This window comes from Chiloscyllium punctatum, chromosome 34, assembly GCF_047496795.1.
Source record: "Chiloscyllium punctatum isolate Juve2018m chromosome 34, sChiPun1.3, whole genome shotgun sequence".
In the NCBI taxonomy this organism is placed as follows: domain Eukaryota; kingdom Metazoa; phylum Chordata; class Chondrichthyes; order Orectolobiformes; family Hemiscylliidae; genus Chiloscyllium; species Chiloscyllium punctatum.
Window position 1 is genome coordinate 54,100,596 of NC_092772.1, and position 72,089 is coordinate 54,172,684.

General features: G+C 44.9%; 2 protein-coding genes across 2 annotated transcripts in view; both read left to right on the top strand.

The window, feature by feature from the left end:
- Nucleotides 1–5,140, top strand: part of LOC140458959 (uncharacterized) — a 41,365-nt gene extending 36,225 nt beyond the window's left edge. The window contains exon 13 of the mRNA XM_072553695.1: nucleotides 1,102–5,140. Within this exon, the coding sequence (XP_072409796.1) occupies nucleotides 1,102–1,342 (241 nt within the window). The 3' untranslated portion in view covers nucleotides 1,343–5,140. The remainder of the gene's footprint in view (nucleotides 1–1,101) is intronic.
- Nucleotides 5,141–7,204: 2,064 nt separating this feature from the next.
- On the top strand, nucleotides 7,205–43,558 carry LOC140458960 (uncharacterized). The gene is made up of 12 exons (XM_072553696.1): nucleotides 7,205–7,292; nucleotides 8,126–8,199; nucleotides 12,181–12,246; nucleotides 12,341–12,464; nucleotides 28,204–28,326; nucleotides 28,621–28,691; nucleotides 29,798–29,975; nucleotides 30,235–30,372; nucleotides 32,188–32,459; nucleotides 35,879–35,946; nucleotides 38,789–38,979; nucleotides 42,038–43,558. The coding sequence occupies exons 1-12, from the start codon at nucleotides 7,205–7,207 to the stop codon at nucleotides 43,261–43,263; spliced, it is 2,619 nt and encodes an 872-aa protein (XP_072409797.1). The 3' UTR covers nucleotides 43,264–43,558.
- Nucleotides 43,559–72,089: the final 28,531 nt, after the last annotated feature.

Sequence of the window (72,089 nt, forward strand, 5' to 3'; positions counted from 1 at the left end):
TGGTCGGAATGACTGGCTGACTCGCTTTGGCACAACTGCCGATTTGGCAACTCTGAATGTGACTCATCGTGGTTTCACTGTAATTCGACACAGACAAGCAGAGAATATCAGGGATTATGATAGTTAGGAATAGTTGGGAATGTGAGAGAAACATTGACAATGAGAGGGAATTTAGGAATTAGAGGGGGAATAATCGACCCTGGAGTGTGGGAAGTGGATGAGCACCAGTTGACTGCACGGCTTGTTTGAGACATAGAGTGCCATCAACAATATGGTTCAATAACCTTTCTGATTGAAGTCGCCATGAAAGCCCTTCAACATTTCCCTTTGCCTGAGGGCTGGTAACCATCTGGTTAAACTCACCACCAGTCATGGCTATGTGTCTCTCTCTCCCTCTCTAAAGGGAGAGCAGCTTGGGAAAGTCAGATGGACAGGGATCAGGAATCTCAGGCAGATGGAGAGGGATTTGGGCGAGTCAGATGGACTGAGATTGGAACAGTCAGACAGACAGGGACTGGGTGATTCGGACACACGGACTGGTTGAGTCAAACACAGGGATTGGGTGAGTCAGACGCACAGGGACTGACAGAGTCAGGCGGACAAGGACTGGGAAAGTCATATGGACAGGGACCGGGAGAGTCAGACTGTATATAATCAAGGATTGGATTATATCAGGCAGACAGAGAGAGATTTGGGAGAGTCAGATGGAGAGGGATTGGGAGAGTCAGACAAAAAATGGGAGATTTAAACACAGAGGGAAAAGCAACCTGTCACACTTTTATCAGTTTCTTTTTTAACTGAATTCAAATTCTAAGACTATCACATTGGAAACTATGAGTGATGGGGATTGGGAGAGTTTATTGGATTGGAAAGGAATCCCAGGGAAAAGCCAGCACCACTGCCCAACACCACACAGCCTGGGCCAGTGATAAACAGAGTTTCCAAATAGATTGTCCCAAACAGAACAGGATTCTGAGATCAAATGACAGCATGGAGAAGATGGGCAAAATGACCTGTTTCTGCCAGGATTAGGCACTGTATGTAGTTATTACATTTCTAAACATCACCTTCTCACTTCCTTGTTTATATCTGATCCTACAGGATGGAAACACTGATCATTTCCCCAGATGATGACATTGTTCAACCCAGCCTAAATTTTGATGGGATTCCTTTACCTTCAGTCCTTCAAGCGTGGAAAAATGAGGACTTGGAGGAAGAAGGGGAGGGGGAGGAGGAGGAGGAGGAGGAGGATGACAATGAAGATGAGTTGTCTGTCAATGATGATGATGAAAATGAGGATTTTTGTCAACTTCAATCTTTGCATTACTCTGGTTTGGTTTAAGTTTAATAGAGGAAGTTCATTAGAATTTGAAACAGGCCATTTGTGCTCAATGCAATATTTCTGTGGTGTAATTTTTTTATTTGATTTGATGTGAACATGAGACTGCTGCATCCCACTGGGGAAGGTTGTATAACATTCAATTTCATTTCTTGGGTAGAGAAGCAGTCCATATTCACGGATAGCAACACTTGACAAGCAGAGAATATCAGGGACTGTGATAGTTAGGAATAGTTGGGAATGTGAGAGAAACATTGACAACGAAAGGGAATTTAGGAATTAGAGGGGGAATAATAGACTGATGAGGAGTTTAAGAACATGCATGTTACACAGTGGCAGCCAATGATCAAACATATGCCCATGACACACAACAGCATTACCATCAATGAATCCTCCACTAGCAATGTCCTGAGAGCGACCATTGAGCAGAAACTGAACTGGACTCATCATCCAGCACTGCTGCCTCACACTGCCAGAGACCCAGGTTCAATTCCCACCTCAGGCAACTGTCTGTGTGGAGTTTGCACATTCTCCCCGTGTCTGCGCGGGTTTCCTCCGGGTGCTTCGGTTTCCTCCCACAGTCCAAAAATGTGCATTTTAGGTAAATTGCCCGTAGTGTTAGGTGAAGGGGTAAATGTAGGGGAATGTGTTTGGGTGGGTTACTCTTCAGAGGGTCGGTGTGGACTTGTTGGGTCGAGAGGTCTGTTTCCACACTGTAGGTAATCTAATCTAATTGTGTGGTGTTAGGCAGCCAGTTTCAAAACAGTTTCTACCCTACTGTTGCTAGAATACTGAAAGGACTCACAAACTCTGAACATTCACCTGTACCTGTGTTTTTGTTTCTGCCGCTGTTTACCGATTATTTACTTATCCATGCTACTTAACTCTGTGATCTGCCTGTATTGCTCACAACACAAAGCTTTCCTTGGTACATGTGACAAAAAAATTCAAATTCACAATTCAATTCAATATAAATGCAATGGCTATAAAACATTTCAGGGAATCCTACAGCAAGTAATTTGCCTCCTGTTCACCATCAACAAGGAGACAAGTCAGGAGTGTCGTAGTGTCATACAACATGGAAACAGACTCTTTGTCTGTGCCAACTAGATATCCTAAACTCATCCAGTCCCATTTGTGATGGAATACTTCCCATTTGCCTGGATGAGTGTGACTCCAATATTCAAGCTCAATACGATTTAAAGATAAATCCTTTTGATCAGCACCACATTCATTAATCTACACGATCACCCTCCAACACCAGCACACAGTGGCAGCAGTCTCGACCAAACTATAAAATTCACTGCAGCTATTCACCAAAGATCCTCAGGCAGCACCTTCCAAACCCATAACCACTTCCATCTAGAAGGTTGAGGGCAGCAGATACATGGGAACACCACCCCCTGCAAGTTCCCCTTTGAGCCACTCTCCATCCTGATTTGGAAAGTTATCGCCTTTCCTTCAGAGTTTTTGGGTTTAACTCCTGGAATCCAGTCTCTCAGGGCACTGTGGATCTACTCCCAGCACGTGGAGTGCAACAGTTCAAGGGGCAGCTAAGAAGAAATAAGAAATACTGACCTTGCTAGTAATCCTCATGTTCCGTGAAGGAAAATATGGAAAAAAGGTGGTGATGGTAGCTCAGTGGTTAGCACAGCTACCTCATGGCACCAGGGACCTGGGTTTGATTCCAGCTTGCGTGGGTTTGCTTTGGGTTCTACAGTTTCCTCCCACGGTCTGAAGATGTGCAAGTTAGGGTGGATTGGCCATGTTAAGTTGGCTATAGTGTCCAGGGATGTGCAGGTTAGGTGGATAAGCCATGGGAAATACAGGGTTACAGGGATAAGGTGGGAGGCTGGTTCAGGGTGGGATGCTCTTCAGAGGGTGAATTTGATGGGCCTAACAGCCTGCTTCCTCACTGTAAAGGTTCTATATTTCTATGATTTTTAGTGACTTGGATTTTGTTGATGGGGAAAGCTGGTGGAGAGAGGAGGTAGAGAGGTGGGACAGTGAGTCTTCTGGTAGCCTGTGTTTCACTGGCAGGTTCCAAATACCTGATGACTCACGGCCAGTCTTTAAACTGGTTGTGATTGCACTGTGTGAATTATTTCCAAAATCAACTGAATTTATGGGACAACAATGCAGAGTAGGATTCGCTCAATTATGGGTGGTTTGTGAAGGACCTCGAAGACACTGTGGTTTCGACATGGAATAACAGGTGCTCCAAACAGGATGGAAATGGGATATAATGTCATTGTGAATCTGATGTGGAAATATTTTGTTTTCATCTAATTGAAAATGACCTTATTGGTTGTATATTGTATCCTATCACGGCTCTACCTCCTCCCATAGACTATTCATCCTCCAACATATCAAGGTGTCCACCCTACCCATTTTGGTTCATCACAACAAGTTTGTGCAGCATAGGGTTTTAGAGCATATACATGCACCATTAGGCCAAACCAATCCATGCTGGTATTCATGCTTGCCTCCTTTAAATCTCCCACCCTGACAATCTATTCTCATCACCCTCACTGTTTCTCTCACCTGTCCTTAAGTGTTTCAAGGCTATTCACTTCAACCATTTTCCCTCAGGTAGCATGTTCCACATTCTCCCAGTCTCCATCACAGAACCATTTGGTCCATTGTGTTTACACCAGCTTCGCACATGAGCATCATTACCTACTGCCAATCTCGTGATATTTTCTCATGTTGTTGAACTTTATTTCTATCTATATAATCATCTCATGCTGTCCCAGGCAGCGTGTTCTATACCGCAACTACGAGCTCTGTGAGAAAACTTTTCCTCATTTCACATTTGCTTCTTTTGCAAATCGCTTTAACTCTAGGCTTTTTTTTATCCTTTTCTAAGCACAGTTCCCTTCCACCCTCACCTACTCTATCCAATCCCTTCATTATTTTGAAAACTTCTATCAAATCTCCCCTCAGCCATCTCACAGGGAGACCAGTCTCAGCTTCTTTGATCTGAGGGGATAACTGAAGTTCTCATTCCTGGATCTATTCTTGTAAACTGTTTCTGTGTTGTCTCTGATGTGTTCACATCCTTCCCACAATAAGGCATTTGCAACTGTATACAATATTCCAACTGAGTCTAACAAATGTCTTGTATAAATTTAACCTCATATCTCTGCTCTTGTACACTGAATGCTTTAACGTATTTCTCAACCGTCCTGCCACCTTCAATGATCTGGGTAAATATAAATCCAGGTCCCCCTGCTCCTGCACCCCTTTCAGAATTGCACCCCTGATTTTATATTTTCTTCCAATATTCTTCCAATCAAAGTGCATCACCTCCCACTTCTCTGCATCAAACCTCATCTGTCACCTCCACAAACATGTTAATGTCCGTCCGGAGTTTCACATTGACATCTTCAGAGCTTACAATTCATCCAAGTTTACTTCCATCTGCAAACTTTGAACGTATCACTTCGCATCAAGCTCCAGATCATTAATATGTAGCAGGAAAAGCAAGTGCCCTAATATTGACCCCTGGGGATCTTCACTGCAAAACTTTCTCCCGCCTAAAGAACATTCATGAACCATCAGTTAGAGAATTTTAGGTTTTGTTTTCCAGTTACGAGCTCATCCTTTATTCTCTCCCCCTCACAGAGGTTAACTGGCAATCAGAATTTTGATAAATCTGATAAATGTACAGCAATTGATCAATGTTAAAACAACATTTTTATGGTAGTTAATGGAAGCATTGAAATGAACTCGCAACAAATCCAAATATTAGCTTTGAATCATAACAGCAGATTATTTAAACAAACAACTAATAAAGAAGACTGCAACAAAAGAAGAACCAGTTTCTGCAATTTGATATCATTAAGAGTAGTTGGTATTGAAAGAATGAGTGATTGTTTGTGTCAGTATTTACTTTATCATTCAGAACCACTTGGGAGCCAACATGTTCAAAGATGATCAGCTGTGTGCCACAAGGATCAGTGCTGGGTTCACTGCTTTTTGTCATTTATATAAATGATTTGAATGCAAAGATAGGAGGTACAGTTAGTAAGTTTGCAGATGATGCCAAAATTGGAGGTGTAGTGGTCAGTGAAGAAGGTTACCTCAGAGTACAATGTGGTTTTGATCAGATGGACCAATGAGCTTGGGAGTGACAGATGGAGTTTAATTTAGATAAATGTGAGGTGCTGCATTTTGGAAAAGCCAATCCTGTACACTTAATGGTAAGGTCCTGGGGAGTGTTTCTGAACAAAGAGATCTTGGAGTGCAAGTTCATAATTCATTGTAAGTGGAGTCGCAGGTGGGTAAGATAGTGAAGAAGGTGTTTGGTATCCTTGCCTTTATTGGTTAATGCATTGAGTATAGAAATTGGGAAGTCATGTTGCAGCTATAAAGTACATTGGTTAGGCACTTTTGTAATGTTGCGTTCTATTCTGGTCTTCCTGCTACAGGAAAGGTGCTGTGAACCTTGAAAGGGTGCAGAAAAGATTCAAGGATGTTACCAGGATTGGAGTGTGAGAGCATTAGGGAGAGGCTGAATAGACAGGAGTGTCAGAAGCTGAGGAGTGATCTTATAAAAGTTTATGAAATCATGAGGGGCATGAATAGGGTAAATATGGAATGTCTTTCCCCCCAGGATAGTGAAGTTCAAAATTAGAGGGCATAGATTCAAGGTGAGAGGGGACACTTACACGCAGAGGGTGGTGTATGGAATAAGCTGCCAGACAAAGTGATGAAGGCTATTACAATTATGACATTGATGAGGCATCTGGATGGGTATATGAATAGGAAGAATTTATTCTGTTGAGATAGGTAGTTATTGAATTGCTAATTGATCATTTTAGAATGAGGAGACAACAACCTAAGAATTAGGACCCAACCATTCGAAAGAGCTGTTAGGAAGCACTTCTATAAACAGGGTAGTGGAGCTTGGGAATTCTCTTCCTCAAACAGCTGTCAATGTTAAATTTAAATCTCAGATATTCCACTTTTTAAGTAAGACTCCCAAGGGATATGGGCCCAAGGCAGGTATATGGAGTTAGACCATAGATCAACTATGACCTTATTGAATCACAGAAGAGGCTTGAGGAAATGAATGGCTTACTCCTATTCCTATGTGTCTGTATCAAAGGCTATTCAAATAAGGAGATGTTCACATTGAACAAAATAGACCTCTTCAGTGAAGGGGACATATGGGGTGCACAGTGGTTTGCATTGCTGCCTCACAGCATCAAGGACCCAGGTTCGATTCGAGATTTGGGCAACTGTGTATGTTAAGTTTGCATGTTCTCCCAGTATTTGCCAGGTGGCTTCAATTTCCTCCTGCAGTCCAAGTTGTGCAGATTAGTTATATTGGTCATGATGAATTGCCCATAGTGTCCAGGAATGTGCAAGTGGATTAACCATCAAAAACGCAGGGTGAGAGTATGAGTGGCTTGCTCTTTGGAGAGTCAGTGTAGTCTCGACAGGCTCCCACACAGTGGGCATTCTATATTTTTCAAACCCCATTAAGCGTATTTGAGCCACAGTCTTTGCACCCCGAGCTCTCCTAGAAATATTTTCTAATCCACTTGTTCCAAGATGTTATTCCACATTTCTGGAGCGGTTACGACTTGAACCTTGGTCTCCTATTTGGACAGACACATTGTTAGAGGGAACTGGACCAAATGCGGGCAAGTGGAACCAGCTGAGTGGGCACCATGGTCAGCACTGACCAGTTTGGGCCTAAGAGCCTGTTGCATTTCTCTAAGACTCCTGGTCAAGCGTTGAGGCGGAGGTGTCACCTTAAACACGTCTCCCCCCCCCCCCGCCCCCCCCCTCCATCCAAAGACCCAAACCACGAGGTCATGGCGCGGGGAGCGGCACGTGACCAAAGTTCCGTCAATGAGGGCGGCCGACGTCGACGCTTGGGAGCCGCGCGCGGGAGAGCGCGAGGATCTTTTGAAAGAAAAACGGCCGCCAACTGTCGCAGGTGCGCGCGCGCGGGAGGCTATAAATAGGAGCGGCGTCGGCGGGAGATCGTCAGAAAGCGGGAGGCTGACAGAGGGAGAGAGCGCGGGAAAAGTGAACTCTTTAACTGGGTGGACTCGAGGCAGAGGGATATTTCAATTTAGTTAAACCTTCGGGGAATCAAACAGTTAGGGATTGAGGCTGGAGCAGATAAGTGAGGGCGGGTGCAGTCAGAAATAAATCTCTGGGTGAAAAAAAAGAACAAGACGAGAGACCAAAATCACCTCACGTTATTTAGCGAGTTTGCTCGCCTGAGATTGAAAGAGCCCTTTGTTAGAACAAATACGAATTTGTAAAATGGATGGGCAACTGGTAAAGGTGTGACCCAGTTTTACAATTTGATTTTCTTCGGTTTTTGAAACTGGAGAGGGGAAAGATTGGATTTTTTTTCCGGAAAAGAAAAATAACCACTAGGTTGTGTTTTGGTTCCTTTTCAGTTTGTAACTTGTGTTTAACATTCTAGAAATTTGTTTGGTGACTTTGTTTTTTTGCAGGGATGGAATAAAATGAATTCCTGATGGATTTGGCTTATCTCATTTAAGTGAGAAAGAAGGCTAAGATGGTGAAGGAAAGTCAGAAGAAAAGTGCAGTTCAGACATTAGTTCCATAAAGATTAGATGCTATTATTGATAGGAAAATATTTGGTGGAGTTTGGGATTCATTTTCACCTGTAGGATGATAAAGTAAGGGAGGAATTAGTAGACTTAGGACATAGCCATGGAGAAAACTAAGGTATAGAGTATAAGTACAATTCAAGGTTCAAGTAGAATAAACAAAGTGCCTGTTCTCAAAAAGGAATGGATAAAGCTAAGAGTAATGGGAAAGATGTTGAAGAGGAAAAAGCGCTGTCAGAGCAGAGGAAATCTGAGGTAAAGTCATTGGAGATTTTCAGTGGAAACCAGAAAGTCAGTGGGCTTTTTGCACCTTGGTGTGAGGAAGGTTCAGCTGGTCAGTCACGTCAATGCTGTCAGTGTTCCTCATGGCAATATCTCAAAGGGCTCTGCCATATAAGCAATGGCAATTAATCTGGACCAATCGTCTGATATGTCCAGTGAGGTATTTTTAGATGTCTGATATAACAAACTACTTTCTCCCCACAAAGTTCCAGATGTCAGGACAAGATTCCAGTCGGCAGCATTAAGATGGCTTTTTAAATGGCATATCTCACCACCTTAACATAGAGCCTCCGATCCTACCACACACCACAAGGAGACTAGAGGCCAAGAATTTATAATATGAAAGACAGAACTCGTTTGCCTCTCCAGCAAGGTTGGAGGTGGAAGCCCAGACTACCTATGAAGTGTCTTTAGAGGAGACATTGAAGTTTCTACCTGAGGAAGGTGCACTTGGAGTGAGCTCAAGATCCCTATCAAATTACTCTGTGTGCTGAGGACCAACGATGAATGTCATGGAGTACAGGATCACTCATTTATAGCATACCTGTGAGACAGCTGGGCCTGCTAATCTATGGCAGCTGCCATTCTGTCACCAGATGCAGCCAGATGTTTGTATCCTTTGGTCTGTATGGCATAAATGCACTTTTGCAGTTCTGGGTTATGAGGGCCATCATCTTGGGCCCCCAACTTGCAGAGCACTTCAGAGAACATCTCCAGGACACCAGCACCAACCACTGCACCTCCCTGTAGCCAAAAGCTTCAATGCCCCCTCACAGTCACAAAGGACATGCAGGTCCTGGGCCTCTCCCATCACCACTCCCTAACCACCTGACACCTGGAGGAAGAACGCTTCGCCTTCCCCTTCGGGACCCTCCAACCCAACGGCACCAATGTGGATTTCACCAGTTTCCTTATTTTCCCACCCCTCACTTTATCCCAGTTCCAACCTTCCAACTCAGCACCGCCCTCATCACCTGCCCATTTCCCTTCCCACCTAACTTCTCCCTTCTCCTCTCCCATCTATCATCATTAACCCCACCTATCACACTTTCAGCTACCTTCTCCCCAGCCCCACTCCCCTCCCGTTTATTTCAGCAGCCCCTCGGCTCACAGACTCATGCCTGGTGAAGGGCTTTTGGCCAAAACATCAAGTCTCCTGCTCCTCAGATACTGCCTGACCTTTTCCAGCACCATACCATTGACTCCATCTCCAGCATCTGCAGTCCTCGCTTGCACCTAACTTGGGCGCCATGTCCATGGATGCTGCCATTCAGCAATGTCCAGACTCTCAAAAATGGCATGGCATCTGTCCAATCCACTGATAGGACATTTCATACTGTTTAGCTTGAGACATTGACAATTATCATTTCACTACTGCTATTTAAATACACCCAGCTGTCAGATTGGGTTCTGATCACTTGTTCTTTTAGCGCTCAGTCAGTTAGCACCCCAGTGTCCCTGCTTTGTTTCTTCATGCGCATTCAAAGGCAGACATTTCGGCTTGATGGTGAACCCTCTTTACGTAATAGGGGAGACATCCTGCTGTATGCTGTAACCTACTTAAAGCCTGCACCTGTGCCATGTGCCAGCAGCTTTTACATAGTAACTCACCTGCCAGTGCTGCAAGCACATGGCTGTGTCTTAGAGTCCAACAGGAATGGTCTTCTGTGATATCCATGGAGGCTTTCAACAGTCATGGGCCCCCAATCTTTCAAGGTCCATCTCCTAGATACATTCACAGGCTTGGCCACAGTTGGCAGCCCAATCCTAGTGTCAGCATTTTTCAAAAGTAAAAAGTGACATGCAGGTTTGCTGAAACCACAGACTGTGGTTGTGATGATCGCACCATGAACATTGATTTGTGTCATTGGATCGAAATCCTGTAATTTCCTCTGTAAGGCCCGTAGATGTCAAGGCTTCAAAAAGGCAGTTCACTTTCACCTCAGGTAATAAATGCTCGCCAGACCCATCCACGTCATGGAATTAAGGATAAAAGGAGAAAATAATTCACATCGTGGATATTGTCAGGCAGGCAGCAACTTCAGTACCCGTGAAGTCAGAAGGTGATAGATGGGCACTTTTGCGTAGCTGATCCTCTGGTACAAGATCGTCTGCTTCGGTTAACTAAAGTATGTACCCCGAGTCAAAACATTGCACAAATGGCATTTTTTTTCAGCAGATCCTACTGCTGTTGGTAACATCTACAGTCTTGACAATGCAGACTAATGCCCTCCAACGCATCTCGTCCACATCCCGCACCTCCGCCCTCAGACCCCACCCCTCCAACCGTAACAAGGACAGAACGCCCCTGGTGCTCACCTTCCACCCTACAAACCTTCGCATCAACCAAATCATCCACCGACATTTCCGCCACCTCCAAAAAGACCCCACCACCAGGGATATATTTCCCTCCCCACCCCTTTCCGCCTTCCGCAAAGACCGTTCCCTCCGTGACTACCTGGTCAGGTCCACACCCCCCTACGACCCACCCTCCCATTCTGGCACTTTCCCCTGCCACCGCAGGAACTGTAAAACCTGTGCCCACACCTCCTCCCTCACCTCTATCCAAGGCCCTAAAGGAGCCTTCCACATCCATCAAAGTTTCACCTGCACATCCACCAATATCATTTATTGTATCCGTTGCTCCCGATGTGGTCTCCTCTACATTGGGAAGACTGGGCGCCTGCTAGCAGAGCGCTTTAGGGAACATCTCCAAGACACCCGCACCAATCAACCAAACCGCCCCGTGGCCCAACATTTCAATTCCCCCTCCCACTCTGCCGAGGACATGGAGGTCCTGGGCCTCCTTCACCGCCGCTCCCTCACTACCAGACACCTGGAGGAAGAACGCCTCATCTTCTGCCTCGGAACACTTCAACCCCAGGGCATCAATGTGGACTTCAACAGCTTCCTCATTTCCCCTTCCCCCACCTCACCCTAGTTTCAAACTTCCAGCTCAGTAACTGTCTCCTTGACTTGTCCGACCTGCCTATCTTCTTTTCCACCTATCCACTCCACCCTCTCCTCCTTGACCTATCACCTTCATCCCCTCCCCCACTCACCCATTGTACTCTATGCTACTCTCTCCCCACCCCCACCCTCCTCTAGCTTATCTCTCCATGCTTCAGGCTCACTGCCTTTATTCCTGATGAAGGGATTTTGCCCAAAACGTTGATTTCGCTGCTCGTTGGATGCTGCCTGAACTGCTGTGCTCTTCCAGCACCACTAATCCAGTATTTGGTTTTCAGCATCTGCAGTCATTGTTTTTACAATGCAGACTAATGTCAACTTTGACTTCAGTGCAGCTAGTTCATCTGGAAAGGCTCAATGCCACATCGAGTGTCCTGATGAAAACTGGAAATGATGCCAAGTTATGCAATGTCTTAAGCAAGTCTGCAGTTGGAGCACTATGCTGATCCAACTGGTCGAGGCCAGGTGGCTTTGTATTCTTCTGGTTGTAACTTTGTTGATGTCACTCCAGTCATCTCTGATTGTTGTCTCCTAATAGCTCACTGTCATATACAAGAAGATCAGCGAGTTACTGGAGGTCGTAGCATTGTGCAGTAAATCGTTGACCCCAGAACACAGAGGGCATGGTGAAGAAATGACCAAAGATTGAAACAGTGAAAACCTTCCTTGAATGTCTATTGCACTGGTGACTCAATGAAGGTGGACATGCAGAGCTTCTTCACTCTCAAAAGGGCAGTCATGGCAGAAACTGACCGAGGTCCAGAAAAAACCTGCAGAATTTGCTACAACAGCTAACATGGGGTGACTGTTAAGGATGGTCTTCGAAGAGGTGTCTGGCCAGGTGGTAGCATTTTTGAGTGAAATGAATGGATATGTGGACTTATATAACTTTATTTTTACTCTGTTACAGTACCCATATGAACAACAACTCCATCATTGAAATGTCTTGTAAGATAGTTGTTTGTTGTGTAATTTTTCTACCAGTGTTTATTGCCTGCCCACTCTGAGGACCTGGACGATATTCTGATAAAGAATGGTCGATCTGGAAAGGTAGCTCATGCCACATTTGTAAGTCTTTAGTTTATGAAGATTACACAATCACTTATGAGACATATAAAGAATTACCATGATTTTATATTTTCAGATTAAAGACCAATTTAAAGACATTGCCCATCATTTTTCTAAAGATGAGTGGGCAGAGCTAAGTGAATGGGAAAAAACACGCTATAAGAATGTGAAGAGGAACTATGAGGCCATGCTTGCAATAGGTTTGTACGAAGTCAATGTTTTTTGCTTTCCATCTGTGAAGCTGCCTTTCCTGACAACTTTTGACATGTGCTGGCTTCTCTGAATATTGCATTGTCCTGACCAGTCTTGTCTTGTGAAGATAGACGTTGGGCTGGGATTTTCCATTTTGCATTGCTGACACACGTTAGAACTGTTGTGAGAAGTAAATTGCAGTCCTGGGCCTTGGAACTTCTGAATATTGATTTTCTCATTGTTAAATCGCAGATGAAGGTTCTGAATTTTCCAGAGAGTTTTAGCAATGTGATTTTAAGCAGTAGTGTGGTTATTTGCTCATTGGACCACCATAGACTTAGCTTTCAATTGAAAAACTATTTTGTGTTATGGACCAGACTAAACCCCCTCAAAATATTCAGAACAGACCAGGCCCTAACTTTTTCTTCCTTTAAAGGTAAATGTCAAGTATTGTGTTCCAGATTCAATTTGATTGGCCAAACTGCTAGATTTAAAGCAATGATGTGGAGGTGCTGGTGTTGGATTGGGTTGTACAAGGTCAAAAATAAACTTATGACCTGGTGTTGCCAGATTTAAAGCAAAACTCCCTTGATTCATCCACGATAGTTAAAATTGAACAAAAGAAAGAAGAAACTGGAATAACTTGATTCTATTGGAAAACAAACAATAGTAAAAGCAGTAAATGTTACTAATTAACTGTTCCAGTATCATCCCATAAACAATCCCTTGACAAAAGGCAAATTCAGAAAATAAATTGTCTTACATGCAATTCCAGCAACAAGAAGAGAACCCCCAGTTTTGGCTGTAACTGAAAGGGAAAAATAGCTTCCACTTCTTTGAGATGCCAACAGCAACTGCTGAAGGCTGAAACTAAATATTCTGGTTCTGTGACAGCTTGACCACACCCATTCAGTCTTCTTCTATTGTTCCATAGTTTAGTGGCTCTGGTTGACTGCTCAGCGGCTTTGACTTAAAATCGCTCTTCAAAACCAATAGGATAAAATAACCTCTTAAAGCCCATGGTATCATCAAGTGACCACTCTCAAATGACAATTATATCTTCACCTGACCGAAAATAAAACCACCAATGACATTTTTGTTGTCACTGTGCTAGAGATGACTAAACAGCACAGCAAACATTGAATGTAGGAGTTTCTGGCCCCTGTATCCTAATTAATCAGTGAGGTGAGGTGAGGCCCTTTTCAGTCATGGCTGACCATGGGTTGCATCCTCGTTCTGACTTTGCTTCCCTGAAGCAATGTCGCTTGTGACTGAAGAGGCCATTGCTGGAGTGACAGTCCTGGTCGCAGAAGTTACATCTTTATGTGGTCGTTGATCTGCTAGAACTGCTGCACTGCTTTCTTCATGCCCAACTGTCCACTGCAGGGCTCATCAGCTTTCCTCTGTTTTAAGGTGTTGGTTCAGGATGCTTCTCCGTCTTGTGCAGTCAGCTGCAAGCCGTTCCTGGGACTCCATAACGATACCAAGCGCTTTCAGGTCCCTCATGCAAATGTCCTTGTAGCGCCGCTGGGGTTGCCCAGTGCATCTCTTTCCAGATGCAAGCTATCCATAGAGGATATCCTTTGGGATTCGGCTGTCCTCTATGCAGTGGACGTGGCCCAGCAAGCGCAGTCTCTGCTGCCTGAGAAGAGTGTGCATTCTGGGAAGGCCAGTGTGAGATAGGACTGCTGTGTTGCACACTCTGTCTTGCCAGAATATGCCTAGGAATGTGTTCAGTCTTCTCTCCTGTTTGGCATTTGTAATCGTCGCTTCAGTGTACAGCAGTGTGCTTATGACACAGGCATTGTAGATTGGCATTTTTGCCTTCACCGTCAGCTTGGGATTTGTCCATACTAGAGTTGTGAGGTGAGCAAGAGTTGAGGCTGCTTTCCCAATCCTCTTGTCGATATCTGTGTCCAAGGAGTGGTTATCAGTAAAGATAGGTAAATTGGTGGACGATATTGAGTTCGTAGTTATTGATGGTGATGACCGGCAGTGCCTCTGTGTCCTGTCCCAGGACGCTTGTCATCTTCAGACTGATAGTCAGTCCTAAATCCTTGCAAGCGTGAGAGAGGCGGTCTGTCGGTAACTGGAGTTCCTGCTGGGTGTATGTGCAACTGCAGCATCATCGGCAAACAGCATATCCCTGACGAGTGCCGAGCATACATTTGTCTTGGGTCTAAGGCAGGCCAGGTTGAAGATCCTGCCATCTGATCAAGTGCATAGGTAAATCCCCTCCATTGTGGTGCCAAAGGCATGTTTCAGGACCACGGAAAAAAAAAATCCTTGAGTGTGAACAAGGATGCAGCCTTGTTTGACACCGCTGCAGATATTGAAGGGCTCAGAAGTGCTGCAATTGAACTACTGTCCCCTTCATGTTACTGTGGAAAGATTCTATCATGCTCAGCAGTTTCGGTGGGCAGCCGATCTTCAGGAGAACCTTAAAAAGACCTGCTGACCAGGTCAGTGCCTTGGTGAGGTCGATGAAAGTGACATACAGGGCATTTTCTGTTCTCTGCACTTCTGCAGTTGGCGAAGGGAGAAGATCATGTCCACTGTTGTCCTTTCAGCTTGGAAACTGCACTGTGACTCTGAGTATTCACATTCTGCCGGTTTCTGCAGCTGAGTCAAGATGACCCTAAGCAAAGGCTTTGCTGAAAGTGTTGAGGAGAGAGATACCTCTGCAGGTGTTGCAGTTGCTTCTCTCACCCTTGTTTTTGGAGAGGGCAATGATCTTGGCTTCCCACATGGCCTGTGGTACAGCTCCTTCTTGCTAGCACTGACAGAGGCCTTTATGCAATGGGAGCAGTAAGCTAGTCTTAGGAAGTGGTCTGAATGATTGTGCAGGGTGGGCGGGGGGGGCAGGTAGGGAGGTTAATGTGCAAGAGCGATAGGATGTGGACTGAGGGATGGAGGAGGAAACGGGTTAATGTGGTCTGAGGGTTGGGGGAGAGAGGGGTTAATGCATTCTGAGGGATGGGGGGAGAGTGAGGTTAATGTGCTGTGAGGGATGGTGTGGTGGGGGAGAGAGGGATAATGTGGTCTGAGGGAAGGGGGGCTAGAGAGGGGTTAATGCAATCTGAGGGATGAGGAGATAAAGAGGGATTCATGCGGTCCGAGGGGTGCAGAGGGGTTAATGTCCGTTGAGGATGGGGGGTGCAAGGGGTTAATGTGCTCTGAGGGATGGTGAGGGTGAGAGGGTTTATGTACGCTGAGGAATGGGGAAGGAGAGAGAGGTTAATGCGGTTTTAGGGAATGGGGAGGAGAGAGGGGATAATGCGGCCTGAGGGATGGGGGAGACAGGGGTTAATGTGGTCTGAGGGATGAGGGAGAGAGGGGTTAATGTGGTCTGAGGGATGGGGAGAGAGGGGTTTATGTAGTCTGAGGGATGGGGGGAGAGGGGTTTATGCAGTCTGAGGGATCGGAAGAGAGGGGTTAATGTGCTCGGAAGGATGGTGTGGAGGAGAGAAGTATGTGCTCTGTAGAATGGTGGTGGAGAAAGGGTTACTACCATCTGAGGGATGGGGAGAGAGGTGTTAATGTACTCTGAGGAATGGAAGGAAGAGAGGGGCTAATGTGCTCTGAGGGATTGGGGAGGAGAGGGGGGTTAATGCAGTCTGAGGGGTGAGGGTGAGAGGGGTTAATCCAGTCTGAGAGCTGGGGTAGGAGAGGGGTTAATGCAGTCTGAGGGATGGGGTAGGAGAGGGGTTAATGTGGTCTGAGGGATGGGGAGAGAGGGGGTTAATGTGCTCTGAGGATTTGGGAGGAGAGAGGAGTTAATGCTGTTAAAGCTCACTTGGTTTTCCTACTAATAACGAGAGAACAAGAAAAATAAATGATTAAAGATCCTTTATTGATTACTTCTCACCATGTGGCAGGTGGAGCCCAGCAATCCAGAGTGTGTGCTTTCACAGTAGGCACTGTTGCAAGTGCTCTCCAGTCTGATTACACAAGTCCAGGCTTTTTATACTTTTTCTTTAAAAAAGAGGCAATTCCTGCAGTTTCGTGTGCAACTGCTCCCAATTCATTTACTGGGGGCATGTTGGGACAAGTCTTTTGTCACGTGCACTTGTTATCTTGCTGTTCACAGTAGTTTTTGTTTACACTTGGCCATGTTCAAGCTAACCACGCCCTGCTCTGACACCATTTTGTTTAACATATCAGTTTCAAGCAAGCTAAAGTGTATCCGAAAATGTACCATTTTTACATTCCCCCCTTGATTATTCCATAATCACATATCAAAAAGGTTGTTGGCTGGAAATAATACCATGCAAACATTTAAGCCGAAATATAGCCCCTACAAACAACAGAATAATAGAGACATAATGACTAATCATGCCCCAGAAATTGCCCAGTAAAATAAAAGGCCACCATCCCACAGAGGGTTCCTCCTGAATTCCTTCAATGTAGGTGTTTATGGTCTCTATCTCTTGGGTCACGTTGTAATAGAAGTCAGTGATATTAATAATGCACATGTTATTAATCACCTTACATATGCCATCCTCTTTAACCAAGAGGTAATCTAGGGCATAACGGTTCTGTAAGGCAAAGATTCCCTGAGTTCCTTATTCATGCTATCAAGGGCCTTGGTGGTGGTGTTTCCTAGGATGGTGAGGCCACAGATTAGAAAGTTTCTGTTTTTGGTGGCTATCACTCCTGACCCACCAAGACTGAGGGTACCTAGGAAACCGTACCCCATGGAGGATCAAGGGTCTTAGCATCCTTCCACTGCTCACAAAATTCCTCGGAGACAGATAGGGATGAAAGTCAATGAGGGACTTTGATATCATAAGGACAGGGAATGGTTACCGGTCTAACAGTACCAATCAGGTGGGGAGCTTCCTAACAGTGGTAGCATAGGTACCATCGAACATGAACATACATCTACCGGTCAGTTGGTAACCAGTGGAATTTCTAGGCTACCGAGAATAACCTACCTTGAGCCAATTATCTGTAGGTGACCATTGCTCATTGGGCTTATGATTTTTAACTCGGAAAGACTAGTTCACGACCTGGACATGATCCCATGTCTATTGCCACACACTATCTGAGTGCCTCGAGTGAGGTCTACACACTTGGGACTTGTTACAGGAACAATGATATTGTTCCACTATAAATGGCAGAGGAAACAGCACAGAAGCGCTTCACAGGAGGCTCCCAAGCACTGAGGATGTCACCTTGACAGGGGACGAAACGTTTGCAAGACAAATTCCCAGCTAGGTGAACAGAACCACAACGAGCACCCGAGCTACAAATCTTCTCCCAAACTTTGAACACCTACGGGCGAGAGACGCTAAGACAAGCCAGGAAATGGGAATCCTGTGCCAACCGCCTAAGCGCCACATACGAACAACTCCGGTTCCTGCATGAATGCCGAAAGAATCGAATCCTTCCACCATGTGTCAGATACAGACCACCAGTCAACAATCCACAAGCCAGGGACACAGCCAGGCAGAACGGATTCAGGATGATCCAGGTAATGATTACAGACGCTTACAACAGACTACACAAATACAGACAAGAAATTGCGCACCAAAAATCGTTAATTTCAAAAACCACCAATCAGGAATGGACCCGGACCATAGAACAGGCCGTCACCATAGGACAGTACAGGACCACACACCACAAAAAAACGGTACTAAAAGAAAAAATGGCCAAACTAACACACAAAGAAGAGGACACCACAACACACACCTGGGTTAAAAACCTCTCCCACAGACAGCTCACAGACACGGAAAGAACAATACTGACCAAGGGACTCAACTACAACCACAGGGACGCCAAGACAGCAGACTTCCTAGCAGCACTAGAATGCACACTCAGGAACAATGGACTGACAGAAGAGACACAACAAACTGTGAGACAAAGTATCGTACCGCTGATAACAAGAAAAAAACAAACACATAACCTCAACACCAAGGAGAGGGAAGCACTAAAATCACTAAGAAACGATAAGAATATACTTATACTACCAGCAGACAAAGGCAGAATGACGGTCATCCTGGACAAAGCAGAGTACATGCAAAAAGCACAACAACTACTTGCAGATACCAACACCTACCAAAAGAGGGAGTTTGACCCCACCCCACAGCTCACCAATAGGATAAACAACACACTGAGGAATCTACAAAAAAACGGACAGATAACCAGGTCTGACCTACAAAGAATGAAACCTGAAAGCAACAATACCCCCAGATTCTATGGACTACCCAAAGTGCACAAACCAGACATCCCACTCAGACCCATAGTATCACTACCAGGGACACCATCACACAAACTGAACTACAGCAGAAACTGAAACACCTGATCAGTGGATCCAGACAATCTATACAATCGACACAGGAATTCTTGGACATCATCAGAAATATACCCATAGACAAGGAAGAAACTATGGTCTCATTCGATGTAACGGCACTGTTCACCTCCATCGACAAAACCCTAGCCAAAGAAACAATAGCCAACCTGCTGGACCTACATAACAGACAACAGGACGGTGAACCTATCAACAAAGATGGCATACTTAAACTACTGGACTTGTGCCTCACAATACACTTCACATTCAACAACCAAATATACGAACAAATCAATGGAACTCCCATGGGCTCACCGATCTCTGGACTCATAGCAGAAGCAGTAATGCAAAGGTTAGAACAAACAGTCTTACCACAAATTCAACCCAAACTCTGGGTCAGATACGTGGATGACACCTTTGTAATAATTAAAAACACAGAAACAGAGAACATACACCAGATCATCAACGCCACACTCACAGGAATCCGATTCACTAGAGAGGAAGAAAAGGACAACCAACTCCCATTCCTAGACGTGATGGTACAGAGAACACCGAACGGAGAATTCACCACAAAGGTTTACAGGAAAGCCACACACACAGACCAAGTCCTAAACTATGAAAGCAACCGCCCCAACACAAACAAACGAAGTTGCATCAGGACACTATTCAAAAGGGCCACAACACACTGCAGCACACCAGAACTGCAAAAAGAGGAAGAGGAACACCTATACAAAGTATTCGCCAAAAATGGATACCCCCACAATTTCATCAACAGATGCCTAAGGGAGAGACACCGGAATGAGGACATGCCGCAACACAAAGGACTAGCCACACTACCATATATCAGGAGCATTTCTGAACTGACAGCCAGACTACTGCAACCACTAGGACTCATAACAGCACACAAACCAACAGCCACTCTCAGACAACAACTCACCAGAACAAAGGACCCGATACCCAACATGAGCAAAACTAACGTAGTGTACAAAATCCCATGCAAGGACTGCACAAAACACTACATCGGACAAACAGGAAGACAGTTAATGATCCGTATACACGAACACCAACTAGCCACGAAACGACACGACCAGCTATCCTTAGTAGCCACACTACCATACATCAGGAGCATTTCCGAACTGACAGCCAGACTACTGCAAACACTAGGACTCATAACAGCACACAAACCAACAGCCACGCTCAGACAACAACTCAGCAGAACGAAGGACCTGATACCCAACATGAGCAAAATTAATGTAGTGTACAAAATCCCATGCAAGGACTGCACAAAACACTACATCGGACAAACAGGAAGACAGTTAACGATCCGTATACACGAACACCAACTATCCACGAAACGACACGACCAGCTATCCTTAGTAGCCACACACACAGACGACAAGCAACATGAATTCGACTGGGACAACACTACCATTATAGGGCAAGCCAAACAGAGAACAGCCAGGGAATTCCTAGAGGCATGGCACTCATCCACAGACTCTATCAACAAACGCATCGACCTGGACCCAATATACCGGCCACTACAGCGGACAGCTGGAACTGACAACCGGAAGCGGCAGAGACAGGCCACTATAAATGCCGGAGGAAACAGCACAGAAGCACTTCACAGGAGGCTCCCAAGCACTGAGGATGTCACCTAGACAGGGGACGAAACGTTTGCAAGATAAATTCCCAGCTCGGCGAACAGAACCACAACAACAATGATATTGTTCGCTACTTAAGTCACAGCTGTGTTGGAGACAGTGCTTCAGCACACAAGAGATGTTGTGGGGTACAATTACCATTCCAGGCATCCATCTCTATCCATTGTGGCACATTGGGTAACTACTGCCATTGTCATAGTTATATTGTCGAGTGAGATTGGGACGCCTGTTTGTTCGGTTTCTCCACTTCAGCTGGGAACTTGGCGTATGTACTAATTCCCTATAGACCTAATTTCTCCGACAACAAGTTAGGTTACCCACTTTCTCAGGTGTCTCTGAAGATGTCAGACTCCAACACAGGGCTTTCCCTACCAGGGTGGTCTTCCATGCATCCTTCTGACACTTGACTTTGGTACTGTTGGAGACTTTAAGGAGGGTGCAGAGCTGGCCCCTGGTTAGTGACCAAACAGGCGTAGCAACTAACATTGAGGTGGTTGAAAGCGGTAGGGGATAACATATTCCCTTTCCCGACCGTGAATTTTAAAATGGGTGCACCAGAATAAATTATCCTGCAGACCCACAACAGACAATGTTTGAAAAGATACAAAGAGCAAGACAAGCATGGTTAAAATCAGTCCTTGGTAGTCGTAGCTCTCCTAGTCATCTGTGGTGGTGGGACAGCTCTCTTGCAATCTAATTGCTGAATCCAGTTGGATAGCCCTTTGACCTTCACAGCAGTGGGAGAAGTGAGCAGAACTTGAAATGGTCTTTTCCACCATGGCTCTAACTTCTTGTGTCCCCAGTTCCGTATTTGGACCAGGTCTCCGGGCTGAGGGCAGGCACTTCCTCCAATCTGTCGTTACCCTTCTGGGCCTCCTGAACCTGGGAATGTAGAGCTAAAACAGATTTTGTTAAAGATTGAGCATATGTTATTAATTTCTCATTCATTGTATGTAGATCACAAGTGATTGTTGGGTTCCGTTTGGTTTCCCAGGGAGTCCTTAGTGGCCTGCCATATATCAATTCTGCTGGAGTCAATTTAATCGTGGAGTGCGGGGTGACCCTCATTTCAGAAAGGGCTAGTTTTAACCAGGTTAGATCAATTTCGTCAGCCAGCTTTGCTAATTTTTTATTAGGACCCCGTTAGTCCTTTCCACTATACCTGCTGCCTGTGGCTGCAGTTCACAGTGGAACTGCTGTCTGATAGTAAAATTCTCACCCAGTTCCTTATTTATCTTTGCCACAAAATGGGGGCCGTTATCAGAACTGATGATTTCAGGAAAACCGAATCTCAGAATGATGTCCCAGAGCAGGATCATAATTGTGGTTTCCGCAATCCCATCCGTAGTGGGCTGTGCTGTGCTTCCATCCAGCAGCTAAAAACATTAATAATAACCAAACAATATTTGTAACAGTGCACACGCGGTAGTTCTACAAGAGTAAGTCGAATACATTGAAAAGGCTGTTGCAGAAGCGATGTTTTCCCTCCTGGATCTGGCACCGATTTTCCTGGGTTGTGCTTGGCACATATGTGGCAAAATGCCACAATTCACCAGTTTCTTTATTCATTTTCGGGTGCCACTAGGTTGCATTACATAATTTTACCATTCCCTCTTTGCCCGCATGAATTAATGAGTGAACATAATCAAGCAGGGTGGGGAAGAGGAGCTGAAAATGTGTTGCTGGAAAAGCGCAGCAGGTCAGGCAGCATCCAAGGAACAGGAGAATCGACGTTTCGGGCATCAGCCCTTCTTCAGCTCTGATACTCCAGCATCTGCAGTCCTCACTTTTTCCTTGGGGAAGAAGGAATCAGGTACACAAACTTTACTATTAGGGCTTAGCCAAAGACCTGTTGCACCGTCAGTGGTACCCTCCTACATTGCCACCTGTGTTTCTTGACCACAGGGGCGTCCCCCTGTAAGCTCTTTACCTTCTCGCTTTTGGGCTGCAGTGTTGTAAAGTGATAAGGGTGCTGCGCTAATAAGGTGGTGCTGTTCTTGCGCTCCTTGCTGGGCAAACTCATCCACCCGTCTATTTCCCCGGGAGATATCATCATTGTTGGTGGAATGATCAGCAAACTTAATTGATCTGTCAGGCTCTCTGCGATTATCTCTGCTTTTTGCTGCATCAGCGGGATTGAGACCATGTCCTGGTGGGCTAATCACCACCACTACCCCCTCCCCCCCACCGTCCAGAGAAGATTTATCATTTTCAAGTAGGGGTCAGGTGATGATTGGCCATCACCCTTGAGTGGTGGGCCATATGGTGGTGGATTTCCCCAGGACCCACCCTTAATGGGATCCTCATCGTCAGAATTTTAAAAAAGTGCAGCCATACTGGACAGGTTGTCTAGACAGTTTAAGCCTTTCCCCTTATCCTTTTGAGTTACTGCCAGTTGGAGAGTGCTCTCAGGTTTTGGGTCTGGTTTTAATTCCTTTTGTTTGTCATACCAATAACACTCAGCTTTCAAAACTTCCCATTTCTTTTATGCCCCCATCGTCGTACATCATCCAGTCCCTCTCTTACATGCATTATCTTGCCAACTCTTAATTTTCTTTTAGTCCTGGCTTCTCTTGGCCTTCTGTTTCCATTCCCTAATCATTCCCTTCCATTTATCACTCACCTTTTTATCTCATTTTTTTCCTTTCGGCCTCTTTGATTGCAGTGACATTCCAGGTATCCCCTTATGGCCATTTATCAGTGCCCAGATATTTAGTCAACTGTGTGCTCAATACTCTATTGTCTTTTCCCTTTTCTAAATTCTGTTTATACATGTACTGTACTGGGGAATCCCCGTCACTCTTGTCTACTCATTGTCCCATCTTTTAAAATGTAAGATGAATTTATGCCTAAATCCCAATAAAGAATTTACACAGCCTTAATTGTCAATCGGAGCTTGTTTCAGAGTATGTCCTCTGACCAGATTAGATTTTAGTTTTTCCTAATTCTTTTGTCCTTATGTAACCCTATATCGAGACTTCTGTCTTTGGCTGGGTTAGTTGTCAACCCACAACCGACCTTCAAGAAACTTCTATCTCTGACCCGATTTTCTGAACAAGTCCACCCATGACAAATTCCTCAGGGGCCACCATATTCCTGTAAATTAACACCAAACCTTTTTCCTTCAGTCCAGTCTTTCCTACACCTCGTTCTCTCGTGGATCCCGGTGGGGAACCATATCAACCTCAAGCTAGGGACCACAGTGTTCCCAAGAGTCATTTACCGGAGCCCGAACATTAGGGATTCGGTTGTGCACTCCTTACTCTTGCCGAATCCTAGGTTTGCATCAGTAGCTTACATTTCTTCAGGGAGCAGGATCCCGGACGAGCCCCCAAATGTTAAGGATCCTTTACTGATTGGTTCTCACTTTATGGTGGGGGAGCCCAGCAATCCCAAGTGTATGCTTACACACTAGGCAATGCTGCAAGTGCTCCCCTGTGTGATTGCACAAGCCAAGGCTTTTTATACCTTTTTTAAAAAGAGGCATTTCCTGTAGTTTTGTGTGCAACTGCCCCCAATTCAGTTACTGCTGGGACAAGCCTTTTGTCATGTGCACTCGTTATCTTGATGTTCACAGTAAGTTCTTTGTTTTCTTTGTTTATACTTGGCCATGTCCTAGCTAACAATACCCTGCCCTAACACCATTTTGTTTAGCATATCAGTTTCAAGCAGGTTAAAATGTATCCTAAAATGTACCATTCTTACAATGCGCTCTGAGGAATGGGGGAGGAGAGAGGGGTTAATGCGGTTGGGGGAATGGGGGGAGAAAGGGGTTAATGTGCTATGAGGGAATGGGGTGGGGGAGAGAGAGGGGTTAATGTGCTGTGAGGAATGGGGAAGAGAGAAGGGTTAATGCAGTCTGAGGGATGGGGGCAGAGGGGATTTAATGCGATCTGAGGGATGAGGTGAGTGAGGGGTTAAGGCAGTCTGAGGGATGGGGGTAGAGACCACAGTTAATATGCTCTGAGGGTTGGGGATGTAGAGAGGGTTAATGTGGTCTCATGGTTCGGGGGCAGAAAGGGTGTAGGTATGGGCTGGGCGGGGGGGTGGGGGGGCAAATGGTGAGGGTAGGCATGGGATGGGATTGGAGATATAAAGAGAGGGATATGGGCTGGGTTGCGGGGGGGAGGCAAATACACAGGGGAGGTATGAGATGGATGTGGAGGGGATGAATGGAGAGAGATAGGTTGGTGCTCAATTGGGGGTGGTGGTAAATAGAGAAAGGAGGTATGGGATGAGTGTTGGGTATGGGGTGGAGAAAGAGAGAGAACAGTTATAGGATGGGTGTGGGGCGGTACTTATGAATAGAGAGGGTAGTTATGGGATGGATATGTATCGAATGAGAAGGTAATTATAGGCTGGGTAGACAATCTGGGCAAATGGAGAGGGTAGTTATGGGTTAGGAGAGATGAGGATAAGGCAGGCTAGGAGATATTTGAGCAAGGTGAAGGAAAATCCGATTTCAAACCTCTGCTGCCTTGCGGTCAGACTTACCCATGGGAAAGGCTTCATGAGTAAACCTGGAGGAAAAATCCAGAGCCAGGGCCCCAAAGGCAGTTTGTCGTTACCTACAGTCTCGTTCTGGCAGCTTCTGTGGCGACGCTGGTAGCGAACTGGTAATGGCTTTGCTGTTCTTTTATTGTCGTGGAGAGGGAGGAGACATACTTTAAGGGCAACAGCTTGTTCCCCATACCACACTGCCTAGGCTTGCATCCTGCCACCACCACCACACTTGGAGAGGACAGTCTGCTTCGCCTGCAGCTTCAACACAACATGGGAGGCAGCAGATACTGCTATTAAGTCATCGCAAGATTGGCATAGGGCGCAACACCAGGGGTTGCTCCTGATGGTAGGAGAGAGTTTTGGATCCCACTGGATAGCTATCGCCTGCCTCAAGCTGGGCAGCTCCCAGCCAGTAAAGTGCTGTCCCGCCACAATCTGCTATCGTCATTGGGTGCATGGGGATTAGGAATTGTCCAAACAGCAGGTTGTAATCACCGCACCAAGCAACAAAAGAAAACAACAAAAGTGGCCAACTCTGAAACTAGGAGGTTGGAATGTTCAGACAATGATGATCGACCTCTCCAGGACATCAGTGACTGTTGGAAATCAGCTATCATAAATAACAAGCTCAAGAGACTCAACGTGGACAGAGCCGCCCTCCAGGAAAAAAGACTGGCAGAAGCAGGCTCACTGAAAGAGAAGGATTACATGTTTTACTGGCAGGGAAGGGGTTCTGAACAGCCCAGAGAGCAGAGTCAACTTCGCAGGACAGAACAGCATCATGAACACAGTAGGACCAGGCAGCAATGTCTCAGAGCAACTCATGACTTTTCGCCTCAACACCAGAGCAGGCCCAGTCACCTTTGTCAGCGTGTATGCCTCGCCACTATCCTCCACGTCAAACACAAAGGATGAGTTCTACGACAAACTTGCACCCCTCATGAGCAACATCCCAAGGAAGGAACAATTTGTTCTTCTGGATGTCTTCAATGCCAGAGTGGGTGCAGAGCATGACTCATGGCCATTCTGCCTTGGGCATTTTGGCGTTGGCAAAATGAATGAGAATGGACAATGACTGCTTGAACTGTGTGTCATTAACTCCTACTTTCAGACAAAGCCTCAGCACAAGGACACACTGGCGCTCAAAGCATTGGCACCAACTTTATCTGATCCGAGTTAGATCTGCCATCATCAAACATGTTCTCCACGCACGCTCTTATCATAGTGCGACTGTGACACAAACCACTCCTTAGTGTGTTGCAAGATTAGGCTACAACCTAAGAGATTCCATCACACTAAGCAAAAGGGGAACCCTTGCATCAATGTCAACAAGATGTCCCAACCGAACCTTGTGCAACAGTTCTTAGAGGCTTTCGAGAGAGAACATAGTGTGTCACAACACTGAGACTCTGGCACAGAGAAGTTGGAAACCTTGCAGGATACCATGCACCACACATCCCTGGCTTTGGTAAGAAGACCAGCAAGAAGAAAGACTGGTTTGAGGCTAAGACAACCAAGATGACCGCCGTTGTTGAAGCCAAGCGTGTCGCTCTAGCTGAGTACAAGTGGTCAGCTAGTGGGAAGAACCTGCAGATTCTCAGGGCTGTCTGGAACCACGTTCAGTAGACAGTCAGGCGTTGTATGGGACACAGCCAAGTGAGAAAATTCAGACGGGGAACATTAGGGGAGTGTATAAAGGCATCAAGAAGGCACGAGGGCCAGTTCAGAGCAAGACAGCCCCCCTCAAATCCTCTACTGGGGAACTAATCACAAACACAGGCCAGCAGATAGAGAGGTGGGTTGAACAATATTCTGTTGTCTACTGTATTCGCTTCACCACCTGATGCCATCATGTGCTTGCTGAGCATGTATGAACTAGGCGCAGATCCATCAGTAGAATAGCTCAGCAAGGCCATTGACCGCCTGGCCTCAGGCAAGGTTCCAGGTCACGACGGGATTTCTCCTGATCTTAAACTCTCATCCTTGGGAAAAGACAACTGCCATTAGATGATTAGATTAGATTACTTACAGTGTGGAAACAGGCCCTTCAGCCCAACAAGTCCACACCAACCCTCCGAAGAGCAACCCACTCAGACCCATCCTCCTACATTTTTACCCCTTTGCCTAACACTACGGGCAATTTAGCGTGGCCAATTCACCTAACCTGCACATTTTTGGACAGTGGGAGGAAGCCCACGCAGTCACTGGGAGAATATGCAAACTCCACACAGACAGTTGCCTGAGGTGGAAATTGAAATCCCGGGTCTCTGGCGCTGTGAGGCAACAGTGCGAACCACTGTGCCATCGTGCCGCCCACAAATCTGATCAAGTGCTGCAAGACTAGCTTATTGCTCTCAATTAATCAGTGCATTTTACTAAATAAGTTACATTGAGATGCTGTTTGATTTCATATTTTAAAATCATTTTGAATCAAATTTAACCTTCCAGGCTAAGAGCTGAATTGAATGAAAAGGATGCTGGGGTGCACACTTCCTTTCTGGGTCTCACTGCTGTTTTAAGCAAGGTGCTGGAATATATATACTTATGCCTCTCAATTTTGCTTCCCTGAAAGGACTTATTCCAACCAATCCTGAAACACAATCAACGTGAACTGATTTCTAATTGATATGAGTAGTGTGAAACCACAATGAAACACTGTCATTTATAATGAGAATGGTATTTGTAGAAAGCAGAAAAAAATCTTAATCCTTTGACATTAGTTTGTAAGTATCTCTTTCCACACTTAGTTGCTGACTGAAATGTGGATTCTTTGCAAAATGTACTGTTATTTCAGGCTGATGTGCTGTCCATGTTTATCTTTGACATAGTACTTGTGTTGTTTTCAATCGCTCATTGCAGTAAATCTTACACTTTTTTAATGTGCTGACTCAAGATCACAAAGCAATCACTTGGAAATAATTGAGGTAACCTCTGTATCTCAGATGCCGTTCCTTTTCCTTTACGCTGAGGCATCACAATATGCTGCTTTCATTTTGACTCTGCAATTGTTCACATACTAGAAGGGAAAAATAAATTTAAAGGCTGCTGGATGTCCATTCGCCTGGGTGCTGTGTTCCAACCAATCTGGCATAATGTGACAGCTTCTTTTAACTTGCTTAATTGTAGCTGGATGAACATTTGGGTGCCATTCGTGGAAGGATGTCCTGTATTGCTCTTACCTGAGATTCTGAAATGATTAGATTCAACAGGTTTCTTATTTCAGTCTGATAAGTAAAAATAAATACTGACAATTGTAAATGGCCAATGATTGAAATATTTTAATTTTTCCAGGATTGAACGTACCAAAGCCAGCATTCATGTCGAGACATGGCAGGGGTAATCGACCTTGTGTGTATGAATCTAGTGATTCAGATGAAGATTGGACACCTAAATGTCTTGTGAAAAACCCACTACGTAAGTAGAATTTGTTTCCTTTGTTAAAAATCTTAAAATGTTTTATTTTTATGTTTGTGTGAGCCATGAGGAAGCTAGAGGCAGTCACTTTACATTTATAACTTGCAAAGTCAAGTCAATTGAGTATTTGTCTTTACGTATGTATATGCAGGTGCATTTAGAATTAACGCAAATATGCTTCTTAGCTACATTATATTTGATTCTGCTTTGAAAATGTTAAGGATTGTCAGTGTTGCTAATGGAAAAAAGCTTCAACTTTAGAAGATCTAAAATGAAATTGAAATTCTTTTCAAGAGGTGAGAACCTTTAAGCCATCTTTCAAGAATGATGGTACCAAGAAGACAAAGAAAGAGAACAGCAAAAAGGTAATTTGGTCTGCGCAGAGTTGTTACCAGGTAACATATCAAGTCAAAAAGAAACTTTTGGATATTCATTGCAACCCTGTCAACATCTGAAAGATATATTAGAGTCCTAGAGATGTACAGCACGAAAACAAACCCTTTGGTCCAATTTGTCCCTGCCAACAGATTTCTTGACCTAATCTAGTCCCATTTGCTCGCACTTGGCCCATATCCCTCGAAACTCTTCCTTTTCATATAACCATCCAGATGCCTTTTAAATGCTGTAATTGTACCACTTCCACCACTTCCACCACTTCCTCTGGCAGCTCATTCCATGCATTCCATCCCTCTGTGTGAAGAAGTTGTCCTTTAGGTCCCTTTGATATCTTTCCTATTTCACCTTAAACCTATGGCCTCTAGTTCTGGACTCCTCTTCCCAGGGAAAAGATCTTTTCTATTTATCCTACCCATGCCCTTCATGATTTTATAAACTTCTATAAGGTCACCCCTCAGCCTCCGAATCTCCAGGGAAAACCAGCCTCAGTCAATTCAGCCTCTCTCTGTAGCTGAAATACTTACATCATTATCTACTCTTCCAACTCAAGATAACCTAGTACGCACTTGAATATTTTGTGTGTTGATCTCAGATTTCCAGCTTCAGTGTTTCCTTTTATCCTTGGTGGTATTTCTGCCCAGAGTTACTGCGACCTTGATTCTATATTGTTTCTATCTCTAATCCTATTCTCCACTTGCAGATTTGTCATTTTAAATTTCATGATCTAGTGACATTGTAAATTACCTCCTTTTGATGTTGATTATCAATAAATGCACCCTGAGAACCTGAAATTTTCAAATAACAGCAGATTGAAATACCTACAACTTACTTGGAAGATTAACTTTACCTAAGTGAAATACAGAAGGATAGTTTCAAACAAGGGAATTCCTAAAATATGTAACTGGAGAGAGAGAGAATACATTTCTCAAATGGGTGGTTGGGAACTTTGGTTTATTAAGTATGAAATGAGACCAACTGGAAAGGGAAACAGACAAATACCTTACCTTCAACAGAGTCTGGTAACGCAGAGAAACTTGAGAATTACAATTTGTAAAAATTACATTTGACATTTCAGAACGAGAAAAGACAATTGGCAATTGCATCCCACTTACAGGAGGACAAAGATGCAGATTTAAGGAGCTTCAGTGAGGACACTCCCTCAGTTCTGGAAGAGACAGTTTCAGTTAAAAAGATCAACCAAGAAACTAATACTGCGATGAGTGAATTTGAGGCTCAAGAAGAATCCATCAAAGGTATCTGTCCAGGAATAAAGGAATTTCTGAATAGATTTGTTGATTTTGGATTTTACTTTATTTTTATATTTTAGTGAGGATATGCTTTTGATGGGAATGTGTCTACTTCAGCAGTGATTCATGAAACTTACTCAGTTCTTGTTATATATAATTATCTACAGATTCTGACCTTGAAACAGAAAATACCCTTTCTATAAAACAACAAAGAAATGTTGGATTTTTTCAGGGATTATTCAAATCTTTCTGATTTCTTCCACAGTTGTCTGTACTGGAAACACTTTGGAATCTTCAAGTGAGGAAACACACAATAAAAAGGAAGAGCGAAGATACAGTTTGAGAAATAAAGAGAGAAAGATCTACACTGAAGAAAGGGAACTTTGTGATGAAGATTTTCTGTGTAGGTGAAAAATGACCTAGCCAATTCTTCAGGAAAAATTTATTGCAAGGGTTGATATGACAGGTTTTGAGAAACTGGGCGGCACAGTGGTTAGCACTGCTGCCTCACAGTGCCAGAGACCCGGGTTCAATTCCCAACTCAGGCAACTGTGTGGAGTTTGCTCGCTCTCCCCGTGTCTGCGTGGGTTTCCTCTGGGTGCTCCGGTTTCCTCCCACAGTCCAAAGATGTGCACATCAGGTGAATTGGCCGTGCTAAATTGCCCATAGTGTTAGGTAAAGGGATAAATGTACAGGAATGGGTGGGTTACGCTTCGGCAGGTCAGTGTGGACTTGTTGGGCCGAAGGGCCTGTTTCCACACTGTAAGTAATCTAATCTAATCTAAAACTAGACCATTGCTGCAGAAATATAGCCTAGCAAGGGAAAAGCCCTGGGTTTGCCCAGAATCAAGCACTTATGTTTCCTCATCACCAACTACAAATGATCACAAGATGCTCCCTCTGCAACAACGAGTTCCACAGATTAACCACCCTGTTTCCTACCAGTGGAAACATTTATCTCCAAAACCACTCTGCCCAGGTTTCTCAGTGTTCTGTAAGTTTTAATCATTCTTGGAAACCTCCACTGGAACCCTCCAAGGCCAGGACATCCTTCCTTAGATGCGGAACCCAAAACCACCTCAAATATCGAAATGTGGTCTGACCAGACCCATTTACAGCTTCAGCAGGTATATCATTGCTGTTGTGTTGTAGACCTCTTGAAATGAATGTCAACATTCTCTTTGCCTTCCTGACTGCCACTTGAACCTACATATTAACCTGAGGAGAATCCTGAACCAGGACTCCCAAGTTACTTTGTACTTCAGATTTCCAGAGCCTTGCCTCTTTATAAAATCATCTATGTCTGTATTCCAATCCAAATGCATAACCTCACTCTTCAGACATTGTATTCCATCTGCCATTTCTTTGCCGACTCTTGTTAACTTGTTCACGTCCTTCTGCAGTCTTGCTGCTTCCTCTGCATTGCCTGTCCCTCCACTTACTTTTGTGACACCTTCAAGCTGAGCAACAATGACTTAAGTTCTTCCATCCAGATTGTTAACATGAATAGTCCCGACATGAAGTCCCATGGAACTCCGCTAGTCACCAGCTGCCATTCTGAAAAAGACCTCGTTATCCCCACTCTGTTCTGCCAGTCAGCCAATCTCTGTTGATGCCAGTACCTTGCCCCTAAGAGCTAATGCTGTTCATATTCTGACCTTATAGAGGTTTATAAAAACATGAAGGGCATGGACAGGATAGACAGTCTTTTGCATGGGGTGGGGGAAGCCAGAGCTATAGGACATAGGTTTAGGGTAAGAGGAGAAAAATAGAAAAGGGATCTTAGGTGCAACCTTATTATGCAGAGGATGGTGTATGTATGCAGCGAACTGTCAAATGAAGTGGTCGAGGCTGGTTCAATTACAGCATTTAAAAGGCATCTGGATGGGTATATGAATAGGAAGGGTTTAGAGAAATGTGGGTCAAGTGCTGGCAAATGGGACTAGATTAGGTTAGGATAACTGGTCGGCATGGACAAGTTGGACTTAAGGGTCTGTTTCCATTATGTACATCTCCATAAATGTAAGTGGAGGTTGGCTCAAAGTTAGTGGCATTTTCTTGCGTTGTTACCGTTCCTTGAAATCTGTGTTGCCCTCTTGACAACGAATGGATTGAAGGTGTTTTTGTGAGCTTTCTCCATGCGGGCCTTGTCACCTTCATAAATATTGAGTAATGAACTGAAATCCTGATCCATCTTTAATTTTGTGTGTTTCAACAGTTTGCGAAGATTGCGAGACATTTTTTGTTGAAGAGTGTCCTGCGCATGGTCCTCCAGTGTTCATAAAGGACACAGTTGTTGAATTCAATCAACCAGATCGAGCACGTTTAACCCTTCCAGAGGGCCTCAGCATTGCGATATCTAAAATTAGAAAGGCTGGTCTTGGTGTGTGGAATGAAGGAAAGGCTATTCCTAAAGGAGTTCATTTTGGACCCTATGAAGGAGTCACATCAACTGAAGAATCAGCTGCTGTCAGTGGCTATTCATGGGTGGTGAGTGTCTGTCATCATTATCAGGTTTCTTGCATGTTTTTAAAGAAGCTCAGGACTCATTGGAAAATATTTGTGAAAAGTTTAAGGTTTCTGTTTCTGGTTGCTGCTCCAGTCTTGACAATGAATGGACAGCCAGGGGAATCAAGTTTGACAGTAATGTACTTGGCATTGAACAAACCTAAAGACGTATGGTTCGTAAGTTAAGATTGGCCTACTTAAGTTTTCTTTATAGGGCTGATGGTTGCTGAGTGACTGACTGCTGGAATAGCAATCACCATAACATGGTGATAGAAAGCAAGTAAACCTCTATTCAATTAAAATTGCAGATTACAAGTAGATAGATATAATTGAAACAATTTTTATCGAGCAGCCCAATCAGTGTTTTTACCAAAAAAGCAATTTTGTTCAAATTTAGCCAATCATTTTGAACCATGCCCTCAGATACTAAAAACCTATCAAATGGTGTTGACAACCTTTAACCAATTGAATTGTAAAAAAATTAAAAGGTCATCAAGGGTATAAAGGTGAGGGCATTTTGGAAAACTGGGGAGAACCAACTGCCATCTGAAGAGAGTGCAATCTCTCCATCTGAGAAATAAACATCGAGCTCTCACAAGAAATCTCTAAGAAAGCACTACCTGTGCATAAAGTAGCATGGCACTTCTAGCTAAAAGTCCTCACAGAAGAAATTACAGAGAAGACATCCCTAACAGCAGGACCAGCAGAAGAAATGTGTTTGTAACTTGGGATCAGCAGAAGGAAGACTGGAAAGATAACAGAAAAGATAGCCTTCCAGAAGACACATTCGATGTGAACTTGGAGAGACTTATGTTTTGATTTATTGTTTTCTTATTACTTGTGTTTGTTTGAACAGCAGACCAGTAGAATTTTAGTTCAGTTCGGGAATAGTTAGTAGTTAGTGAGGAATTGTTTGGTTTGTTTGTAATTCTGTTAATTTGTTCACTGTTAGGGTTAAATAAATGAGTCGTTACTTATAAAGCGAGTATCACTGATTCCTTTCATTTAAACCTATAACAGAGTACAAATGGTAGAACAGGCTTCTCTGGATTTTGTGGGTTTAATTATTAGAAGGGAAGACATATTCCCACCATAACAGATTGGGGCTGGTGTTTCGGTATAATTATTAGGGTGGTTCAACCTTTTCTCCTTTGTAACACTCTTCATCCTTTTAAATTCCATTGAGTACAGAATCTGGGTCCTCAAACACTCTTTATATGACAAGCCCTTCATCCCCATGATCATTTTTGTCATCCTCTTTTGGACCTCTTCCAAGCTAGCACCCTACCTGTTCCCTACACCTATTGTGTCATCTGTAAACTTAGCAACAAGACCCTCAATTTCTGTGTCCAGATTATTAATATATAATGTGAATCGTTGTAGTTCCAACACTGACCCCTGTGGAGTTCTGCTAGTCACCAGCTGCTATCCTGGAGAGACTGCTGTATCTCCTCTTTTTGCCTTCTGACAGTATAAAAGATACTTATATTTATAAACAAGGCATTTTTAATCACAAATATATTCAGGTGAGCACTGCCTTTTACACAAATGATATGCCAATGTGAAAAAAGTCTTGATCTCCCCATAGAAAAATCTCTCCCCAAAGACCAAATCAGGATGGTGGACCTTTCAATATTGTCTGAAAACTGCGAGGTTCTAAATAAACATTGTTCCATTTGCCAGCATTTGGTCCATACTCAACTCTTCCTATTCATATACCCATCCAGATACCTTTTAAATGTAATCGTACCAGCCTGCACCACTTCCTCGAGATGCTCTTTCCATACATGCATATCCCTCTGAGAGAAAAAGTTGCCCCTGAGATCCCTTTTAAATCTTTCCCCTCTCACCTTTTGGACTCCCTCATCCAGGGGAAAAGACCTGTCTATTTACCGAATCAATACCAGCCATGATTTTATAAACCTCTAAGGTCACTCCTCAACCTCCGACATTCCAGGGAAAATTGCCCCAGTCAATTCAACCTCTCCCTAAAGCTTAAACCATGACAATATCCTTGTAATGTTTTCTGAACCCTTTCAGGTTACACAACATATTTCTTATAGCAGTCAGGCCAGAACTAATTGCAGCATTCCAAAAGTGGCCGAACCAATGTCCCGTACAGCCGACTCCTACACTCAATGCACTGACCAACAAAGGCAAGTGTACTACCATCTTCTTCATCACCCTGTATATCTGTGACTCTGCTTTCAAGGAACTATGAACCTGCACTCCAAAGTTTCTTTGTTCAACAACACTCCCCAGGAGCTTTCCATTAAGTGTATAAGTCCTGCCCTGATTTGCCTTTCAAAAATACAGCACCTCACATTTACCTACATTAAACTCCATCCGCCACTCCTCGCCCTATTGGCCCGTCTAAAGATCCAGTTGTGCTCTGAGGTAACCTTTTTCACTGTCCTCTACACCTCTAATTTTGGTACCATCTGCAAACTTACTAACTGTACCTCCCACGTTCAGACCAAAATCATTTGCATAAATAATGAGAAGCAGTGGACCCAGACCAGATCCCTGTGGCAAGCCAATGGTTACAGGCCTCCAGTCTGAAAAACAACCTTCCACACCATCCTCTGCCTTCTACCTTTGAGCCAGTTCTGTATCCAAACACCTTGTTCTACCTCTATTGTGTACGATCTAATCTTGCCACTTCTTATTGGATTACTTTGGCCTTCACTTCTTTTTCTCATTCTCTCCTCAATTGATTTTGCATTTCCTCTGTTCCTTTCCTCCTTCACAGGCACATAGGAGCCAGAGTAAGCCATTCACTCCCATCAGCCTGGTCCGTCACTGAATATGATTGTGGCGGATTAGACACTCAAGTGCCTTTTACTCACACGGTTTCATTATCACTTTACACAATTAATTTGAAAAATTATCAACATGTGCTTGAAATATACTCAAACCTGAGCTTCCATGGCTAGCGTGGGGAGAGAATTCAAAAATTGACAGCCTTTATGAAAAAGAAATTCTCATTTCAATACATTGAGTGTTTATGGAACTAATACGCTGGTATTCCTCATAGTGAGCAATTGGCCAACTGGGGAACAAAAAATCAGAACCTTGAAATTTTTGATTGAGAAATGCAGAGTAGGTGAGGGGTAGAAGGAACTGTAAGAAAAATAGCAACATGACAAACACCAAAGGCAATTTGAATTAGTTTGGGATTCTTTCCTGACCATTCAAATCTCCCTGAAACTGTTTACTACATTGTGTGGTTTTGTAGTTTAAGCTATAATCACTAAAAATATAGGAGAGTATTGTTAAGCTTTCACTAAAAAAGTGAAGCCACTGCACTCAGCACCTGTAAACTTAGATCAGTGGCTAAAAGCAAGATATATTTGATTCCTTTTAATAATCGAATTGTTTTATCAAATACCTTTCTTCAGATCAGTAAAGGAAAGCAAGATTTTGAATACATTGATGCAAAGGATGAATCTAAATCAAATTGGATGAGGTAAGGGAAGACTGATATAATATTGCCAGAACTTGGCTCGCAGCCCATTTCCCCTACCCTGAAGCATCACATATAATAACTGTTATGATCTTATGTTATGTTATTACTGGTCAAGTAATTACTGGTCAGACTGACATCCGGCTTGGTAGGTTATATTTTGTCTTGGTTTTAGCAAGATGGTCTCTCACTGAAACATAAGCACACAATATTGCAGATTTGGTTTTAATAATAAAAGTAAAATTTATGAATCAGAATAAATGATGATAAAATAAAATAAACTAATGCTTTTACATATGTCACAACTTCTAAAATGTCGAACACAGTGAAAGTATAATCTCACTGAATGCAAAACACCAACAAATCCCCAAAAAAAACCCTTGACAGTACTGAAAAACATCTTTTGTGCAGTGCTCAAACCAAAGAAAAGTCTCCTAATGTCTCAATATGCTTAATTTATCTGTGACTTTGACTCTAAGTCTGGAAAAAGCTGATAATCTTTTTTTACAGTCTTCTCTCCTTCTCTATTATTCTGTTTTGCACAACCATCTTCAGCCAAGGACTTATGACTGGAGATTGACCCGTGGTTGAATTATCAAAACCTTCAGACACACAGAATGTTATCCATTCAGAATCCAATCTTGGAATAAATGATGTTGAAACTATGTATAAATAATGCAATGAACATCACAAAATTTATCTGTATCTACAGAGGGGTTGCAACACAAAGGGACTTGAGGTACTTGGACACAAAACACAGAAATCTGGCCCATACTTCAAAGGGGTTGGAGCATCAGATTAGGGAAGTATTACTTCACCTGTTCAAGGTGCTGATGAGACTGCACCTGGAGGAGTGTGAGCAGTCTTGGATCCCTTACTTAAGAGAGTGTGTAATTTCATTGGAAGCAATTTAACAAAGGTTCACGAGGGTGATCCCTGGCATGGAGGGATTGTCTCATGAGCAAAGGCTAAACAGATTGTGACTCTACTCACTGAGGTTTAGAAGAAAGAGAGGTGATCTAATTGAAATGTAGAGACTTCTTAAGGGACGTGACAAGATAAATGCTGAGAGGATGTTTCTCCTCATGGGAGAGTCTCGAATCAGAGGGCACAGTCTCAGAATAAAGGGATGTGAAATGTAAGAGTGAAATAAGCAGGAATTTCTTCTCTCAGAGGGTTATGGATGCAAATACCTTTGAACCTTGACCCAATCTGAACATCTGTGGTTGGTAAGTTACTTGAGAAGATTCTGAGAGGTAAGATGTACATGCCTTTGAAAAGACAGGGTTTGATTAGGAATAGTCAGCATGCTTTTATGCATGGGAGGTCATGCCTCACAATTTGTTAAGAGTTTTTTGATGAACTGACCCGTAATGGTCTATATAGATTTCAGTAAAGACCTTGATAAGGTTCTTAGGAGAAAGTGAGGACTGCAGATGCTGGAGATCAGAGTCAAGAGTGTGGTGCTAAAAAGCACAGCAGGCCAGGCAATATCCAAGGAGCAGGAGAATCAAAGTTTCGGGCATACGCCCTCGTTCCTGATGAAGGGCTGACTCCATATTCTCTGAAAATGGAGTCATTGGTAGAGACAGCAGGGAAGAAAGCTTTTGGCACGTTGGCCTTCATCAGTCAGCACATTGGGTATAGAAGTTGGGAAGTTATGTTGTACAGTGCTTGGAGTATTGTGCTTGGAGTTTTGTTCACTTTGCTGCCAGGAGGATATTATTAAATGGAAAGAGTGCAGAAGACATTTACAAGGATGTTGCTGGGATTCAAGGGTCTGAGTTACGGGGAGAGGTTGGGCAAGCGAGGATGCTTTTCTTTAGAGCGTAGGAGACTGAGGGGGGTTCTTACAGAAGTGTACAAGATCATGAGAGGCATGGATAGGGTGAATGTATTCAATCTTTTTCCCAGGGTTGGGGAATTGAGGACTAAAGGGCATCAGTTAAAGGTTAGAGGGGAAAGAATAAAAGGTAACCTGAGGGGCATCGACTTTACACAGTTGGTGGTACGCATGTTAATGAGTTGCTAGCAGAGGTGGTTGAGGCGGGTACATTAACAGCATTTAAAAGGCATTTGGACAAATACCTGGATAGGAAATGGTTAGAGGGATATGGGCCAAGTGCAGGAAAATGGGATTAGCATGGGTGGACATTTTGGTCAGCATGAACCAGTTTGGGCCAAAGGGTCTGTCTCCATGCTGTAGGATAATGACTCTGTGACTCTACCTTAGACTCTAAGCTGTCTAGCAAACGTTTTGGTCCAAACATTTTCCAGAAGACGAATTGTAGACTGGGCAACCCATATTTACAAATCTACCCTTTCTTCTATTTATGGATTAGATTCCCTACAGCGTGGAAACAGGCCATTCGGCCCAATCAGTCCACACCGACCCTTCGAGCAGTAACTCACCCAGACCCATTCCCCTACCCAACATTTATACCTGAGTAATGCACCAAACACTATGGGCAATTTAGCATGGCCAATTCACCTGATCTGCATTTCGTTGGACCGTGGGAGGCAACCGGAGCACCCGGAGGAAACCCACACAGACTCGGGAGAATGTGCAAACTCCACACAGACATTAACCCGAGGTGGGAATTGAACCTCAATCCCTCGTGGTGTGAGGCAGCAGTGAGGCCACTGTGCCGCCCTTCTAAAATCCCTCCCCATCTCCTTTGAAATGTTGACAAAACTATCTTGTACAGTATGCATAGCATGCATTGTAATTTTGTAATGAATGCCCTGTCATTCTGACACATTTTTGTTCTGCTTCTCAATCTGTGTTCATGCAACAATTTGAACTGACTTTTGGTCAGTTAAGTATTAACTTGTTATTTTCCAGATTTGTTAACTGTGCCAGAAAGGAAGAGGAGCAGAACCTTGTAGCCTTTCAGCACCATGGCAAAATTTATTACAGAACCTGCAAGCGTGTTCCTCCTCGGTGCGAGCTGCTGGTCTGGTATGGTGATGAATATGGCAAAGAACTTGGAATCAAATGGACAGCAATGTGGATGATGAAACAAAATCCAAAAGGTAAGGATTCTGTCCAAAATTGAGAACTTAACAAACAGAAATGGCTAATTTTATTTCAATATCAACATTGTTTGATAAAGTGCCACGTTAGTTGAATTGAAATCCTTGTGAAGAAGGAGTGGCAGCATGAACATAAAATAGGTTTAAGAATCAGGAAATAAAGTATAATTCTGAATGGAATATCTGTTATTTAAATGGTTATAATCTGGTTCATTCCAGTACTGGGCCTCCTGCTGATTCCACTATATGTTAAGGACCTGTTTTGGGATACATGAGTGTTTGCAGCTGACAAACCTTGAAAATATGGTAAATAGTGAAGAGGAGCGTGGAGGACCACAGGAAAATGCAGATAGACGTACAGTGGGAAGACACAGCAGATGAAATTCAGCTCAGAGTAGTGTGAGGAGTGATAATGTAAATTCAATGGCATTGAATAAAATGTTCATGCATGAAGAGGAATCTGGAGATTCACATAACTCAGAAAGGCATTTAATACATCGATAAGGACTTACTGACATGACACAAATGCATATTGAGAAACCTTTATAAATGGCCCTTTTGACTTCAGATGGAATACTATTTCAAATTCTTGGCATCTCAATTTGGAAAAAGTGAGAATGTGCTGAGGCATGTTCAGTAGAGATTTACCAGAACAGATTCAAAATGAGAGACTTCAGTTGTGTAATGTTCAAATGGAAGGCGTGAATGTTTTCCATGTTGTGCCTTGAAGGTTTCAGAGATATTCATTAAAGATGTTTAACTTATTTGATTTTGTGATAAAGCAGCTATGGATAGAATATATTAACTGGTTTAAAAAAAGTTCACCAGAGAACACAGATAATTGACTGTTTGATCTTTGTGTTTATCATAGAGCACAAAGAGTGATGAAGATTAGGTTCAGTTAAATTATGTTTACACTGCAAAAGGTCCTCTCTGGACTGGAGGTCTGGTGGTATTGTTCCTCATTTCTTCTTGGTCGGAGTTGGGCTGTGGCTGTTGTGGCTGTGCAGAACATTGGTTAGACCACTTTTGGAATGCTGCGTGCAATTCTGGTATCCTTCCTATTGGAAGGATATTGTGAAACTTGAAACAATTCAGAAAAAAATTATAAGGATGTTGCCAGGATTGGATGATTTAAGCTACAGGGAGAGGCTGAATTGGCTGGGGCTGTTTTCCCGGGAGTTTCGGAGGCTGAGGGGTGACCTTATAGAGGTTTATAAAATCATGAGGGGCATGGATAGGGTAAATAGGCAAAGTCTTTTCCCTGGAGTGGGGGAGTCCAGCATTAGTGGACATAGGTTTAGGGTGAGAGGGGAAAAGTATAAAAGAGACCTAACGGGCAACGTTTTCACACAGGGTGGTACATGTATGGAATGAGATGCCAGAGGAGGTGGTGGAGGCTGGTACAATTACAGCATTTAAAAGGCATCTGGATGGGTATATGAATAGCAAGGGTTTGGAGGGATATCGGCCGGTTGCTGGCAGGTGGAACTAGATTGAGTTGGGATATCTGGTCAGCATGGACGGGTTGGACCGAAGGGTCTGTTTCTGTGCTGTACGTCTCTATGACTTTATTCCCTTTCCTGATTCCCCTAGAGAACGACATGTTGATGTGTCAGTCCTTCTCAGGTCTTGTCATAGAATCATACAATACAGAAGAGGCTGTTCAGCCTATCAAGTCTGTGCTAACAAATCAACTCTCAATTTATACTAGTCCCACTTTGCAGCACAGGGCCCTTTGCCTTGACTGTTGTGACACTCCAAGTGCTTATCCAAGTACTTTTTAAAGGTTGTGAGGTTTTTCGCCTCAATTATCCACCCAGACAGTGCATTCCAGAGCCCCACCACTCACTGGGTAAAAAAATGTTTTTCTGAAATCTCCTCAAAACTTTCTGCCTTTCACCTTTACAATGTGGGCCCTTCTTATTGACTCTGTTGTTGTCTCTGAGTCGCAAACTGTTTACACATTGAAGTAGGTACTGAATTCAGGAACTGTTTCCTTAAAATCATCCTGATACTTCCAAGTGAAGAAAGAAAGGCAATCTTGGCAGAGGGTTAGATGTATTTGAGATGTCCCAAATTTATTTAGACCTGAAATATAGCCATTTGAAGCATACTGACTTTCATAGAGTCATAGAGATGTACAGCATGGAAACAGACCCTTCGGTCCAACTGTCCATGCCGACCAGATATCCCAACCCAATATAGTCCCACCCGCCAGCACCCGGCCCTTTCCCCTCCAAACCCTTCCTATTCATATACCCATCCAAATGCCTCTTAAATGTTGCAATTGTACCGACCTCCACCACTTCCTCTGGCAGCCCATTCCATACACGTACCACCCTCCATGTGAAAACGTTGCCCCTTAGGCCTCTTTTATGTCTTTCTCCTCTCACCCTAAACCTATGCCCTTTAGTTCTGGACTCCCCGACCCCACCTATTTGTCCATTTGCCCAATCCATGTCCCTCATAATTTTGTAAACCTCTATAAAGTCACCCCTCAGCCTCCGACGCTCCAGGGAAAACAGTCTGTTCAGCCTCTCCCTATAGTTCAAATGCTCCAACCCTGGCAACATCCTTGTAAATCTTTTCTGAACCCTTTCAGAACACTTCAGTTTCCACACAGCAAACTTTCAGCAGTAGCAATGAGATAACTGATCTGATCATCTGACTGGGTGATGTTGCTCAGTGGATAAATATTGGCCACAACACTGTCAAAACATCCTGTTCTTCTTCACTTGGAGCCATGTGATTGTTGTCTGCCTTAACACACGGGCAGGGACCTGTTTTGAAAGATGGTACCTCTGAAAGTGCTGCCCTCCAAGTGCACTGGTGCAGTGTTTGTCTGGGTTATAAGCACACATCTCGAGAGCTGGACATGAACCCACAAACTTGGCTCAGAAACCAGAATGCTATGTCATGACTCAAAGCTGGTAAAGATTGTCTGAAAATTCAAAAATACCAACCCTTCCACCACAGCTCATTGTTGAATTCAGCTTCCAAAAGAAGCTTCGAAATGTTTCATTTACACTGACAACTTTCTTTCATTCTCTTTCAGGAGGAGAGGAAGATGAGTGTTATCCTTGCCCTCACTGCAAAGTTGCATTTACCACTGCCAGTTTTCTTCAGAAGCATATCAGAAGACATCCTGAATCATGTGGAAAGGAGTCTACTCCTTTCAATAAAAGTGATCGTATGCATCAACAAAATCAGGAGGGATTATTTACAGAATCCATCCAGAATAGAGAATTTACTAAATCAGATGAAAACCATCTGCAGCAAGAAATCCACAAAGAAGAACAACTGCACACATGTACTGACCATGGTAAGAGTTTCCCATTGTCTGGGATCTACCAGCGAACCCATTTGGGTGAGAGGGTACATAAATGTCCTGACTGTGGAAAGAGTTTCACACGATCTGATAGCCTCCATTGTCACCAGCGGACCCACACAGGAGAGAGGCCGTATAAATGTACTGACTGTGGAAAGAGTTTCACACAGGCTCGGAACCTCCATTATCACCAGCGGACCCACACAGGAAAGAGGCCATATAAATGTACTGACTGTGGAAAGAGTTTCACACTATCTCATAGCCTCCATTGTCACCAGCGGACCCACACAGGAGAGAGGCCATATAAATGTACTGACTGTGGAAAGAGTTTCACACGATCTGATAACCTCCATTGTCACCAGCGGACCCACACAGGAGAGAGGCCATATAAATGTACTGACTGTGGAAAGAGTTTCACACTATCTCATAGCCTCCATTGTCACCAGCGGACCCACACAGGAGAGAGGCCGTATAAATGTACTGACTGTGGAAAGAGTTTCACACTATCTCATAACCTCCATGTTCACCAGCGGACCCACACAGGAGAGAGGCCATATAAATGTACTGACTGTGGAAAGAGTTTCACACGGTCTGGGGACCTCCATGTTCACCAGCGGACCCACACAGGAGAGAGGCCATATAAATGTCCTGACTGTGGAAAGAGTTTCACACAGGCTGGACATCTCCATTGTCACCAGCGGACCCACACAGGAGAGAGGCCGTATAAATGTCCTGACTGTGGAAAGAGTTTCACACAGGCTCGGAACCTCCGTTGTCACCAGCGGACCCACACAGGACAGAGGCTGTATAAATGTCCTGACTGTGGGGAGACTTTTGTTTATCTCTATCAGTTGAAAGCTCACACTTGTTTTAAAACCTGCCAACATTGTGGAAACGACTTTAAAGACTCAGCAGCTTTTAAAGTTCACCTGAGAAACTGTTTTGAAACCTGATATAGTAAATGATAAATAATTTGCTGTTTTACTCACTTTTAATATTTATTTCTGTTTTAACTGATTAAAGTGATTAAAGAGTGTGTTTCATCTTTGTCCCATCGACTGGTTCATTACAGTGACAGTGAAAGGTCACTGTGATTATTATTTTGTTGCTGTTTGGTTGCATTGGTGACTGAAAATATAACCACTTTACTGTTGCCAATCCCCACATGAACCTTCCCCTTGGACTGTATGCCTGAGACAAAAGGCAGTTGCAATTGTACTTAATCTCCTACATGTGTATTCTGCCATATGCAGACAAGTTTGAATTTTATTACACTTTCTGTCATTTGGAAGTGGTGATGTTTTATGACATACTCTTAAGAATTTTTGAAATAAAGTGTATTGTTGGAAAAAATACAATAAAAGTGTTCTTTTTCATTTGTGGGAAATTTGTTCTTCTGTGGGAGTATTTTGGGTGAGGATAAAGTCTAATTCCTTCCTTTCATCCATTCTCCTTGCCGACCTTTTTTTTCCTGGTCCTGTCCTCTTCCCTGATTCCCATCCTTTTTTCCATTCCGACTTGCCATCAAATGCCTTATCCACCCATTAACCTATCAGCATTTCTGTGTCTCAACAGAATTTTGAGATTTGGACACCTCCTCATACAACTAGATCCTACCACACTCGTGTGGGTTTAATATACTGCCCATTACTCTGGGTGGGATGAACAATTTAAAGGTATTAGTCTTGCTAACACTCAACATTGTGGAGACCTGCCTCTCAGCTAACTGAGGGAAACCCACCCCCCCCCCGCCCCCAAACCACAATTCCAGAGCTGAGAAGGGTGTGTTGGGTCCAGGTGTGAAATAGACAATAGGTGCAGGAGTAGGACATTCTGCCTTTTGAGCCTGCACCACCATTCAATATGATCATGACTGATCATCCTTAATCAGTATCCTGTTCCTGCCTTATCTCCAGAACGCTTGATTCCACTATCCTTGAGAGCTCTATCCAACTCTTTCTTAAATGAATCCAGAGACTGGGCCTCCACTGCCCTTTGAGGCAGAGCATTCCACACAGCCACCACTCTCTGGGTGAAGAAGTTTCTCCTCATCTCTGTCCTAATTGGTCTAACCCGTATTTTTAAGCTGTGTCTTCTGGTTCGGCATTCACCCATCGGCAGAAACATGTTTACTGCCTCCAGAGTGTCCAATTCTTTAATAATCTTATATGTCTCAATCAGATCCCCTCTCAGTCTTCTAAACGCAAGGGTATACAAGCCCAGTCGCTCCAGTCTTTCAGCGTAAGGTAATCCCGCCATTCCAGAAATTGACCTCGTGAACCTACGCTGCACTCCCTCAATAGCCAGAATGTCTTTCCTCAAATTTGGAGACCAGAACTGCACACAGTACTCCAGGTGTGGTCTCACCAGGGCCCTGTACAGCTGCAGAAGCACCTCTTTGCTTCTATACTCAATCCCCCTTGTTATGAAGGCCAGCATGCTATTAGCCTTCTTCACTACCTGCTGTACCTGCATGCTTGCCTTCATTGACTGGTGTACAAGAACACCCAGATCTCTTTGTACTGCCCCTTTACCTAAATTGATTCCATTTTGGTAGCAATCTGCCTTCCTGTTCTTGCCACTAAAGTGGATAACCATACATTTATCCACAATAAGCTGCATCTGCCATGCATCTGTCCACTCACCTAACCTGTCCAGGTCACCCTGTAATCTCCTAACATCCTCCTCACATTTCACCCTGCCACCCAGCTTCGTATCATCAGCAAATTTGCTAATGTTATTGCTGATACCATCTTCTATATCATTAATATATATTGTAAAAAGCTGCGGTCCCAGCACTGATCCCTGCGGTACCCCACTGGTCACTGCTTGCCATTCTGAAATGGAGCCGTTTATCACTACTCTTTGTTTCCTATCAGCCCACCAACTTTCAATCCAAGTTAGTACTTTGCCCCCAATACCATTCGCCCCAGTTTTGCTCACTATGGAGGGGTTGTTGGAAGTGGCAGCATGTGACAATCACAGCCGCCTTGCTGAACATATACACAGCTTTGAGCTCATCTTAGAATGCATCTTGAAATTAGTTCTCTTTTAGAAATCTCTGTTTATGAACAGTGACTTTTAAAAAAATGCCATAGTTTGTTGTTTGATCTTTTATTGTTCTGCAAAGTATCCATGTCACTCTGAGGATCAATGGTCAGCACAACATCGTGGGCTGAAGGGCCTGTTCTGTGCTGTTCTATGTTCTATTTCCTGATGTTTTGCAATCATATTAGGAAGTGGTTTCCTAGCAAATTGATGATTTTCTATTGATTTTAAACTTTCAAGCACCATTGTAATTTAAAGGATGCACTATTTAATGTAAAGATTGAATTTATAATTGTAAACTCATGTGTGTCGGGGTCAGAGTCAGGGTTCAATGACGAATTTATTACACAAGGAAATACCGGAGCTACAGGGAGAGAAAGACACCAACAGCACAGTGGACATCTATGATTCTTCTCTCAACCTGGAGCACATGTCAAGACACTTTTATATATTTTGTGATACAATAGGTCAGTGATAAGGTTATTGACTTTGTAACATGGTTTGTTTATGGTAAACATTGCAGAATCATTGGTACTTTTGATGCAGTCATTCTCAGTTCCAGTGCGGTAGCTGTCAGTTTCAGCACAGACATTGTCAGTTTCAATATCAGCATGGAAATCCATTGCTGTAGTAATGAGCGCTAATCGCTCTTCCTGAGAACGACAATTACTGCAGCCCTGGCTATTATCACCCTGTATTGAGTCCGTATGAAGCTATTAGCATTTCTATCAAAGATGTTGGCTGGACCCAGACACTTTGGTGGGCAGTGTACGCTACTCGTATATTCTCCCCCACCCGCCTTAAATTAATCAACTGGGTTGTGCGTGCATTGTGCTGGCATTCTGGTGACCCCAGGCAGTATCTGTTTTGCCCTGCTGTCTCTCTCCACATTGTGGCTTGGTGGCCACCTTGTGTGTCACCTGGCCAACGTATGGTTCAGCTGCCATTTTGTGTGTCCGTGTGCCTAGTATCACCCTGCCCCATGCCATCTCCCACTGCCCCCCACACCCCCACCCCTTTGTGGTCAAGGAGGCAATTTTGGAGATCTCCCACAGACCACCCAATTTGAATGTACAGAGAAGCTCCTCCTCCCAAACGGTATCATGGAGTGCCAATTTCATTGGGGACTCTTCCGTGGTGATACTCGCTGCTGGTACAGTTCTTGTCAGTCACACCTTACAGCAGAGCTTGAAACACCCGAGGCCCACACAGAATACCAGCATGAGTGCAATGAGGAGAACTATCCCGTGTGCCAAATAGGGTCCCCAAGATTTACCTAGCAAACAATTTAGCCTGTAATTGTAGCTCCTTGTCGAAAACTGTCTAGCTGCTCTCAGATATTCTTGATGGCTTCTGTAATATTATGAGAGGCATCAATAACATGGGTAATACAATTGTCACCAATAATTGTTCAAACTCCCCCTTGCTGTGCTGATTCATAGTCCACCACGTAATGTGTCTGTTGTGTGTGTAGAGTCTGAGTTCAGCCAGCTCTGGGTTAATTGCTTCCAGAGATTTTGAGGTACTGTTGCCTAGGGTAGTCAGACCATATACAAGATAATTTCAGATTTTAACACAGAGGAGCCGTGCTGACCACCCTGCCACCCCCCCCCCCCCCCACCCCCCACCACCCCCCAAAATATAGAGATCCCAAGAATCCATATCCCAAAGTGGTGAGGGCCTACAAGTTAGTACAGAACTCCTGACTAATGGAGTGGGTCACTATCATTATCAGAACATGTCCCCCTCTGGGGTTTGGTACAGTGAGGGGTGAATTGTCCCTACTGCGAACAGGTTTGGGAGGTCTGCGGTGTCTGTCGCGTAAGTCACCTTAAATCCCTTTGCTGTTCTGTAACATATATTGTCTCGTACTTCCATTTGTCTGTCCCCCCATGTCACCCCCGATCCTCTGTGTGTTCCCCCTTATTGGTGTGAGAAGTGGCTCTCACTCTTCAATAATTTCAGTCTGAGTCAAATTCCGAAGCAGGTATTTATTAAAACATTCTTATAAGAATGGGTGACGAGTAGGCACACCCGATTAACATGTTACATCGCAAGTTATACAGTTCAACTGAATCTCTCGGTACTCCTCTTTTACCTTATTGGCTTAGCCTGCAAAGCGTCAAACCTATCATAAGCTACCCACTTCACTCCTCCTCTGTTTACTTCTCCCACTACTCTTAGCCTGTCACCCCTGACTCTTGTGTGTTTCTTGCCTTATTTGACCTTATACGTGGCAAAGTGCAAGTGTTAGCTTGACCATTTCACCACATCCCTCTGTGGTCTTTTGTTAGTGTAAGTGTTTGCTAGCTCAACATTTCTCCTCCACACTGAGCCTTACGACCTGTTTATGGTTTTGTGTACGTGTTTGCTAAGGCAACATTCCATCCACTATGGTCCACACTGAGCCCTATGACCTCTGATTGTGGTTTCTGCAGCACCGAGCCTTATGTTTTACACAAAATTTATTTTTTTACAAGCCTCTTGCAGAAGGAACACTTACATTCTTCACAAACATATTCTCCACAATACCCCCTTTTCTTTTAGGCTAATAATTGTTACCTTCTGCACAGGCCACCTTCAAGTTTGTCAGCAGCATCCCTGAGACCTCGTCTATCTTGGAAACATCTTCAAAATCACTCATCCCCTCATGGTTCAACGGGTAAAGTTCCTGTCACTGACTACCAGTTAGGGGCATTTGTTTAGTTAGGGCCATTTCAATCAGCCGCTGGGTTAGTCCCCGTGCACAAGGTAAGATGCAACACCCTATAGCAATCAGTACTCCAGCAACCACTATCAAGGAGATGACTATGGAAACCACTATACCTTTCCACTTCCCAAACCAGGATTCCAGCCACGCAGTGAGAGAACTGTCTACCCCTGAATTCTCAGCCAACTCCTCTGCTAAGGTAGTCAGCCCACGCAGAGCTAGAGTAATTGAACCATCAGGCACTGTGTTATTTGGAACAAAGGTACAAAACTGTGCAGGTTAGGGTGAATTGGCCATTCTAAATTGCCCGTAGTGTTAGGTGAGGGGTAGATATCGGGGAATTGGTCTGGGTGGGTTGCTCTTTGGAGGGACGGTGTCCACTTGTCGGGCTGAAGGGCCTGTTTCCACACTGTAAAGTAATCTAATCTAATCTAAACTCCCCCCTAACATAACGCACGCGCCCCCTTTTTCGGCTAGGATCATGTCTAAGGCCAATCTGTTCTCCCAAGCCATTCTGCTGGTTGCATCAAGCTGCTCTCCTATACCCTTGACTGCATCCCTAGTGTAGTTAATGAACCTTTGTTGATTATAGAAAATATAGTTTATCCAATCCCACATTCGTGTTAACCGTTACCCCACCAGAAGAGAGCCGACTCAAAGCCCGCTGCAATCTGGTTGCGAGCCTTGATCTCAACCGGTACCCCTCTAGGAACTCCTATAGGGTCCAGATATATATATGACCATCAAAAAAGGTATCCAATAATGATCTTTTACTCCGACCACTTTTTGTGACAACATCTTCCTTTTCAAATGCCAAGGTCAATGGGATTGCCAATTGCACAATTGCACATGTGCATCCCCAATCTTGGAGGTTAGGGTGGGTCTCAGCATTCTCCCTCCACAGATCCACTCGGGAAACTTGCAGCGCTGAGCAGTTCCCTCCCTTGTCGACTCCAGTCACTTTTTCAATATCGATACATGATTTCAGCTCACTCAAATTTCTGAACTGATTTAGACCTTTGTCTGCTAACACACGACGTGAGATTGCTGACAGTGGCCAATCACATGGAGGGGGGGGTTTAAATCTTTCTTCTCCAAGGGAGGGAACATTAGTGATAGGGTAGTACAATTCCCATTATTCCACGCAGTCTTATCCTGACAGAGGGCGATCATACATTCCCTGCCGTGCCTGTCTTGCTGTCACCTGGGTGGAAAGGGAACGACTTGGGCCACTGACCTATCAGCGGCACATATACAGCAATTGCTTTTGTTCAGACTTTTCACAGTGTACTTTACCCATCCAAGCCAGGCATTTGAATCCCTGTAACCAATTTCTATTTCGATGGTCTGTTTTAAGTCCTTTATCTCTATAATTTGTACCACCTTAGGGTCGTGGGGAGGGGCGAAGGGATATACCTGTGACATCTGAGTGCACTTTTCATTCACTTCGACTGGCCACTTTCCTCTGCCCACCTGTATACGGAAACAACAGCCTGAGAAAACCTTCCCGTCTGCCTTCATCTCTATCCCAAATATTTCATTTAATTGGACCTGATAGGAGTCCCCTCCTCAAACCGCCTCGTGCCATGTGGTTTTCTTTATTGTTAAATATATCGGGTTACATTTTGTATGGGGACACTCAAGAGCTGGCCGGAAGGGGCGTCAGTGTATTGTGACGAGTTGATTAATCCAAGTACCATCCCCAAGGCCATCCCCATAGGACTTAATGTGTACATCTGAGTAGCTGTACTGTCTCTGATTTTCTACATCTCCACATCTCCACAATCAACTAGGCTGCAGGCATCAGTGTCTATTACTTGCGGATTAGCACTCTCAGGGACCGTTACTACCAAGATTATACTATACTATATTATACTATATATACTATACCTAAGTATGCACCTCATTCCAAAAATCGTGCTGAAGCACTGAGAGACTTAATATACAATCTTACAGAGATAATCCCGCGCTCGCGTCACCACTGTATAATCAGTTACTCAGAGTCTCTTTAGCCTGAGTTTCAATGGTTCTTTCATTGATTTGGCCATCCAGACTTCTTTCTCAACCAGAGACTCCACTGGTCCCTTAACTCTGGTGTAGTAAGTCCAACCTATCTCCCCCGTCCTTATCGCCGTTTCGGTAGTCAAAAGAGCCTAGTATGGCCCTTCCCAATCTGGTTGTAATTTAGTCTCTGTCCATGACTTCACAAGGACCCAATCTCCTGGCTGGATTGGATGAACGGCAAAATCGAGGGGTGGAGTCTGTGTGAGTAAAACCTGTCTCCTGAGAAAAGATGAAGAGGAGGCCAGGCCCAGTATACACTTTTTTAAGAACAAGTCCTTAGTCTTGGGGATCGGCAGACCCCCTGTCGTCCCCAAGTAGGGCAGCCCGAACAAGATTTCATAAGGGGACAGACCCAAATCTTTCCTTGGAGTCGTTCGCACTCGTAGGAGTGCTAGCGGCAAACATCGGGCCCAGGGGAGTCTGGTCTCTAACACCAATTTGAACAACTGTCTTTTAAGAGTTTGGTTCATCCTCTCGACTCGCCCTGAAGACAGAGGGTGCCAAGGGGTGTGAAAATCCCAGGAGATTTCCAAGCTTTGCATTATTCTGTGGAGCACCTTAGAGGTGAAGTGGCTCCCCTGGTCTGAGTCTATACGCTCCACTATCCCATACTGCTCAAGAATGATCTTAGACACCCTACTTGCTGTTGCTGCAGCCAGGGGGTATGCTTCCACCCAACTGGATAAATGGTCTACTATAATCAACATGTATTTTAACCATCTTCCCCAGGGCTATTCAGTGTAATCCACCTGTATGCTCTGGAATGGTCTTAGCCCAGGGTCTCTCCCACCTGGGACCTGTTTCCTTTGTACCTTTTTTATTTATCTTCTTACATGTTATACAGCCTTCACATACCTGTGTGGCAATTGTGTATATCCCTTTACATCCATATTTCCTAAGAACCAAATCACACATTGCCTGCACTCCCCAGTGACTCTCCTGATGTAGGACAGCCGTTACTTCTCGCATCAGCATCTTAGATAACATTTCCCGACCATCGGGTAGCATCCATTTCCCTTCTATCATTTTTGTAGCCCCTAGTTCCTCCAACTCCTTCTCTTCCCTAGCATGAAATAAAGGTCTCCCCGTAGGTCCCTGTATTGTTGGGTGACCTGTGGGTTCAGAGCTGCCTCCTTCGCGACTTCATCCGCCAATCTATTTCCCCTTATCTCAGGATCGTCTTCCCTCTGATGACCATTAATGTGGACTATGGCTATCTCCTTTGGCAGCAAAAGGGGTTCCAATACTTGCTGAACTCATGCCTCATGGGCCAGTTCTTTAACTCTACTGTTTACCAGTCCTCTTTCCTGCCATATTTTCCCAAACGTGTGTGCCACCCCGAAGGCATCGTTAGAATCTGGGCAGACAGTTCCTTCCTTCCCCTCTAGAGTCTTAAGAGCGCGATCTAGCGCATAGAGTTCGCAGGTCTGTGCCGATCAGTCATTGGGCAGCCGACCAGCCTCGACTACACTCCCCTCTATTCCGATCACTATCGCGCATCCATTATCTTTTGCCTACAATTACCCTGGAGGACCAATCCACAGTCTGGCCCCTGTGTGGAGAGGGACGTCTCTAAGGTCCATTCTTAGTTTAGTCTGATACTCCATAATGTCAAGGCAGTCATGTTGTAGGTCCGCAGGAAATACTTCCTCTCTCTCTCTTCCCGTTTCAGATCTGGACACTCCTGCTTAAAGTGACCTGTCTTTCCACAGGAGTGACATCCCGCCTGTGGGGATTTCCATCTTGATCCCTATCCCTGTTGACTGGACTCCCTAACAGGTCCTCCTTGTTCTCTTCCCCTACCTCTATTTTCAACATACCGCCAGCCATCACTCTGGTCGCTTACTACCGGTTCGACTCTTTTCTTAACTACCTCATCAACCGTGGCTACCATCATTTTCACCTTCGGTTTTTCCTTCTCATCCTCCCTCCTTACAAACACTTTCCGTGTTCCTCTCAATAATTCATCCAATGATTTCTCACTCCATCCCTCTGTTTTCTGAATTATCTTTTGGATATCTGGCCATGCCTCAGTCACAAAATGTACTTTGAGGTAGGCCCTATGCTACTGAATCCTCAGGATTCATACCCAAATACTTCCTCATTGAGTCCCGCAGCCTCAGTCAAAATGCTGAGGGAGTCTCAGCTTTCTCTTGTCGGACCTCAAACGCCTTTGTTAAATTCTGGGATTTAGGGACTGCCTGTCTGATTCCTTTTATTCTTAAGTCTTTGAGGTCCTTCATTTGGGTTTGGTCAGCTGCCTCGTTGTTCCCCCAGCCTGGGTCTGTATTGGGAAACTTCTGTTCAGCCGTCAGAACTCCCTCCCCAGGGGGGTGTTCTCATTCCCACAACCTCATAGCTGCTCTTCTGATCATCCCTCTCTCTTCCCCAGGGAAGGGAATATTTAAAATGGACATCAACTCCCGTCCAAGTGTATAGTGTGAGTGGTACCTAGAAATTGATCTACTTGCTCAGATAGACCCACAGGATCTTCAATAAGAAGTTTCATCTCCTTCTTAAAGGTCCTGACTTCGCCGCTTGTTAAAGGGGCATTTATGAAGCCAATTAATCCCTGCCCTATGGGAACTTCCCTGAGAGAGGATACATTGTCTCTTGGTGTTGTTCATTTAACTTCGGGAACAGATGTTCCTCAATATCCTTTTCTAATCGCTTTACTTCCTTTGTCAGTCCTCCTTTCAGGGCTTTTGGTTTCACAACCTTCACCTGTTCCTCATCTTCCCCCTCCCCTTGCTCGCTACCAGCCGCCACCCTTAACCCAGCGTCATCGGCTTGGAGAGCATCAGGCTCATTTTGGGAGGGGGGGAGGATCATATGGTGGGGGCAAATGGTCTAGAACGACCAAGGGGGAGGGCGTGCTGAGGGCGACTTTTCCTCCTTTCCTGTCATAGTTTTAATACTATATAAACACGCGTCTCAATTGCCCTGCCAGCAGGATGCATAGTCGGACTCCTCTTTAAAGAAAGATTGTTTTTTATTAACATATGACTTCAACAATTGACAGACCCAATCCTTGTCCGACCCATGTTTCGGCCAAAAGACCGATGGTGAATGAATACTCTCTTTGGTTCAGACAAAACAACAATATTTTATCATAGCTTTCTTATCCTTCTCCCCTCTACAAGAATTATTTTTCCAATTTTTCAACATCTGTCCTAAGGGACTTTCTGGAGGGATGTCTTCTGGCAGATTTTTACCCTTATCCCAGATGCCTCATTTTTGCTTCCTTTACCTCCCATAGTGGTCAACCTGCCAGTGTGACAGGTATCACCAAGGCACCCAGTCACCAAGGCAATTCTAACCCAAACCCCAATCAAACCTTCGGGACTCTAACTCCAATCACACCGAGGGGACTCTAACCCCAATCAAACCCAAGGGACTCTAACCCCAATCACACCGAGGGGAACATTCCTCCCAAAGGTCTTTACGGAGGGATGTTTTTCTGGGACTTCTCTATCCGTTTTCCCAGGCATCTTATTTTACTTCCCCCGAGGCTCACTGCCTCCTGTGGTGTTCAACCTGTCAGTCCCTCCATTCGACAGTTATCACACCCCCCCCAGTCACCAAGGTAATACTTAAACATCTCTTTTCTTACCTTGGTCCGTGCACGGAGTTGCCTGTCTACAGCTGTGCCTACTATTCCACGCCTGCCTTATTGTCCTGCTCTGGTTCAGAATGACTCCGCTAGGATCATCGTCAGTTGACTGGACGGAGCACCCACTGACGAAAGACACAGGGCCATTCTAAAAGGAACGGGACGTGTCTTCCCAGTGGTCGACGGTGACCACTCCGCCGGGGGTGACAGTATCCCAGACAAAACCCCCAATTGTGAGAAGTGGCTCTCACTCTTCAATAATTTCGGTCTGAGTCAAATTCCGAAGCAGGTATTTATTAAAACATTCTTATAAGAATGGGTGACGAGTAGGCACACCCGATTAACATGTTACATTGCAAGTTATACAGTTCAACTGAATCTCTCGGTACTCCTCTTTTACCTTATTGGCTTAGCATGCAAAGCGTCAAACCTATCATAAGCTACCCACTTCACTCCTCCTCTGTTTACTTCTCCCACTACTCTAAGCCTGTCGCCCCTTACTCTTGTTTGTTTCTTGCCTTATTTGGCCTTATACGTGGCAAAGTGCAAGTGTTAGCTTGACCATTTCACCACATCCCTCTGTGGTCTTTTGTTAGCGTGCATCCCTTTTCACTGCAAACGGTGTAAGTGTTTGCTAGTTCAACACTTCTCCTCCACACTGAGCCTTACGACCTGTTTATGGTTTTGTGTACGTATTTGCTAAGGCAACATTCCGTCCACTATGGTCCACACTGAGCCTTATGACCTCTGATTGTGGTTTCTGCAGCACCGAGCCTTATATTTTACACAAAATTTATTTTTTTAGAAGCCTCTTGCAGAAGGAACACTTGCATTCTTCACAAACATATTCTCCACATTGGTAAGTATTGAATGGATATGTCCATGCGTACTATTGCACTGACCACATATGAATTGTCTGCTTGCAGTCACAGGTGCAGATAAACTGTCCCCTCGTGATTGTACAGCGCTGATATGTGCACTGAATCTGGACACATGAGTCGTTTTTGGGAAACAGGACACAAACGCATCCCCGTCCCTGCCCCGTGAAACAGAGTGGGTAATTACTGGGTTTTAAATGGGTCTTCCATTCCCTAGGCTGGGGGTCCCGGGCCCATGGGCTGGTGGTCCTGTCCCACCCCACACATCTACCTGGAGTCCCTGTTTGTATTTCTCTATCTGCCCCTTACATGGCAATCCCGAGGTGTCTGCTATATACAGATCGCAAGGGGTCCACACGGGGGTGGCCATCAATAGAGATTCCACAGATCGTGCCAGTGGGTAGCAGACAGTTCGGTTCCCATACAAGCTTCGGTGGGCTTTACAGAAGAGGTTATCATCAAATCCTGACATGCTCCTGACAGTTGTGACTCTTAAACACAGTGAAATACATACAGGGATCTAAATTTTGCAGTTAACATAAAGTTAGCAGTCAAAGTCTTTGCTTTCGTCAGGAGGTGCAGTCATGCTTCTGTGTGGTTTGTTCTGTTGTGTTTTCGGTATTTCCCCACCCCCCCAGGATGACTGTCTTGTTCGCACCTGGGGAATGGTCAATGACACTAGTTTGGTCACAGGAGTCTTTAAAAGGTTTTAGCTGGGTCCAGTGCTTCTATGTGCCTTTTCCTTTACTGTCTAGGTAGGCACAGTCGTCCCCACTTATTACCATGGCGTATGGTCTATTCCATTTTGGGACAAAGCCCGGTTTGACAGGCGATGCTCGCAACAGGATGTGGACTCCTGTTGCTGGGACCTCAGGGAAGACTTTGAGTTCCTCTGCCTTGTCCTTTTTTGTCCTGTTTATCAATTACTGATTTCGGCATTCCTTTCAACTGGGCACTTAATTCTATCACATGTTGCTGAATCTTGTCTTTCAGTGGACCTACGACAGTGCCACCCGTGATTTTTGTCTCTGACAATTGCATTGCTCACCCGGGGGTCATTAATGCGTCTGGTGTTAGCCCGGTTGCCTGATTTGTGGTGGCTCTTAATCTCATTAGTCTGACTGGCAGTACTTCAGCCCATGTTCTGCCTGAGGTTTGCATAGCCTTAGTTGAAGTATTTTTGAGCATTCTATTCATTCTCTCTACCATCCCTGAGCTCTGGGGGTGATAGGGAAGGTGAAATTTTTGTCTAATGCTGAGTAATTGGCAGACAGTCTCCATGACCTTGCCTATAAAATGCATCCCTTGGTCAGAGTCAATCTGTAGGGGTACCCTCCCCACCTAGGGATTACCTCCTCCGCGAATATTCTGGCTACAGTGGCCACAGTGCAGCTGTTAGTGGGGAATGCTTCTACCCCATGGGTGAATTGGTCTATGATGAACAGGCAGCATGTTTTCCCATGGGAAGGTGGTAGTGGCACTGTAAAATCTATCTGAAGATATTCCCATGGTCCCCTAGGTCGGGCTGGTGTCCCATCTTAATTGTTATGGGTCTCCTTGGGTTATGTTGTGCACAAACCCTGCATCTACGACAATGCTTGGCCACGTCCCTTCCCATTCCCTTCCATCACCACTCTCTCCCTACCTTGCTATCATGGCCTCTCTACCTGTATGGGAGAGCCCGGGATGCAGTTCGAGCAATCCGTTCTGTATACACGCTGGTACTACCACCTTGTCTGCTTGCCTCCAGACACCATCCTCCCCCTTGACTGTCCCCCTGTACTTTCTATTGCTTTCTCTTCCTCCTATTGCTGCTAAATTTGAATGGCGTCTTTCGCTAATTCAAATAGGGCTTTCTGATCTGCTCGATCTGCTGCCTGGTTTCCTTTGAATTTTGAGTTCTCTTTTGCTGGCTCCTTTTGATTGGTTTTTGTTTTTATTAATGGGCTGTTCACTAGCACACAATATTGCCTGGCATCTTTACTGGTGTCTGGTAGGGGATTCCCCCCCCCGCAGTGGTGAACCCTCTTCTACCCCATGCCACCATGTAGTCATGGACTACACCAAAGGCATAAAGACTGTCTGTATATATATTCAAAGTTTTTCCTTTTGCTAGTTCCAGAAATTTGGTGAGTGCGACCAGATTCTGCTACCTGTGTGGACTGACTTCTATCAATCCTTCTGGATATACCTGTTTCTAACTTATCATTTACCACGGCCCATCCTGTTCAGGGCGACCCTGCTACATATTTTCATCACCCATTCACAAAGAGGGTCTCCTCTGCTGTGTCTAGGGGGGATATATTTTACTCTCCCCCGATCCTCATCCCCGTCTACATCCCCACAGTTGTGCTGTTCCCATGCGTTGAGAATTCCCTCGGCTGGGTTTCCTCCCATATCCCTAACTATTACCACAGACCAACACAGGGGTAAAAGAGCTGCCTCTCACTTTGCCCTTCTCATATTGGGGACGGTCCTCAGTTTCCCTGTGTTTAGCATCTCTACAAAGGTGTGTTTAATGTGGAGGATGACATTCCCTGTCATTACTCTGGGCTCGCTAACCCTAACGGCCCAAGCAGCACAGTCTAAGGCTGCTATATACCTGGGCAACCCAGTGACTACTGGCCCTTCTGTAGTTGAGTGGTAGGCTATGGGCCATCTCCTGTTGCCATGGTCTTGGGTGACCACTGTGGAGTAAAACCCTCCCCTCATTATTACAGTAGATGTGAAAATCCCTTCTAGGATCTGGCCGATATGGGTTTTACGCTGACTGACTGCCTCCTCCTGTTCTGGCCTCCAGGTCACAGATTTCAAGGCAGGCCTGCCTCCTTTAAGTAGTCTCTGGATTGGTTCAGCCAATTTTGTGCACTTTGGTATAAAGCTCCGACTGTGAGTTGAATGGCCCCATGACCTTTCTGAACCCCCCTGACAGTGGCAGGTCGTGGCATCTGTTGGATTACCTCCTTGCAGTCATTGGGTATTTCTTTGACTGCCTGAGATATGAGGTGTCCCAGGTATATGTCTTGTGTTTTGCCAATTTGTGCCCTTGTAGGGGTAACGTTTAACCTTGTGGTTGCCAATTCCTGCAATACTAGACATAAAGCTTCCTGGTGTCCTGACTCAGGCTCCGAGGCAATTAGGATGTCCTCTACATATTGGAGGGCAGTGCTACTCTCTGGTAAACCTACTCTCTTCAGAATGTCGCTCATCGCCCTGTGAAAAATAGTGGGGCTGTTGTGGACCCCTTATGTCAGGCGAGTCCACGTGTACTATCTGCCCCTTAACTGTAAAAGCGAATTTGTTCTGGCACTCAAGGTGTAACAGGATATTCCAGAAACCATTGGCTATGTCGAAAACAGTAAAGACCTTGTGTTCGGGGGCCAAGCCGTTTAAAATGATGGAGGGGTCTACTACAATGGGGTGTAATTTGGGGGTGACCTTATTTTGTTCTGTATAATCAATGGTGAACCTGTCGCTCCCAGCAGGCTTTATTACTGGCCACGTTGGGGAAATAGTTGTACCTGTGGTTTCTTTCAGGATTCCCTGCTTCACTCACCTTTCACTACCTCCACAACTGCCTTTTCTGCTTTGGGTTTTATTGGGTATTGCCGGTGGGGCTTGTGAGAAACGAAGCTCACTCACTTCAATAACTTCAGTCCGAGACGAGATCTGAATCAGTAGTGTCATTTATTTCACCCTTACAAGAGGGGTGTGGTGTCCACTGTCCACAAGGCAGGGACACACACACTGAATTCAACTAGTACACAACATTTATGTAATTTGTTCCTATTCCATGCTCCCATTGCTCCTCCCCTGTTTACATCTCCCACTTCTCTAAGATCGGCGCCCATTACTCTTGTTTAACTCTTGCCTTATCCAGCCTGGTCTGTGACAAAATGCTTACTTCTGGCCTCACAAGGCCATTTGACCACATCCCGCTGTAGCCCATTGTTAGGTATATCCTCCTTCACTACCATCTGTTTCCCTTACTTGTATGACCTTATGACCTCATGACTTCTTGATTGTGATTTGTTCTTGTTTTTGCAGAAGCGGGAAACAGATGCTTAGAACTACTGTTTGTACAGGCGTATCCAGCTTACCCCCTCCCCTCACAGCACGTTATCTATTTGTCTGTAACATCTACCATTGTTTGCAGATTTGCATTCTTGCATGCACATTTTAGCTAATACAAAAACAATTATGTATTTCCTTCACATAGTTTTCATTCTTGTTGACTCAGCTCTTGGCTGAAACAATTATACACTGGTGTGAGGTCATTTACCTCGCATAAGTAATTACGATTGCAGAAGTAACACTACTTTACCTATATCCCACAGGCTTATGCTCTGGTCTGGAAATCCTTATTGGGTCTATGTTAACTAGACCTGTGTCTAACTTTGCTTCTGCGAGGGCTCCAGGGACAGAGGCTCAGATGGCTCCGAATCCCCCCTTTTTGAGACTCCAGTCCCTATTAGTAGCTGTAGCCTCTTTAATAGGTTCAAGGGGACTTGTAAGTTTCCCAATCTCAGTCTTCCGAACGTCCTGTCTGGGCCAAATCAATTTCCCTTTTGCACAATTGATTCAAACATTATGATTAGATTAGATTAGATTCCCTACAGTGCAGAAACAGGCCCTTCAGCCAACCAGTCCACACTGACCCTCCGAAGAGTAACCCACCCAGACCCATTTCCCTCTGACGAATGCACCTGACACTAGGGGCAATTTAGCATGGCCAATTCATCCTGACTTGCACATCTTTGGACTGTGGGAGGCAAACAGAGCACCTGGAAGAAACCCACGCAGACACGGGGAGACTGTGCAAACACCACACAGTCACCCAAGGCTGGCATCGACCCTGGGACCCTGGTGCTGTGAGGCAGCAGTGCTAACCACTGAGCCATTGAGTCTCTTTCATGAGATCTTGCCCATTACAGTGTCCTCATTATTTTGGCATACACAGAGCCTCATGGGGATATATATTATTTATTTCTAGGAGGGTAATTTCGCTGAGGGAAGCTGGTGTTTTTATCTCCTCCTACCTCAGTTAAGCGAATCATTTTGTTTTTGCAGGGAAAGGGTAGGTTTGTGATGGATTCAGCGGCTCCTGGGTTCACTAGCAGCTCACATTTCCTCCCTCCTATTACTGCGGGTATGTAAATTCTCCCCTCTCCCTTATCCTCACGACTGGATGCAGCTGGTTGTCAGCTCTGCTGACCTTGAGACCCCCGCAGTTCCCTGATGTTCCGGGTGGTGTTTGGGGGTGCCCCACACTTTTCCCGGCACAACTGCTTCTGTGTGTCCTGTTCTTTTGGGGTGACTGCAGTGTTTTACATTGTTCCCTGGTCTATCTCCTGCTCGTGGGACCCTAGACTCTCGAGCAAACTGTCCCTGTCAGCCCCAGTTGTGGCAGGGTTGTTTTATTCTGTTCTGGTCTCCATTCTGTGAGGCTGCTTGGTCAGGTCTTGCCTTTGTTGCAGGAGCTTCTGCTTCCTGCACTCCGCTAGCCCACTCGTCCAGATCATAATAATCCTGGGACATTATTACTCCCATTTTCAGGATGGCTTGGTGGGCGCTAGAGAGCCCACCTCTAAAATTTTGGATGAATGCCCGATCCCCGATCTGGGTTTACTTGCCCTGAACATTCCTGATAGACTCTAAATAATCGTTCCCCATATTCAGAAGCTCCTTCCCCTTTAAGTTGCTTAGTGTCCGTGATCTTGCTCCACTTTGGGGGAACCTTTCCTCACACCCTCTGGATTTCTTCTTTAAAGTCGGTGAAGGGGGCCTGCTGGACATCTACCTCAGCTGTGAGGGCAACGGCATGTGCCCACCACCCTCCCCTGAAGTCTCAGGCTGCCGTGGCGTTGGGTCAGCCAGCTACCTGCCTCCACTTGTCCACTGAGCAGGCTACCTGGACCAGCAGGCGTATGTCCCTCAGGTGTAGTCGGTGCCCAACCCATACACTATCCAGCTCTTCCCAGAACCTGGTGTTCCGCGGCTGTAATATGACCAGGGAGGCCATAATCTGCCGCCTCTCCCCTGGGGTGAAGGGTTTATCATTTAGGTTGAGACTCTGTGTCTCCATTGGTAATGGGCACTAGGTTATACTCCTGCATGTTATGTCCAACAGAGGGAACAATTTCGTAGAAGGGGAGACAGACAATTTCTCTCTCTCGCATTTTTCTAAGGTGAATTCTAAATTTTTTATTCTGCCCTCCAGTTCTCTAACTTGCTCCTGGTCCTTTCTCCACCTATTTATGGAGGCACTCACTGGTTCCATTCGGCCGGCTAACTGGTGTACTAACATTACCCCAATCTTTTTAGATTTATTCCGATTCTGCTTACTCCTCTACTCTCTCTCTGTTGTACTGAGTCACAACCAGTCTTTTTTATTTCTCTGTCAGCCCTTGTCTTTCTGCCTTGTAATTCTCTATAAGGGAAACTGTAGGATCCTATTAAAACTTTGATCTGCGATTTAGCAGATTGTGCACCCCCAGGTACTACTAACAGTAAAGTGTTCCTAATCCAGTGGGGACTTCTCTCCTCCCTGGCCAATAATACTGTCCCAGCACCATCCAAACGGCTGTAGCAGCCTCCTATCAAGGTGCGCTCTCTACGGGTGGGACCTCTCTACCCTCCTGGCCACCACTACTAGTCAGAAGCTACCGATCAGCTGGGAACGCTGGCTCAATAGGGTGTGCTCTCTACCGGTGGGACTGTTTATCCTCCCAGCCACCTCAACTGACCCAATGCTTTCTGATAGGCCCAGAAACCTACCTCTAGCCAGGTGTGCTCCCTACTGGTGAGACTCTTTACCCTCCCAGCTCCCACCACTATCCAAGCTCTGATGTTCTACAATGGACTGACAGGGTATCATGGTTACTCTCGGTGTCCCCACCTTGGTAACGGACTGCTCCATTGAGCTGAGGCTCGTGGTCAGAGTGATCAGCTCCTCTTCCTCAACACATTGGAAGTTACAAGTACAGACAGCACCCAACTTTTAACTGAAACTCTAACTGGACTCTGCGTTGTTTGCCCCTACAGAGTCCAGCGTGACCTGACTTTTCCATCTGTGCTTCACAGCTCCTAGTGCCCTCAGCGCCTCAATTCCCACTTCACATCCCAACCAACCATCTTAACAACCGGTTTAAGGTGCGTTTTTGAGACAGGCACTGCCTTGTCATCTGGTTGTTTCAGCACAAGCAGCAGATTCTTACAACACTTAATACAGTTAAACAATTATTCTCCACAAACATGCACTTTAAACATTTTAACTCAGTCCTGTAGCAAGTCAGACATTACAACTGGGATACCTTTTTAAACTGTGTCTTCGGCCCAGTCTGACTCTTCCCGTTTGTAGGTACAAATTGGTTCTTACCCCAGCTCCCCAATCGTGGCCTTCGACCCGGGCACCAGTAATAAGAACCCTGCTCACAGTGCCAATTGTTATGGGGAAAAACACCAGCCTCAGAGTCAGAGTCGGGGTTCAATGAGACAGTTTAATGCACAAAGAAATACTGGAGTTCTGGGGAGAGAAAGACACCAACAGCACAGTGGGCAGCTGCGCGTCTTCTCTCGATCTGGTGTACATGTCAAGAAACTTTGATACATCTTAAGATGCAATAGGTCAGTAATAAGATTATTGTCTTTATAAGATGGTTTGTTTATGGCAATCATTGCAGGATCGTTGATAGTTTTGGTATAATCTTTCTCAGTTCCAGCCTTGCGTTTGTTAATTTCTACATGGTCATTGTCAGTTTCAATGTCTGCGCAGACATCCATTGCTGTAGTAATGGGCGCTAATCGCTCTTCCTGAGAAGGACAATTACTGCAGCCCTGGCGATTAGTATTTCGTATTGAGTCTGTATCAAACTGTTAGCATTTTTCAAAGAGGTGTTGGCTGGTCCCAGACACTTCAGCGAGCAGTATATACGACTTATGCGTACTGTCTCCCTGACCCGCCTTAAACAAATCAACTGGGTTGTGAGTGCATTGTGCTGGCATTCTAGTGGCCCCAGGCAGTATCTGTATCTACTCTGCTGTTTCTCTCCATATTGTGATCTGGCGGCCATCTTGTTATGTCAAGTTGGCCAAGTGTTGGCTCAGTTGCCATCTTGTGTGTCTGTATGCCTAGTGTTATCCTGCCCCGTTTCCCTCATCACCCTCCAACACCTTGCCCACATCCGACGTCAGGCTCACTGGTCTATAGTGCCCTGGCTTTTCCTTACTACCCTTCTCAAACAGCGGCACCATGTTAGCCAACCTCCAATCTTCCGACACCTCACCTATGACTATCGATGATACACATATCTCAGCAGGGGGCCCAGTAATCACTTCCCTAGCTTCCCACAGAGTTCGATGGTACATATGATCAGGTCCCAGGGGTTTACCCACTTTTATGCGTTTCAAGACATCCAGCACTTCCTCCTCTGGAATATGGATGTTTTCAAGATGCCAACCTCTATTTCCTTACATTCTATACCTTCTATGTCCATAAAACTCCTGGAGGTGATGGCCCCTTGGCCAAATTGTATTCAGCTCTGTGGGATAGTGTGCTTCTGGCAGGAAACATGTCAGAATCAATAAGGAACATTATCATCAACAAGAGGAAGGGGGAGAGGGAGGAAATTAGAAATTGGCAAACAATTTCACAGCTGAATGCTGATTACAAAATCCTGTCTAGGGTAATCGCCAATCAGATCAGGTCTGCTCTGGGATCGGTGACCCACCCTGACTAAACCTGTGCTGCTGGGCAGGACCATCTCTGAGAGCCTTGCACTCCTCAGGGATACGATCACCGATGTACAGGACAGGGGGGTGGACACCTGCCTCATCAGCCTGGACCAGGAGAGGGCTTTCGACAGGATATCCTACACTGAGATGTGGGATGTTGTGGGAAAAGATTTGCTAGCCCACGATAGGCCCACAAAAGCAAATTGGCCAAGTTGTACCAGGACACCCAGAATTCCCCGAGCAGCTCACAAACTGGGTCAGACAGCACGCAGACAATGGAATACGCTTTAAGCTCCCGTGGACATGACAGAAATCTCGATGCCCTACGGGCAGTTTCACAATCCAGTAATAGCAAACCCACACAAAGAGTAGGACAAACATAGAGGCACCATAGGACAATGGAAGCACCTCACCACTCCAGAAAAGACTTAACACCTACCTGTGAAGTTGAATGGAACCATGATACTGTCAAGATGTTGCCTTGTGTGAAGGAACAGGACATTCATCCAATAAACTAGTTTCCAATTAGCATCCTTGAAACTAAATTACTCCATTTCCAGAAACGTTGTAGTTTCCCATTTCTTAATCAGTGTCATTGTGCAGCATTACTATAAAACTGGTCTTATCCTCAGCTCTGAGAGGGGAAATCGGATCTCTGATCAGACTGTCAGTGCTGTGTCAGCTGGTCTGTTTTCTCCTCCAGTGAAATCGCTTGCAATAAACTGTTTGTCAATTACACTTTGAGCTGTGTTTTGTGATCTCGAACCTATTGGGCAAATTTTTCCGACAGATGTACTGTCCAAAATAGGCTTTGGGGAGGGAATCCCATAATTGGATCCGGCTGCTCTATAACAACATTGTTATTGCAGTCTCAATTAACAGGTGGGAATTAGGGAGCTTCCCGTTCAGACCCAGAGCCAAGCAGGTTGGCCCACACTCTCCTGCCTTGTGTCTGTGTGTCTGTGTGTGTGTGTGTGTGTGTGTTGTCCAGTGTCCTTTGCTGAGTCCATCAGGAAGGATGTGAGCCTCTGAGGGGTGACTATTCCAGGCAGCGGGGGCCAGCAGGTCAAAGCCTCCCTGTCCATGGATGACGTCACCATTTTCTGCTCAGATCCACTGTCAGTGCACAGACTCATGGAAATCTGTGACCAGTTCGAACTGGCCTCAGGAGGCCTCAAGGTAAATTGAGGCAGCAGCGTCACTGTGTTATTTCACAGTGGCTAATTGATCCTTTATCCCAATCATCATCAGGACTGATTACCTGGAATCAAGATTCATTGGAAATCTGGTTCAGAGGGGCTCGGGCATCTTGGGAGGAGCACATTGACAAGGTGAGGCAAAAAATGGTCTTTTGGGAGCATCACTCTCTTGCCATTGCGAGTAAAAACCTGCTCATCAGCTGTGAAGCACTCTCTCTGTTGTACGTAGCACAGGTCTGACCAATTCCCAGAACCTGCACCATTACAGTCGCCCACGCCACCTTCCACTTCATCAAAAATGGACAATATAGGCAGGGATGCCAAGTACAAAGCTCTGGATCGGAACGTTACCAACATCGCCCTCATTCTGATGGCCACCGTAGTGTGTGGCTGCATCAAGCTGTGTGTAGACCCTGGGTACACAAACTCCAAGTGTCACAATGTACTGACGTTCTCCCTGTCTTTGGTGTTATGTAGGATGGGGTAGGCTTTGTTGCTGCAGAACACTCCAATTATATGCACCATTCTGGATCACCTGTCCTTCGTAGGGAAATTTACAAAGAAAAACACCTTTGACCACAAGACCATCAGGAAGTAGTCATCATGTAGCGTTCCTTGAGACCCTGTGGGAAAAGGAGAGGTTGGATCCTGTCACATGGTTCCCTGAGCACACTGACAAAGTCATTTGGCAGAACGTCTCATCACCAGAAATTTCTAACAAGCACCAAGACATCACTTGGCCGGCGGTGAGTAGGGCACTGTCTATGAGATCCTTCATGTACACACTGAATATGTGTGCCAATGCACGCTGCCCCTCGAAACCACTAGGAAGTGGAGTAGGGATGTTGGTGGTTGAGACTGTCAAACATCTCCTACTGGAATTTGCAAAAGTTTTTGTCAAGGTTTTGTCCCAGCACGATCTATTACCGGGATGCGTACCAAGATAAACATCAGCTGCATCTGGAGAACCATCAACTCAGTGAAGGGACACTCTTGGGTCAGTCCGAAATGTGTTGGGCTTGCACAGCAAGGAGTCAACCATGACCCGGCTGGTACATTCCAAGGACGATGTGCTGAGGGATGTACTAAACCTTGGGGCAGCTGCCAGCAAGGCTCAATGGGAAAGACCATTGTCTGAGGTCTTTCTGATGAAGTGAAATGGGGGTCTGTTCACTTATCAGACTTTCCAATGCTTCAATTATATGTGAACATAGTCTTGTGTAAGTAATGATGTAGAGGTGCCATTTTCAAAGAGGAAAGGCTTGACATCAATCTGGGTTTGTCCAATATATCATGTCAGTTGAATGCATGAGACTGTGATCTTTGGTTACACCTGATGGAGGATCAGCGCTCCGAAAACGACTCCATCCGAATAAACCTGTTGAACCAAAACCTCTTACTGTGTGATTTTTAACTTTGTGTAAGGAAGACGTGTTTGTATGTTGGAAAGAGTCAAATTCCAATGTTTGGTTGTTTCTCCTTGAGCTGCTGTGCAGAACTGAACTGCTTCAGTGACCATGCATATGAAGATATTTTTATGAAGTTTTATAAAGATATTTTTGAAATTAAAAATTGCGATTAAATTATTTGCATAACACTTTCTCCACACTGATTTTTAAACAGTTGATGAAAGCAAGCAGAGTTTTGGGTGCAAGAATTACTCCAGTGGTCAATTTGTCAACATAAATTCTACTATAACTTAACAATATTAAAAATTATTCAGGGGATATGGGTGTTGCTGCCTGGGCCAGTGTTTATTACCCATCCCTAGTTAACCACCTTGAGAAGGTGGGGGTTGAGCTGCCTTCTTGAACCACTGCAGTCCATATGCTGTAGGTAGACCGACAATACAATGGAGGGGGGGGGGTTGGTGTGAATATTACAGGATTCTGTCCTGGCAACCCTCATATATTTTTGAGTCAGGACAATAAGTTGGAGGGGAATTTCCCATGTATCTGCTGACCTTATCCTTCTGGATGGAAGCAGCTGTGGGTTTGGAAGGTGCTGTCTGAGGATCTTTGGTGAATTTCTGCAGTGCATCTCATAGATGGTGCACACTGCTGCTACTGAGCTTTGGTGGTGAATGGAATGGACAATTCTCGAAGAATACAGCGCAGAACAGGCCCTTCGGCCCTCGATGTTGCACTGACCTGTGAACTATTCTCAGTTCGTCCCCCCACATCATCCATGTGCTTATCCAAGGATTGTTTAAATCTCCCTAATGTGACTGAGTTAACGACATTGGCAGGTAGGGCATTCTATGCCCTTACCACTCTCTGAGTAAAGAACCTACCTCTGGCATCTGTCTTAAATCTATCACCCCTCAATTTGTAGTTATGTCCCCTCGTACAAGCTGACGTCGTCATGTTAGGAAAAAGACTTTCACTGTCGACTGTATCTAATCCTCTAATCATCTTGTATGCCTCTATCAAATCCCCTCCCCGCCTTCTTCTTTCCAACGAGAACAGATCCAAGTCTCTCAGCCTTTCCTCATAAGGCCTTCCCGCCAGACCCGGCAACATCCTGGTAAATCTCCTCTGCACCTTTTCTAATGCTTCCACATTCTTCCTGAAATATAGCAACTAGAACTGTACACAACATTCCAAGTGTGACCACACGAGCGTTTTGTATAGTTGCTGCATGATATTGCGGCTGCGGAACTCAATCCCTCTACCAATGAAACTTAACACACTGTATGTCTTCTTAACAGCACTATCAACCCGGATGGCAACTTTCAGGGATCTATGTACATGGACTCCGAGATCTGCACATCCACACTACCAAGCATCTTTCCATTGACCAAGTACTCTGCCATCCTGTTATTCTTCCCAAAGTGCATCATCTCACATTTAACTGCACTGAACTCCATTTGCCACCTCTCAGCCCAATTCTGCAGTTTATCCAACTCCCCCTGCGACCTGTAACATTCTTCCACACTGTCCACTACTCCACTGTCTTTAGTGTCATCTGCAAACTTACTAACCCATCCACGTATGCCTGCATCCAAGTCATTTATAAAAATATCAAACAGCAGTGGTCCCAAAACAGGTCCTTTTGGCACACCACTAGTAACTGGACTCCAGGCTGAATATTTTCCATCAACCACCACTCACTGCCTTCTTTCAGAAAGCCAGTTTCTAATCCAAACTGCTAAATCACCCTCAATTCCATGCCTCTGCATTTTCTCCAACAGCCTACCATGTGGAACCTTATTAAAAGCTTTACTGAAGTCCATGTATACCACGTCAACTGCCCTACCCTCATCTACATGCTTGGTCACCTTCTCAAAAAACTCAATGAGGTTTGTGAGACATGACCCGCCCTTGACGAAACCATGTTGACTATCTAACATCAAATTATTGCTTGCTAGATGATTATAAATCTTATCTCTTGTAATCCTTTCCAAAACCTTTACTACAACAGAAGTAAGTCTCGTTGGTCTATAATTACCTGGGTCATCTCTACTGCCTTTCTTGAACAAGGGCACAACATTTGTAATCCTCCAGTCCTCTGATACTAAACCTGTAGACAATGACGAATCAAATATCAAAGCCAGGGGCTCTGCTTTCTTCTCCCTAGCTTCCCATAGAATCCTCGGATAAATCCCATCCACCCCAGAGGACTTGTCTACTTTCACTCCTTCGAGAATTGATAACATCTTTTCGTAACTACCTTCAATCCTTTCTAGTCTGATAGCTGATACTTTATTGTTCTCCTCTACAATATTCTCCTTTTCCTGAGTGAAAACCGATGAGAAATATTTGTTTAGCACCTCTACGATCTCCACAATGTCCACACTCAACTTCTGTCTTTATTCATACCCTAGTCATCCTTTCATTCCTCACATACCTATAGAAACCCTGGAACCTGCAACATCCATTCCTCACCCTGCTCTGTCCATGTCTCTGAAATGGCCACAACATCGAAGTCCCAGGTACCTATCCATGCTGCAAGCTCACCTACCTTATTTTGGATACTTCTGGCGTTGAAGTAGACACACTTCAAACCAGTTTGCTGTCTGCCAGCACATTCCTGTGACCCTGAAATTCTGTCCCTCTCCTCCCTACTCTCATACTCCTGTGCACTGCAACTACACTTCCGGTTCCCATCCCCCGACTGAACTAGATTAAACCCACCCGAATAGCACCAGCAAATTTCCAACCAGGATATTCGTACCAGTCTGGTTCAAATGAAAACTGTCCTATTTCAACAGGTCCCACCTTCCCCAGAATGAGCCCCAATTGTCCAAGTACCTGAAACCCTCCCTCCTGCACCATCCTTGCAGTCATGTGTTCAGCTGATATCTCTCCCTATTCCTTGCCTCGTTATCACGTGGTACGGGTAACGAACCAGAGATAACAACGCTGTTTGTTCTAGCTCTCAGCTTCCACCCTAGCTCCCTGAAATCCTGCCTTACATCCCTATCCCTCTTTCTACCTATGTTATTGATACCTACATGGACAATGACTTGAGGCTGGTCACTCTCTCCCTTCAGGACCCCAAAGATACGAACCGAGACATCATGGACCCTGGCACCTGGGAGGCAACACACCAACCATGAGTCTTGTTTGTTCCCAACAAACCTTCTATCTGAGCCTCTAACTATTGACTCCCCAATGACTAACACTCTCCTCTTTTCCTTCCTACCCTTCTGTGCAACAGGGACAGGCTCTGTGCCAGAGACCTGGGGCCCCACTGCATACCCCTGGTAAGTCATCCCCCTCAACAGTATCCAAAATGGTATCCATCTTTTTGAGGGGAATGACCACAGGGTATCCCTCCACTGGCTGTTTCTTCCTCCTTCGAACAGTCACCCAGCTTTCTTCGTGCCTACGAGTAACTACTTCCCTGTAACTCTAATCTATCACAACCTCTGCCTCCCGAATGATCCTAAATTCATCCAGCTCCGGCTCCACTTCCCTAACATGGTCTTGGAGGAGCAAGAGTTGGGTGCACTTCCTGCAGATGTACATGGATGGGACACTAATGGCGTCCCTCACCTCAAGCATCATGCGGGAGGAACATTGCTCTCCCTGCACTGCCATTCCTGCTAGTCCCCTGATCACAAAGTTAAAAAAAAGAGACGCTTACCTGATGTCTCCATGGTCTTTAAGGTTAGAGGAGGTGCTTGGGTGGGAGGCCCTACAAAGGTAGGGCCTCGAGTTGAGAAAACACTGATTTATATAGCAGGATGGAAATAAAAAGAAGCCCCTCCTTTCCCAGAAACCTCTGTTCTCTGATTTCAAATTTTAAACATTCAAATCACTGACTCACCAATCCCGGCAGGTCCCTGGTGCAAGCTCCCGCCCTTCGAGTTGCTGGTGCCGCTGAAAATCTTCTTTGATCTATCTTCATAACTGAAGCTTCTCATTCCTGGATCCATTCTTGTGAACTGTATTTGCATTGTCTCTGATGTGTTCACATCCTTCCCACAGTAAGGCATTTACAACTGTACTGAAAGTTACAACTGAGGAGTAACAAATGTCTTGCATAAATTCAGCGTCACATCTCTGCTCTTGTACACTGGATGCTTTAATGTATTTAGGAGGTAAAAACAATGACTGCAGATGCTGGAAACCAGATTCTGGATTAGTGGTGCTGGAAGAGCACAGCAGTTCAGGCAGCATCCAAGTAGCTTCGAAATCGACGTTTCAGGCAAAAGCCCTTCATCAGGAATAAAGGCAGTAAGCCTGAAGCATGGAGAGATAAGCTTTAACGTATTTCTCAACCTGTCCTGCCACATTCAACTAATCTAAGTAAAAAAAAATCCAGGTCCCCCCCACTCCTGCACCCCCTTCAGAATTTATATTGTCCTCCAATGTTTTTAGAAATAATAGTAAAAGTTTCTTTCAGTACATAAGAAACAAACGACAGGCAAAAGTAGACATTGGGCCACTTCAAACTGATACAGGAAGCCTAGTGATGGGAGATAAGGAAATAGCAGGAGAACTTAATAAGTACTTTGCGTCAGTTTTCACAGTGGAAGACATGAGTAACATCCCAAAAATTAAAGGGTGTCACGGGGCTGAGTTGAGTATGGTTGCCATTACGAAAGAGATAGTGCTAGAAAAGTTAAAAAGTCTTAAAATTGATAAATCTCCTGGCCCCGATGGGATACACCCTAGAGTTCTGAGAGAGGTGGCTGAGGAAATAGCAGAGGCATTGGTTGAGATCTTTCAAGAGTCACTGAAGTCAGGAAAGGTCCCGGATGATTGGAAGATGGCTGTTGTAACCCCCTTGTTCAAGAAAGGATCAAGGCAAAAGATGGAAAATTATAGGCCGATCAGCTTAACCTCGGTTGTTGGTAAAATTCTAGAATCCATCATTAAGGATGAGGTTTCTAAATTCTTGGAAGAGCAGGGTCGGATTAGAACAAGTCAACATGGATTTAGTAAAGGGAGGTCATGCCTGACAAACCTGTTGGAATTTTTTGAAGAGGTAACAAGTAGGTTAGACCAGGGAAACCCAGTGGATGTGGTCTATCTAGACTTTCAAAAGGCCTTTGATAAGGTGCCACACGGGAGGCTGCTGAGCAAGTTGAGGGCCCATGGTGTTCGAGGTGAGCTGCTGGGATGGATTGAGGATTGGCTGTCTAACAGAAGGCAGAGAGTTGGGATAAAAGGTTCTTTTTCAGAATGGCAGCCGGTGATGAGCGGTGTCCCGCAGGGTTCGGTGCTGGGGCCACAGCTGTTCGCATTATATATTAATGATTTGGATGAGGGAACCAGGGGCATTCTAGTGAAGTTTGCCGATGATACGAAGTTCGGTGGACAGGCAGGTAGAACTGAGGAAGTGGGGAGGCTACAGAAGGACCTAGACAGGTTGGGAGAGTGGTCCAGGAAATGGCTGATGGAATTTAACGTGAGCAAGTGCGAGGTCTTGCACTTTGGCAAAAAGAATAAAAGCATGGACTACTTTCTAAATAGTGAGAAAATTAATAAAGCCAAAGCACAAAGGGATCTGGGAGTGCTAGTCGAGGATTCTCTAAAGGTAAACATGCAGGTTGAGTCTGTGATTAAGAAAGCGAATGCAATGTTGTCTCTTATCTCAAGAGGGTTGGAATATAAAAGCAGAGATGTACTACTAAGACTTTATAAAGCTCTGGTTAGGCCCCATTTGGAGTACTGTGTCCAGTTTTGGTCCCCACACCTCAGGAAGGACATACTGGCACTGGAACGTGTCCAGCGGAGATTCACACGGATGATCCCTGGAATGACAGGTCTAGCATATGAGGAATGGCTGAGGATACTGGGATTGTATTCGTTGGAGTTTAGAAGATTAAGGGGAGACTTAATAGAGACGTAGAAAATAATACATGGCTTGGAAAAGGTGGATGCTAGGAAATTGTTTCCATTAGGCGAGGAGACGAGGACCCGTGGACACAGCCTTAGAATTCGAGGGGGTCATTTCAGAACAGAAATGCGGAGACATTTCTTCAGCCAGAGAGTGGTGGGCCTGTGGAATTCATTGCCACGGAGTGCAGTGGAAGCCGGGACGCTAAATGTCTTCAAGGCCGAGATTGATAGATTCTTGT

Excerpts from the sequence above, each read along its gene's own strand:
- LOC140458960 (XM_072553696.1), top strand. The coding sequence starts at position 7,205 with ATGAGGGCGGCCGACGTCGACGCTTGGGAGCCGCGCGCGGGAGAGCGC. Across the intron at positions 29,976-30,234 it reads TCAAGAAGAATCCATCAAAG|TTGTCTGTACTGGAAACACT; the intron begins GTATCTGTCCAG and ends TTTCTTCCACAG. Across the intron at positions 38,980-42,037 it reads GATGAAACAAAATCCAAAAG|GAGGAGAGGAAGATGAGTGT; the intron begins GTAAGGATTCTG and ends ATTCTCTTTCAG.